This window comes from Epinephelus moara, chromosome 22, assembly GCF_006386435.1.
Source record: "Epinephelus moara isolate mb chromosome 22, YSFRI_EMoa_1.0, whole genome shotgun sequence".
NCBI classification, from domain to species: domain Eukaryota; kingdom Metazoa; phylum Chordata; class Actinopteri; order Perciformes; family Serranidae; genus Epinephelus; species Epinephelus moara.
Genome location: NC_065527.1, coordinates 15934826 through 16003692, shown reverse-complemented (window position 1 = coordinate 16003692; position 68867 = coordinate 15934826). Strand labels below are relative to the sequence as shown.

Genomic DNA, 68867 nt, shown 5'->3' with positions numbered 1-68867 from the left:
GTGACCTGTCATCATAAAAACAACTCAAGAAGTAACAAAATGAATTTGAAGAAATTTCTGAATGGACTAATAGAAGTCTCACCACATTAGAATTAAAGATCTAAGAATTATTTAATATGGTTGATTCACCCCAGCTTGTCATTTTCAGTTTTATCATGTCCACCATGTGCTAATTAAAAGTCAATCCCTGACATTAGTTAAAGTGGAGTCAGCGATTCTGGAGAAAGATTGTTGATATTTGAACTCAACACCCAAACAAATACACCACTCCCATCAGTGATTCTTCAGGCCCTGTCTACACATATAGTTGTTTCTGAAAACAGATGTTTTTTTGATGTTTTACAAAATATCTCTGTCCACACTACAATGCAAAAACGACTATAATTGCTTGCTGGCGTTTACTCTCTTCAATAATACCTCATCAAAAAGGTAGTAAAGTGCACAGGTTAACGTTACCTTTTTCAAAACACCTACTGGAGATCTTGTCACCACTGATTCCTTTTAAAGTTAAGGATAAAGGAGCTCACTCAAACATACGAGTGATGCTCTGTGAAGTGTCCCACCATCTGCTGGTTCGACCAGGCCTGATTCAAAACTGTAGATTCTGGTGGACATTAAACTGTTGACGCTGAGGTGGAGCAAAAACATTGGGTGCAGCAAATGCCTCTGTTCGTCCATGAATTGGTACAGCAGCACTAAGTTAGTGGAAAGTAGTCATTAGACCAAGCAGTGCTGACAAGATGTTAGCAAACCCATAGTCCATCGTTGTTCTTGTTGTTTATAGCACATGCTCATTACACAAAGCAACAATAGACATGTGCAAATTGTGGAGATGATGTCATCATTTCTCAAACTTAGTCTTAATAAATAAATGGCCTTTCCTTTGTCCTGTGTTATGTACCTTAGTCCAAGCCACTTTGTTTGTTTCCCATCTACAAAGCCACCGCTGTGTATGAACACTGGATTTTTACAGCATACACACAGAATAGACAGCTAGCAGACACCTAGCAGATATTCACTGAACTTGACAAAAAGCGTATTGGATTAGAAATGTAGACTATACTTTTAACTCAGGGCAAAAGCATGCACTGTGTTTATCCAGCTAGGAATCTATAGTAAGAACCTGTATTTAGGGTTGCAGCAGTATAGGGTGAAACCGTGTACCATGGTATGGAAACTGACGGTTATCATACGGTGTACAAAAAAAAAAAAATACAACTGGACGAAGAATTTCACACATACTCCTCAAGTGTGTTTATGTGTTTAATTATTTGTGTTACTATGTTTCTTTTTCAGACAAGGTTATGGTGGCTGGTCAGACAGCTTTGGGCCTCAGTATCACGGCTACAGTGAATACGGCTCTAACGAGTCCAAAGACATCTTGGATATCTCAAACTACACCCCCCAGAAGGCCAAGCGACAACCTTTTCCTGAAAGTCTATCAGAATCCTCCTCTGACTCTTCACATCTTGGCTCTGCAGCCACTGGTAGCGGACCGAACTCCACATGTGGCTCGTACAAACTGAGTGAGACTGTCTCTGTTGGTGGAGAGGGGGGTCAATCCAGTCTGTCCAGTCTGGAGAAGCTGATGATGGATTGGCATGAGAGTGCCTCGGGGCCCTCGTATAACTGGAGCCAGAACGTCCTCTTTCAGGGCGGGGGGACCAGCAAACCTGGTCGCGGTCGAAGGAAACGGACTGAACCACAATCAGAAAAAGAAGGGGGCTCTGGTTTACACTCTGATTCCCCATCCAGTCCCTCCCCAACACCTACTCCTGGACCTAAGCGGGGAGGGGTTGGAGGACGGGGTAGAGGGTCCAGAGGAGGTAGAGGGGGCTTGTCTCCATGTCAGAGAGAGCGGCCATCAGGAGCCAAAGGTAGGGGCAAAGCTGCATCTACATCTGGGGCGGGAGGCGCAGTGACTGCTGGAGGTCCAGAAGGCGCTGGGCTGTTCCAGGAGGGACTGGACTATTACAGTGGAGATAGTAGTAGCCTCTCTCCCCTGGCCACTCCCAATCCTGCACCATCTTCCACCTACCTCCAGGACCCCTGTGAGTACCCCTCCCCTTATTCGGCCCACCCCTCCACGCCCTCTTCTGAGGAGCGATACCCAGCCTTATACCCTGGAGAGTCCTCCTCTTCCCTCTCACCCAGTGTCTCATCTCCTCCTTACCCTCCCAAGCCCACCCCTCCTCCGCCCCAGTCTTACCACCCTGTCCCCTCCAGAACATTCTCACCCTCTTGCTCTCCCTCACCACGGGTGACACCCCACTGCGCCACTGCACTAAGCCCCTCACATCGCCCGCCTCCAAAAGACCCACAGTTCTCGCAGTATGACTCTCCCAGCTACTGCAGCTCCCCCTATTGGTACGGACAGACATCACATAGCGGCAGCCCCAGCCCGCATTCTCACAGCACACACTCAAATACAGCCGTGCACACACACAGCAACCCGCACACAAGTCCCCATGGAAGTTCACACGGTAATGCGCTCGCTAGCCCGAATGCAAACACGCACATGAACCCAACTCCCCATGACACACACCATCACGCTAACCTGAGCTCACACACCAACACCCATGCCACCTCACTCCTCCAGAGCAGCCCCCTCTCCCACTCAAACCCCCACACCAGCAACCAGCCCCACCACAATACACACACCAACCCTAACTCTCACCTCCCCGCCCACACACACTCCAACCCCAGCACCAGCCTCCACTCCCACTCAACACCTGTGCTTTATGAGGAGTGCAGCCCTCCCTCAACCGTGCCACCCCACAAACGGGATCTGACCCCCCACGCTATGAGCACAGGCCTCCGCCAAGGCCCATTGCCTCATTCCCCATACCCCAAACCTCCCCTGGACTCCTCGCCCCATCAGGAGGACACTGGTGGTTTCTCCTTGTCCCACCAATCCTACCAGAGCATGGGACACCGCTACCCCTCCCAAGCAGCTCAGGGAGGTGGGGTGCTGTGCCAGCTCCTGGACACAGCCAATGATGACAGCTTCAGCGTCACCAGCCTGTAACAGCAGGTGAGGTTAATTACCCTTCGTACAAACAGTAAGGCCATCTGAAAACTACCACTGGAACTAGAAATTTCCAGAGGAGTGTCTGATTACTGAGGATGACCATACTTTTGTTTTGAAATCAGTTCATTAAAGGTATACTATGCAGGGTTTTCCTTAAAAATGTATTGACTCATACAAAAGCAATCACTGTAAGTCATCACTGATGACCCACTAGAAGTGTGTGGCGGTGCAGTTATCTGCAGAGACCCAGACGTCTGCCTGTGTTTTTTTATTTTCTCCTTATTTTGCTGTGTTCAGGATGTTCCTGGGCATTTAGCCCCCAGCCAAAAGCAGCGTGCAGGTGAGGTCTAGACATTACAAAAAAGGAGCAACCAGGTGCCAGACTGTAAGCGGCACACATCCAAGAGGAAACTGCGGACACAGCGCCAAAAAAACACAATATTATGAGGAAAAACACCAAGCGGTTGGCTTTCACTTTTGCTGCCGATACTGTTAACAAACAGTGGTTGACAATTCCTGCATTGTATACCTTTAATTAATATCAACTGGACTATAAAAATGAGGAGAAAGAAAGACTTCACAAATGAATGACAGCTACACCAAATTGTAAAGCTCATCATCATTAGATACTTAATTGGATGATGAAGCACTGTTAGTAATTGTATTTAGTAAATGAAAAGTTGATAGGATAAACATTTACAGTGCAATTTGGTGTCAGTTTCACAAAACAGCCTTATCTATCTGGCATATAGAAATGTCTAGTTAATAAAACAGTTAATTAATTGCTTTTGCTAGACTCCAATGTACTCTCCAGGTCCATGTTTGCAACTTTTTGTTTATCTAATAATGGAAGTTGAAGGTGGATTAGGATGTGTCTTATAGTATCTTGTGTGTCAAAACATGTTCAAGTGAAAGTACATAGGAACAGTTCACCCCAAAATCAAAAATATATATTTGTCTTCTTACCTGTAGTGCTGTTAGTCAATCTAGGTTTTTTTGGTGTGAGTTGCCGAGTGTTGGAGATATCGGCCGTAGAGATGTCTGCCTTCTCTCCAATTCAATGGAACTAGATGGCACTCAGCTTGTGGTACATCTGAAAAACTCAACAGCAATGTATCTTTCCACAAATCATGACCTGGTTACTCAAGATAATCCATAGACCTTGTTGTGAGCAGTTTCATGTAAGAACTATTTTCTGTCTAGTGTCTACCCTGATGGGCATATTTATTGTGATGTCACCCACTGGTGTGTGGACTCCTGTTTTGAAACCTTGATTTTGGCATTTTGGTCGTCACCATCTCAGGTTTTTTTGGAGACAGTAGTGGCCATATTTGGATGAGAGATTGGAGCTGTGGAGGAGCGAAAAGTGGATCTCACTAAGAAGCCGAAGCTACTATTGGCAGACAACCTGTCACTCAAAGCAACCCCGCCCTTCATTTTACGTAACTTTAAGCCTTAATACAGTGCTAATGGTTGGCTTATATAACAATTCAACCCCATACAGCTGTCATGAAGGGGGAAATTAGAGGGTAATTGCTGTAAAGCTTGGAATTTTAACATTGGCGTCTATGGGGATTGACTGGTTTCTGGAGCCGGCCTACAGTGGCGGTTAAAAGAACTACAGTTTTAGGCACTTCTGGGTTGGCTTCATTTTTCAGCCCTGGAGATTGCTGCTTGATTCTACCGAACTACACTCACCAACTTTATCACCGTGCATCTACTCATGAACGAGAGCAGTCGATGCCCACTCTCCTCTGTGTGATGATCCGGTTGGAGGGTGTAGAGAGAAAATTGTTCCAACATGAAACCGCTCACAACAAGGTCTGTGGATTATCTTGAGTAACCGGGTCATGATTTCTGGAAAGAGACATTGTTGTTGAGTTATTCAAATGTGTTGTTTTTTTGGTGCCTTGATCACCACACGCAGAGTGCCATGTTGTTCCATTATATTTGAGGGCAGGCAGACATCTTTATGGCCGATATCTCCAACACTTGCCAACTCAACACATCCTCATACAACAGTTGGTATGATATCTTACGAATTAGCACCCCAAGAATGACATTACATTCCTAACGTAAAGTTAAGTATTGGGTTTAGGCAAGCAAAGTTACGTAGGTTAGGGTTGGGAAAAGAAACACAGTGAAAATGTTCCTTAAAATAACCCAAAGTTCACTTGGTTTCACACAGTTGCAAACATCAGTTTGCTGGAGAAGGTGTGTTGGAAAGTCCTGTGTTTTATGACCCACACACCACCTGAACCTGCCTCCCAATACGGACCTCTTCCCTCTTTACTCCTGTCAGCACAGTTATCACGTGATCACAGGCTTCCCAAATGTGTGGGAAGTATGGAAATACGTTCCCAAATACACAAATTATTGGCTCATGATTACTTGGGATATATTCAAAATTTGGTGCATTACTTTCCATAGGTATACGTACAAACAGTGCATGAGAACTGCCTGGTATTTTTGATTTTGGGGTGAATATGTAATAAAATGATATGTTAATCAATAGCAATGGAGTACAGCTGCAACAGTGTGCACCTTACTTACCACGTAACCTACCTTTTAACACCAAATCAAACAATGAAATGATGGTTTCAATTAAAGGTCCAGTGTGTAGGATTTAGTGGGATCTAGTGGTGAGGTTGCAGAACTTTCAAGAGTGTGGGAGAACTACAGTGGCTGACGCGAAAACATGAATGACCCTATCTAGAGCCAGTATTCGATTTGTTCGTTTTGGGCTACTGTAGAGCAACATGGTGGGCTTCATGAAAAGATCCAATGTGTATGTAGATATAGTATATACAGATATAGATGCCCCTAAATCCTACACACTGGACTTTAAAGAGGAAAGCATGTTTATAAAGACTTGTAAAATAGTGCCAATCTTCAATTCATAGTATGCTTTCTTTTTTACCACTGTCAAAAACATCATAATCTTACATTAATTTATCTCTCCTCATCTCTTTCTCTCCCCCTCTCCCTCTGTTTCTCTTTCAGGTGCATTCAATCCAAGCTTTTACAGATTTGCAAACCTTTTTTCTTTTTTTTGTTCTTGTTTTGTTAAGGAGACTTCTTTGTGAGAGACTGTGAAATGAAGGGTGAGAATTTAGCTGCCAGCTTTGGACAGTAAAGCTTTAATTCTCCAGCATTGACAATCAAGATCAACTGCAATTTAAACACCCAAGCATGCACACACACACACACACACACACACAAACGCACACACACAAACACAGACACGCATGTGCAGATGAATTCACTACCTAAACATGGACACATAAAATCATACATGTGTACACCCACTCACACTCTATGCTGGAATGAGGGAAAGGCCAAGAGGAGCTGACAGATGAATACCAGACGCTGATGAACAGAGACAAACCGATTTCCTCACCCCTTCAAGTCCTGCTGTGATGGACTCCGTTTCCCAGAAGTCTGTATCTCGCCAAATCTTTCTGGTCCTGTTCTGTACATCTACAATATGGATGATCACACTACTCTCTCTCTGTTTCTTTCCTCTGTTCTCTCAACCTCCCCTCCTCTGCTAAACCAGCAACTGTGTTCTGCACTCAACCTCCACTGACCTGCATTTCTGTCTTGTGCCCCAGCCTGAAACGCATCTGAGCCCAAAATCTACTTTTTAAAATACCATGAGCCTAGCAAATGTCCCGCTCTGTGCACTCCTTGTGTTGTGTCCCATAAGAGAAAAGTGGACTAAACCAGTTTCTGCTCTTGAAATACCAGCATCTGTACATACGACTCCAGCTCCAAGCCAGAGGCCCCCTCTTCTCTCTGAGGGTCTGTCATCAACATGCCGTCCTCAGCGTTCTGCCATGGTGTCTCTGCTCCTGGGGGGGCGGGAGAGGACTGCAGCATGGAGACCCAACATCCTGTGTTTTGCTGTTTTAACTACAAGGGAAAGAGACATTGAAATCACACAATGGCCCCAAAGAGACTCTTGTTTTCTGTTTGTGAATGTGAGACAGAGCAGGGCGTGTTTGCGTGACTGCAGTGATGCATGTACTTGTGTGTATGTGTGCATTTATGTTCGTGTGAGTCGAGAGTGTGTGCGTGCCTGTGGGGTCAAAAGGAGTGAAGCTCCCCAGACACCAAAGTCTTGGCGGGGTCTCATTCTTTCTTTCACTCTCTCCCTTCTTTTTTCTGTGGTCTTGTGTTGTTTGGTGGTTTTTGTGATGAAAAAATTGTATATCTGTCTGTTACATATCATGTATGTATCTGAGGTGCAAAATATTTAAATACACATTCTGTTCTTGCCATTGGTAATCTTGTCTATAGCATACTGCTTCTTTAAGGGATCACGGGAGGTGTGTGTCTGTTTTTGTGTGTGTTTTAGAGCCTCCCTGAGTATTGGGCTTTGCCCAGGCTGTCTGGGACTGTGTGCTAGAGAGTTCAGTCAAGGACACAATTCGACAGGGAGTGAAAGGGAGGGGAGGCGGGGAGAGGGGAGGAAGGGATGATGGGGAGGGGAGGGGAGGATGTGTTGGAGGGGAAAGAAAGAAACCAGACTGAGAAAATCAGAAAAGAGTGTAGGAGAGGTTCTAAAGCCACTGAAACAAAATGTACAAAAATGCGCTGTTTCAAAATTCCTCATCCAAATAAGGAAACAGCGTAAAGGCTGGCGGTATCAGAGCTGACGGGAAGGGACCCCATGCTCATTCCACATCCTCACGGGGGAAACTTGCTATAATAGAGCAAACATTGTACATCTGCAGCTTGTGTGCCAGACAGACAGAGAGAGTGAGAGAGAAAGAAAGCAGATGGGGGGAGTTTACTGGCTGCATATTGTGTACAGTTTGTCAACAGGCTGACTAAATAGACTCAGACATGGCCGGAGGAAATGTGTTTGCTGTGACATTCCACTGTATGGTGGAAGGGAACACGCACTGTCAACAAGGCGACATGACAGACAGAGAGGAAGAGGGTGCAGAGCAACAGCTGTCTGTCAGACCTTTTGTACTGATACAAAATAACAGCATTTTATTTAAATACAGATATTATTTTCTGTGCTGAATTTAAAATCACAGCCAACCAAAACCCATACTCTTTACAAGTTATAAGGTGTGGCAGCATGTAATGTTATATCTCTCTTTACTTTTAGGCTACTCTATTTTAAAATTATAAACCATAATGAATACTCTATTACAAGTAGAAGTCCTGCTTCCAAAAGAAATTTAAATCAAAGTATGTACTGTCACCAAAATTATCTTAAAGGTGTTCAGAGGCTCCCTGCCAGTTTTACATATTATTTGATAGCTGATCCATAAACATGTAAGCTGCATTTTGATATAGCCGGGGAGTACATTTTAACAATGTTATGTTCTGCTGGGTTGCTTACTATAACCATATGTCTTATTTTATAATCTAATCATAGGTTTAGTGTGTAAAATGTGAATCTCCTAGGTAACAGCAATAGAACTAGCTGTCAAATGAATGTAACAGAGTAGAAAGCAGAGTATTTCCCACAAAATTATGGAGTGGAATGGAGGTACAAATCAACCCTAAAACCGTAGCATGCTTGAGTAAAAGTACATCGTCGTAGTGTCTGAACTACTGTTTCATCATTAATGTTACTAATTCAAACTCTAGTGTTAATGAGATAATAATAAATATTAGTGATACTACAGTTACCGCTCATACTGGTGAGAGCTGCTTGTGCGTCGCTTAGCAACAACTTTAGCAACCTTCTGATGTCATTAGTTTAAAGGGACCGTTAACCTGGAAATCAAAAATGCATATTGTTCCTATTACCTGCAGTGCAGTTTATCGATCTAGATTGTTTTGATGTGAGATGTCGAGTGCGTAGAGATGTCTGCCTTTTCTCGGCTTGTGGTGCCCACAGAGCCGAAAAAAAAAGCAGTTGAAAAACTTGACAGCAATGTGTCTTTCCAGAAATCATGGCCCGTTTACTTGTAAAATCTACAGACCTTGTTGTGAGCAGTTTGATGCAGAACCCTGTCTCTTTCTACTAAACTACACCCACTCAGAAGGAAGCGTGCATCTACTGCTAGCTCACCTAGCACCACTGACGTAGCTCATGTTACAGCTTAGCCGATGAGGACCCCATTGATTTTTACATCTCGTGCAGTCACAAGCACGAGCCTCCTCTCCATATGTACATCAAGACCTCAGAAATTACGCGGGGATTTGAAGCCAATTCTGCATTTGCTGCAAAACATTGAATTACAACATCCAGGTCTGTCACGTGATGTCATGGGGCCTAAAAGGGTTTTTTTTCCTCCATAGATTTACGATTGTGAAAGAGATGTCTGTAAATCTGTTACAACCCACGCACAATGACTTGGTTCACTATCAGGAGTCAATCCACTCTGTCCAATAACATTTCGGAAGTCTTTCACAGCTGCACAATAAAATCATTGTTATCCCCATTTGAGTTAGAGCACTAAACCACAAGTTGGCTGTTTGGCCGGCAGAAGTCTCTATGGCGCCTGCTCTATGGGCCCCAGGATGCAGAAGATCTGGTTCATTTAATGCTGCGGAAATAGAACTTTTTCAGCTTCATGCGCCACTGAGCAACTTTCATAGGAATGAACTGAGCCCTGCCTACAGCACTGTGTCCAGTTCTCTTTATACATCCATGAGTAGATGCACGCTTCCTTCTGCTTGGTGATTTGGTTGGTGGGTGTATTTCAGTAGAAAGAAAACTTATGAAACTGCTCACAACAAAGTCTGTGGACTATCTTGGGTAACTGAGTCATGATTTCTGGAAAGACACATTGCTGTTGAGTTATTTAAAATTATTTTTTGGTGCTTTGAGCACCACAAGCTGAGTGCCATCTAGTTCCATTATACTGGAGAGAAGGCAGACATCTCTACAGCTGATATCTCCAACATGGCATCTCACACCAAAAAATGTAGACTGATTAATAGTGCTACAGGTAAGAGGAAGAATATGTATTTTTTATTTTGGAGTGAACTGTCCCTTTAAGTTAAGCATCTTTCATTTCTTATGAGTGGTTTTTGGCCTTTTTTCCCAGAACATGAGTGAGTTTGAACAAACAGTACCATTTAGGTTAATTTTAAACTGTAAGAGTTAGTTATGAGCTAAATAAGGCGGCAGTCACTGTGTCACTAAGGCCACCATTGACCGAGGAATGCGCTTCGTCATCACAAGTTTCCCCTGGGGGTAAGAAGAAGGAGAAGGAGGTCTGGGAGGAAAGAGGAGGAGGGGTGTTCTCAACAGGGACTTTCCTCACTTGCCCTCCTGAAGAAGCTGAATCACAGGGCACTGTGCCGGAGATGTTCCCCGGTGTCGCCACGGTGGAGGTATGCGGACCTGTGCGCTGTGGTGGGGCCGCGGTGGGCTCCCCCTCCGCTCGGTGATCCTACTCCTTCTAGTCCCTCCGTTTCTCCTCGCGCTCCAGCTCCTCGTTGTCGGGCCACGGTTACCTCGAGTTGCAAGGGCGGGGGTGGAGGAGCAGAAGGTGGCTTATTCCGTGATCAGCATCGAACCGGAGAAGAACTCACGCCAACGGGGATCCCCGTCTTGGCGTCCGGGTCTGGAGGAGGAGGAGGTAGAGGTGGAAGATGGAGACAGAGGGGAGGGGGCACGAGCGTATGAGGATGAGAACGAGATACTCTCGCGCCAGGTAAGTAGAATAAAACCAGTGGTGAAGTTTAATTGAAATGTTTCTGAACATTGGTGTAGATATTAAATATTTAACACATGTGCATCAGTACCTTCTAATAAACACATGAAAGTAATAGATGACTTATATTTTGACAAAATGTAAAACATTTACACCATGAATTGATGCGGAAAAGCCACACATTGGTGCATAAAAACTCACCAGAATGCAGGAAGTTGAGTGTTCAATACTCAAAATGTTTTTGACCCCCCTTCAATGTTGAAAGGAAACCTGCTAGTTTCTGAATATTTGCATTATTGTCAAAGAATGGATGATTATTGATATTTATTGAATTATTGGCAGCACAATGGCACAGTGGTTAGCATTGTCGCCTCACAGCAAGAGGGTTCTTGGTTTAAACCCAGGGTAAGGGGCTTGAACCTGGGGTAGGAGAGCCCTTCTGTGCGGAGTTTCAGCGTGGGTTTTCTCAGGGTGCTCCAGCTTCCTCCCACAGTCCAAAGACATGCAGGTTAACTGGTTAAATTGTCTGTAGGTGAGAATGGTTGTCTGTCTCTATGTCAGCCCTGCGATAGTCTGGCGACCTGTCCAGGGTGTACCCCGCCCCTGGCCCGATGACAGTTGGGATAGGCTCCAGCCCCCAGGATAAGAAGTTACGGAAAATGAATGAAAATAGACAAATTTTCATTTTCACTCATGGTACTAAGGTGCAATGATTTGATCCTACACAGTGTTGGGAAGTATCTAGTCACAGATAACTAGTTATATCTAATTAAATTACAAAATAAATGTGATTGTGGTCAGTTACAGTGACTTTGAGAAAAAGAAAAAGAATTAAATTACGGTTGCTGTTGAAAATGTTGGTGATTACAAAGGGGTTTATATGTAGAATAAAATTTTGTTGCTTTGCATCTTTTCTCCATGCAGGAACGTCTTCTTTTGGTATAAACTATTTCCAGACATTTTTCAGCTTTATTACGCAGTTTAAAACATTTGTTAGAAAAGTAATCAAATGTAATAAGTCACATTAATTTGGTGAAGTAATTAAAACAGCTACATTACTTATAACATCTTTAAAAGGGTAACTAGTAATCTGTAGCCTATTACATTTTAAAAGTAACCTTCCCAACACTGCTCATACCTCATTAAATGTTATGCCATATTGCGTACCTTAACACTAATTAAACATAATTTAAATACTGAATTTGAAAGAAGGAGACAGATAATGTCATCAGTATACTGTACATGCTCAGCTTAGGGATACAGATAAAACAGGCTGCCCTGCTGCCGTGGTTTCCTCATCCAGTTTATTCATTATGCTGGGTCAGTTTGTGCGTGGCGCCGTGGAACAGGTGAGGACAGAGGGTGAGCACAGCACTGACCCCAGATCAGAGAGAGGTGACAGCTGTTCTCCCTCTCTCTCTGTTTGCCCTTCAGCTGCACAGAGCTCCAACCTTCATCTGTGTATGTGTGGGTGCATCTGTCATCTCTTTACCTCAAACTCCTTCCAATCACTCCTCACCCCCTCTCTCTTTCATTCTCCCTTTCTCTCACTGTCTCTTTTTATGCCCAAGGCTAAACTCTCTGACTCATTCTAGTGAATCATCAACCCCCCCACTCCCCACCGAGGTTGCCATGGTGACCACAGGGTTCAGTCTGAGTTGGGTGGGGGGGCTTTGTGTGAGTGTGTGTGTGTGTGTGTTTGCATGTTACAGTGCCTCGGGCAAATATGTTACCAGCCGGACTGAGGTCAGAGGCTGTGACCTGCCTCCTCACCACTCATACCTGGGGCACGGTGGGGGTCTGGGGCCTGCTGTAGCAGACACACTCACACACATTACTGTCATTCCTATTCATTATTTAGAACCCTTCCAGATTACCATGAATCTGTTGGTATTCCTCGCACTGCAGTATCAATATATTGATATGTTTGTGTGTGTGTTCCCAGATGGGACCCAGAACACTGGAGGTGCAGCCGTGGGCGATAGACGAGCCGTCCTTCACAGCAGAACTCAATCGTATCATCACGTATATAACCAGGCTACAGGTGGGCTGCACAAAACATCACTTTAATACACAGTACGGCTGTCAGTGTGTGAAATGTCTGAACGCACTTTAAAGCTACAGTTGGTAACTTTTATAAAGAGTTGCTGAAACTGTCACTATATATTTACACAGCACTAAATACGAGATAATCTGTGAAACATATCATATTCCTCTGCCTCCTCTATCGGCTTGTAAGGCTTTTAAAACGGCCTTACTGCACGTCAACGAAAACAACCAATCAGAGCCCTGGAGTGGAGTCTCTAACTCAGCTGTCAGTCTTGTCGGTCACTGCTCATGAGCTGCAGTCAAACTAGGCAGCGCTGATTAAATATGAATTAAGATACGGATACTGCATTGCCTATTTCTCCCCTCAAATGTTTTTAGAGACATATTTTAGTGTACTGTTTAGCTGTAAAATGAGAATGTCAGTCCAACACGGTGGCCAGGTCACAAACTTTCTCATTTTGAAGCAGTAACAGAATCTTGATTCATATTTGATCAGCGCTGCCTAGTTTGACTGTTTGACTGCGGTTGAGCTGTTGTGTGTATGTCACTCCTCAGCTCTGATTGGTTGCTGTGGTCTGATTCCAGCGAATGCCATTAGAAGCACTTGGAAGAGAAGGAGGGATGTGCTCTTTTTCAGACTGTCTAATGTGTTTCTGTCAGAATGTAGTGACAGTTTCAGCAATTTGTGATCAACTTTTCCATTGACCCCTCACCCCACTCCATCCTGTATCCATACTACTAGTAAGACACATGTATCAATGTAATAAATACAAATAGCGATCACAGCAATCCCTGATTTTATCTGCCATGACTCTCCATGCTGAGATAGCTCCACCACCAACACCATGCACCCTCACCACTGATAAATCCATATTAATTATATCAATACATGTGTTGATCCGTTGAGCTTTTGTAACTGTATGCGGAGGTTTTCAACGTAGAGCCAGCATCCTTTTGGCAGCAAAGGAGAAAATATCTATTCAAACATGTAAAATTTAATGAGGAGGTTTTATTTAAGAGTAGCATGGTGGGAGAACATGGCACAACTACATCCAGTACATCAGATAGAGTAGCTCGCACATCCCAACATTCCCAATACAGCCTATCTGAGCATGAGGTATAGTTGAAGATTATAACCCTTCCCCCGAGTGAGGCAAGTCTTGTGAATATAATTGAAATACATCTGCTTGTGATGCAGGTTTTTAGAAGCAATAACAATTGAAGATCACATCTTCTTGCAGTCAAGAGGATCCTCTCCAATGTGACGCTTCAGCTCTGTAGTCCATAGACACAAAGTTATTTTCATAAAAGTTACCAACTGCAGCTTTAAAGGCCCCTGTTATCATTAACATGATCTAACTGGGTGAAACATTTACTATACTTTGCAGACTTCAAGATAACAATACAGACAGACAGTGAGAAATGACAGGATGAGCAGTTATGAACTCTGAGGAAATGAAATGTAAAGCTATGAAGGCATTAGGTACACAGTGGTCTCCTTTTGGCATGTGACCCTTTAAATAAGAGGTGTCTGCCAATGACCTCTCATCACAGGTTGTGACTGTGAGCTGTGAGCAATTTAACAAAAATTTCCCTTTCAGATTGATTCATTTGAATAATTTTCACATGCTGGGAAAGGAAATAACTCTCCAGTATTTCATGAAAAAGGATACAAAAACAAGCCACAGAGAGAGAAAGAACTCTCTTTGTGATCGTCTCATGACTCAGATTTATCTTGTGGCCCCTCAGGCGGCCCTCAGGTTGGAAACCACTTGTCAAATATTCTGGGCCCTCCCTGACGCTCTCAAGCTACACCCCTGCTCACGAGGGACCAGATACGGTAGCCAGGAGTTAGATCGTGCCAAACCTTGAGAGTAATCAATAAAAAAACTTCACTTTACAACTACCTCACTTCTTCAACTGCAGACTTCCAGTGTGGGGGTTAACGTAGCAGTAATATGATCAGTCAGGCGCTGTCAGTATCCTGGCAGTAGCATTCTGCACAATCTGAAGCCAGTGAGGAGAACTTTCAGTTCCAGACTGGAAACTCCCATACAAGAGTTAAGACTTATGTAACACCAAGTTCTGGGGGACTGGGAGGGAAAATGATTAAACTGAGTATATTGTGTTGATTTTATTCTGTAATTATTCAATACCTGCAGGTTAAATGATTATCATCAGCTGAATCTCACATTCAAGACTCGTTCTTTATCAGAAAATAATTTGCTTTACTTAAAGGGATTTGGAGACACCCCTCGCTGTCTGAAATGTTCTCACAAATTTCACAAGACACAACTTCTTCTTTAACTTCCTCTCTTTTTAGCTGTATGTTAATTCTGTGTAAAACTGTTCTCAGACCTTTATCCAGTTCATCTCATGTGACCCTCTCCTCTCCTGTCCATCTTCAGCTGAACTGCTCCAGGGTTTTGTGTCCAGGTCAGGCTCAGGCATCACAGCCCCCCGCAGATTCACCTCGCTGGCTGCTGTGTGCCGAGGACTGGCTCCTTCCAGCTGCAGAGAGACCGTGTGTTGCGTACTCCTTTAGGTGTGCCCACATGTCTGTACACTATGTCCATGTGTCTGTGCATGTGCTGTGGTGCTTATGCATTCATGTCGCTGGCAGAGTTGGAATAAACAATGCAATGCATATTTAATCATGCATGCAATAATCTTCAAACCACCTCTGTGCTCCCTCGCCTCTCCGTCTAGCTTTGTGTCTTTGTCTTTGTCTCTCTCTAGCATGGATGGGGGAGATGCAGACTTTCTAACGACTGTGTCAGCGCTGGGATGTGAAGTCCACACTTTTGATCCCAGCAACTCTAATGCATCTGGTGGTCACCTTGGCAACAGTTTGGCCAGTAACCATGGCGACGGAGGCGTGGTCAGCCAGCACAAGATGTGGCTGGACTGGCGAGCTCCAAGGAAGCGCAGGCAGAAGACAAGAGGCAACCAGGGGAGTGTTTCTCAAACACTGGCAGACATCATGGCTGCTCTGGGACATCACACAGTAAGACACACACACACACACATATGGACAAGCAGACACACACACACACATATGGACAAGCAGACACACACACACACACGTTTGGAGAAACAGTGCCGAACAAACATACCTTAGAGTCTTTTCACCCCAACATACCCAGAAAGCTCTCTTACTTGGACGTTCCCATAGCAACAGGGCTCTGCGCCATCCCTGGCTGCCATGGCAACAATTTAAGTGAGTGAATCACACAGTGGCCCAGTTACATCCTGCAGCCACAAGAGGGAACTACAGACCTATATTTTGAGGATGTGTGGGTTGACAATGTAAGTATTGGTTAAAGATATTCATTTGTAGACATTCAGTAATGACTTTAGTTTGATTAACTTGCCTTTGCTGATTAAGTTTATGATTACAAAGCAACATGCATTATATGGAAAGCAGTGAGACTGCACAACACGAAAAAATCATTAGTACTTATTACATTTTGAGAGCAATTTGTGAACCACATACATGAGAATTATTGTCAGGGCTGGGTATCGATACTTAATGTCTTTAATTTATCGACCAAAATAACTCAGGAGCAGGTAGTATTAAAACTTCTTTAGTCAAATGATACCTGCATTCGATCCTTTTTGCCCAGATCTAGAAAAATATTAGTGTTTGTGTGGTTTTTACTAGTATCATAATGTTTTAAATGATACCCAGCTCTATTGTGAAGTCCTACAGAACCACATTCAATCTCTTGTCTCTTCCCCTTTAGGTTCACTTCCTGTATGCTGACCTGCACAGCGCCGAGTGGCGAGTTTTCCAGAACTGGATTGAGTTGGGAACTCTGCAGAACGTCCATCATCTGATCGCCACAGTGCACCTGCAGTGGGCAGGATTTGAGGTGGGCGGAACCAATGAAGAAGTGCTCCGCTATTGGTTCAGCGTCCTACAGGGTCTCCAAGCGTCTGGGCTCAAGCTGATCCACAGCTCTGCAGGAGAGGGTCGCAGTGTTCTCAAACAGACAGTAGCAAACGGCCACAGCTCCTACACACTCAGCTGGACCAACACGAGACGATGACACTCGCACATGAATGAGCTCAGGTGCACACACATGACCAGACACTGTGGATGGCATCAGAAAAGAAGGAGAACCTTAAAATAGTTGGTTGTGTTGGACTTTTCTTACAGTAAACTTTTTTTCCCTGCCATTTCAGGCAAACAGTTCTTTGGATGACATCTCCCTCTAGTGGAGATGAAAGGAACTTCAGCTGCACCCTCAGTGGAAATACTGTCTGTCTGCAGCTTATAATGGATAATTTGTCACGATATGGAGCAGAGAGTGGGCAGCAGATATATGTAAATTGCAGCAACTTATAGAATATGCCTAAAAGCTGTCTGGCAGCTACCAACACATTTTCATTTATTTTCTTTTTTTTTAGTTGAACCACAGTGCCTTTATCTGTATGATACCACTACATACAGTGCGACCCCTTTTGCAATAATTGGACCCAGCTGAATAGATTCAACACATCATGTTGGTTCAGCAGATTATTTCATGTATTAGTGCACATCTCTGTAGGCCTTACAATACTTTATGTGCAATAATTCTTTACATTGAAGAAACGCTTTAATTATATTGAGACTATTAGTGTGAATAGAATGAAATTTAAGCATTTTTGCACTCCGCTGTGTACTGTATATCAAAGAAGAAAACAATGAAGCCGTGTTATAGAAGTGAATAAATACCACAGTAAAATACCAAATAAAACCAGTTGCATTCCTCAGTTTTTGGTTGTATATATAACACATTTATATTGGTGGCATCTGGCAGAAACAAAGTCCCACACTGTCTTTGATATGTAAATAATTTAAAAATGGTGTGAGATCAATGTTGAATGAAAGAAGAGCTAATTATTGTCCCTTTTCCACTCACATGCAAACTAAGCCAAATCATGCTTTGATGTAGTGATGGACATTTACAGTTGCATGAATTTTTATAGAAGTTTCTGCATTAACTCAGGTTTATTCTGTCTTATAGGAGAAGAAAACTCACAGGCGGGGGTGTATATTAGATGCCAGCTTAATATGATTGTGGTATGTGTGATTCCTAGGATGATCTTGAATCAGGCATGTGTGTATTTCCAATAAATTTTCAGTGTTTTAATTAAATTACAGAGTGTGCATTTTCCTTTCAATGTATATGAACTTTATCCATGAAGCATTATTGTGTTATTCTAGCACAAATAAGTTTAGAATGAAGACACTTTATCCATGGGTAGATTATGAGACAGTGGGCCCCTGGGCTCAGACATGCGGAAGGCCCCACCACCTCTGCTTCCTAGGAGCAAGATACAAAGACGTGGATGACTGAGGGCGCATTTACACCAGGATAGTGCGGGGGACTTGGTTCGACTGGGCGGGGAATGCTGAAAAATTTCACACCTTCATTTGGTTCGGTTCACTTTCACACTGCACTTTTTGAAGCGGACCAAACCGCCTGGACAATGTCACGCGGTCACAACAGCTGCTTGTTTGGGTTGGAAGAAAAAAAACGATTGCCCAGGACCGAGAACGGAAATCCATCCCCTTCAGACCTTAATATATTGCTGTCACAGTTTTTTTTACCTTGATGCAATACTGATCTGCCGACTGATTAAATCCGTGTGTCGCAATCCTCTCGCTAAACAATTTAAAAACTGCTTCTCCCGGTTCGTGCTGTTGGTTTTCTTTCTTTTTTCTACCCAAAATGCACTGCACTCTACGTCACTTCCTCTCTTTGGTTCACTTCCTCTCTTTGGTTCACTGCCTCTCTTTAGTTCACTTCCTCTCTTTGGTTCACTTCCTCTCTTTAGTTCACTTCCTCTCTTTGGGTCACTTCCTCTCTTTGGTTCGCTGGATAGTCCGTTTGCATTTCCCACTGTAAGCGAACTGCACCACGGTTCACTTGCAAGTGTACCGAGACCCCCAGTTTTCAAGCGGACCATGGTTTGCTCGTTTGGTCCGCACCAGAATTTGAATGAGCGTTCACACCGCTCCAAACGAACCAAACCACCTGTGGAAGTCGACCAGAGTTCGTTTAAAGCGGACCAAATAGTGCCAGTGTGAATGCGTCCTGAGATAGTTGTTTTGCCTTTTTGTTGGTTTTGTGCCTTTCTTTGTAGTCAGTACACTTCTCTGTGTGTTTTTAATGTCTATTTGTTGTTGCTTTGCATCTCATTGTGGTGATTTTGTGTCAGTGATTGTTCTGTCCCTTTCCGTAGTCTCTTTGCATCTCGTTGTAGTTGTTTGTCTCCTTGTGGTCTTTTTGTGTCTCTTTGCTGTCATTTTGATTCTCTCCCTGGTCGGTACGTGTCTCTTCAGGTGAAATTTTGCATGTGAAGGCCAGGGGCCCCTGACACTTTGGGCCCAGTCGGCCTGTTTGGTAATCCATCCATGACTTTACCACAAGACAAGCCTATAATCCTGAATAATTATCTTATTGCAACATTCAAACAAACCAGTTGTCTCAATACTACCATTAACCACATGTTCCTATACTTGGATAAATGATTTACCTTTACCGTAAGCTGACATACCTCTCCTCCCATAAACCCTGTGTACTTCCAGTTTGCATGGTCTGAGCTGAGGTGTAGGATGCACTTAACACAAACCAAACAAAGCGCAGAGGACAGTTATTTATCCTCATAAGTGCTTTTCCCTCCACAGTGAGCTCTTTACGCATGGAAGCCAATGCCAGTCATTCCTCGGACGCGTTCCAACTCGCTTGAGCGCACGTAGGAATGTGCTCCTGCCTCCACCCCACGTTACGCAAATTACGGACAGATGTTTGCCACTAGTCAGGGTGGAGTTGCGCTCTTTACGTTGAAATTTCCACATCCTGTTCTGAGCGAAAACAGGCGACAGGCGCATCAGCCAATCAGCTTCGAGGAACTAACTCGCCCGACCAATGAGAAGTTCGCAATCCCGGGACTTCAGTGATCTGTCCGTGTACTGTACCGCTCAACATTTCTTGTGGAAATCTTGAGACAGGACAACAAACAGACTGTATTGAGAGAGTCTACAGTTGCCAGTTTTGACGGTAAGTAAAATTATGTTTAGTCGGTGTTGTTTTCATAAAGTAAAGGGTGTAAACATACTTTTGTGTGGCTGTTCCTTCGAGATAGGAGGCGACTACAAGTTACTTCCTGTTCTGACAAGGCCGAGATCCCAAGTAATATTTTAGCCCATTTTAGCTAATGTTGTGGGCGTTAAAGTGTAACGTTTCCGGCCAATTTATTCTCTTGTAGTGGCCTATCGAGGAAAACCTTTACAGTGTGTCCAAGATATTAAACTTATCAGTAAAACATGTATAATTTCAGCGTGTCATTTTGACAGGGAGCGACTGACTGTAACTGCCGAGCATACCATTAAGCACACAGTGCGGTGGGGCTGTCTATTAACTGGAGTCCATTCAGCTGTAACTAGTTCCACTTTTCATTTAGACATAAAAACCTGACAGAGTTTCTGTATGCTAGGATTTAAAGTACGCATTACAATGTGCCTTTCAGCCGAAGAACAAGAGCAGACGCTTGAATCCACCTTGTAATGCTGACTGTATCATGACCTCACCATTCTGTGAAGCACCAACGTTAACACGAAACACTTGTAATTAGGCAGCCAGCATGGGGAATAGGAAGCTCTGCAGGGTGTACTTACAGTAAACTAAACTCTGCCTGTCTGCACTGTCTTGGTAGCAGGGAGAGCCTGCAGTCACTGCATATCTCTGAGCACCTCTGGGAGTTGTCACTCTCTGAGCAGACACCATATGGCACTGTAGAGTGACTGCTTTGTGTGGGGAGCTCACCTGTCACACACTGACTGTGTGTCCAATATAATTCCAAATATTTTCACTGCTGTAAGCATACTGGTGCAGAAATCATTACTCCATCATTCCCCCTCCTCTATTTTCATGTTGAATTTTCCGGTTTCTCATAATCTGGGTGGGTGCTGGGTGTTTTCTGTGTGACAAGGATTTGGTTTTGCTTCTGCTTTAGTTCTGTCTGGCTCAGGGTTTATTTATAAATGCGTGGCTGGGTCACATGAGCATGTGACTTTTTTAGGGCTGGATGCAACAATTAGTTTAATTATAAAGTTATTTGTGAATGACCTCCTCTTGATTGATTGTTCAGTCAATACAGTATCATAAACCAGTAAAAAAAACACACCCTTTATAATTTCCCAGAATCCAAAATGACATCTTTAAATGTCTTGTTTTGTCCAACCAACAGTCCAAAATTCAAAGTTATATAAAAGAAAAAAAGCAGCAAATCCTCACATTTGAGAAGCTGAAATCAGTCATTGTTTGTCCTTTTTTTGAGTCAAATTACTTAAATCTCTCATCTGAATGGTTGTTGATTAAATAATTGCCAGTACACCAGTTGAACTCTTAAATATTTCAGCACTAGACTTAATAGTATCACAGCTGTAATTAATACATGGTAAAATATAGGGGTGCTCCTAACGACACATTTTCTGACGTTTGAATGGAAGTTTAAACTTAGATTAGTCGACTCGTCTTAAAGTAAGAAAACATTAAGAAAACAGTCACAAGTGAGGACAATTTCATCCAAGGTTATACACTGTGTGCAAAAATATTGTGTTTAAGAGTCATATGTAATCGTTAATCACATTTTCCAATAACCAGCTCGTGTTTTAAAGGCAGCTGAAATGTGAGGCACGTACATACGCATAATAATTTTTATAATAAGTGGCACCAACTAGTTTTTCTGGTGCCGACTGGCGATGGTATCAACGTTTAACCCCCAGTAACACATGATATCTTAGTGCTGCCTTTCAGTCCCTCAATGTTTGTATGTCTCTGCCCTAAATGAACTTCCTCTTCCCCATCAGGGTTGGGCCCCCCTACCCACAGCACCCCACCATGCCTCTGGTTACGAGGAATATAGAGCCGCGGCATGTGTGTCGCCAGACCATCCCTGCCAACATCCGCAGCGAGTTGGAATGTGTCACCAATATCAGCCTGGCCAACATCATCCGCCAGCTCGGCAGCCTCAGTGAGTGTCTGCTGCGTGTGGTTAAGTGTCATTATGTCTGTCAATAAAATAAGATGTAATTGTGTAATAACGCGTGGCAGATGTGACTGACCTGTTTGCACCTGTTAATTCAAAGTATGATTTAATTGTAGCTGTGAATATGCATTTATTGTACCTCTGTGAGACAAATATTTTAATGGTGTGTGTAGGCAAATATGCAGAGGATGTGTTCGGGGAGCTGTTTGTGCAGGCTGGAGCATTTGCGACCAGAGTAAATACACTGGGAGAAAGAGTGGACCGTCTGCAGGTTAAAGTCACCCAGCTGGACCCCAAAGAAGAGGAGGGTGAGTACTCCCACCTGTTTCTGTTACTATCACTACTAATGTTAGTATCAGTGTAGTTCATTAGTCTAAATAACAGGTAGATACAGGTAGATAATTAAATTTCCTGTTCTCCTTTTTTACACTGACTCACACAACTAACATTCTCTTTATTTCATCTGTCTGTTTCTCTCTTAGTCTCTCTGCAGGCCATCACTACCCGTAAGGCCTTCCGCAGCAGTGTGACCCAGGACCAGCAGCTGTTCACCAGGCCGTCTCTGCCATTGCCTGTGCAGGATACCTACATAACCTGTAATCCGCCCCCACCCCTCAACTACCTCAGCCAATACCGGTAGGGCTCAGCAGCCACACAGAAACACATCCATATTCATTCAGTGGATGTAGTGCATGTAGTAATCAGAACACGTGCATGCACATGTGCACACATGGAAACACACATGCATGCTATGTTTCTGTCATGATTATACATTATTCAAACCCACCTCTTTGATGCATTTACTTTCAAATCCTCATCATGGAGTGGGTCTCATATAGTGGCTGGGCTGTCATGTTATCTGTTTGTCTTAATGAAGTTCAGTTCCCGGGAAGGGCTGGAAAAAAATGTTAGTATATTTATCCTGTTGTTCAGGAGACATTTAGCCCACGAGTGCTTGAGATTTGTCGTTTTAATGCAGTGCTCTTTGCTATTGTTTATTAGTGTGTCAGTATGTGAAAGAGAAAATGATTTTGACCTGCTTACATCCAGGCAGTTTTTGTTTTGTTGCCAGTTTTTGTAACCAACAAGCAATCATCATGACAAATCACACCAACTCAGACATGCTTCATGAGAAGAAGAAATATTCTCTGGGGAAAATAATAACCATATGTGTCACAACCCAGCTGACACATATCCTTGAGATCTCGAATATTAATGACACACGAGGCATGACATGTCACCGGTGGTATGTTTAATTAGAAACTAGAACAGAGGGTGAAGTCTGTATAATCAGTAACCGCAGCAGTGAGTGTAAGCTTGTCCAATTACGGCACAAAGACTGTGAGTGTTTGAATGTGTAATGGGTATTTATTTGACACATCTTTTCAGAATATGGAAAATTTGCTCTGCACACTAGGTGGTATATGACAAAAAGAAAATGGCCTGTTTCTTTTTATTGAGCGAAAAGGGGAAGTGTTGCAGCTTGTTAATATATTGACATGTAAGGCAGATAAAGATCTGTCAGCAGACATTTTGTTTTATGTATGTCTGTGGCCACAAGATAACAAAGTGTAACTGAGACCAAAATGCATTTCTAATGACGGTAAATGGTTGTCTGCAGGGACGATGGGAAGGAGGCGCTGAAGTTTTACACTGATCCCTCCTACTTCTTCGACCTGTGGAAGGAGAAGATGCTGCAGGACACCAAGGACATTATGAAGGAGAAACGCAAGCACAGAGTGAGACTCATAAACATGCTCATACACATAGTGGGACAACATACATTGAGTTTTAAAAGCAAGTGGACATCATTGGCCGCATCAAATGAAATCCTCGTTGACTCTTTTTCACTCTTTCCTTTCTGAGTAGAAGGAGAAGAAAGACCATCTGAACCAACGGACGCTCAATCCAAGAAAGATCAAGACCAGGAAGGAGGAATGGGAACGCCGTAAAATGGGGGAGGAGTTTGTGGTGCCAAAGAATGATCTGATGTAAGTTGAGTGATTTGGTGAAGTGAGGTGGAAATCTCGACTGAGAACCTGTTCTAGTTCGCATCAGTTCCTTTTATTGATGCGGCATGTTTTTCTGACAGTTGTGTGTTGCAAGAAAAATTATGTCAAACTCATGCGTCTGTGTTGCTGGGTAGTTGCAACAAGAAGGAGTCATGGCAAAGAGGAAGAAACAATCCAAAACGTGGCTTCATTTCACAAAGAAAGATGACAAGAGTGTTGCTTGTCATCTCTGTAAAACGATAAACGATGCACTAGTGCCACTGCTTCCATCCAAACAGCATGTCCGTTATTGAGGGTAAATAATCCTGTTATTATAATGTTAGGGCCATACAGGCAGGCGTAAAAGAACCTAAACAAATACTCCTAATATTCTCCCATTTCATCCATATTAGATAATGACAGATTGCTGCTGCACTGTGTTCAAACTCAGAGATAAAACAGTTGTGTTGACGCTGACAACCTGTGTAGGCCTGCTTTTTCTCCACACAGAAGATTTATCTTGAAACTAATAGGAAATTGTAAAGAATAGGGCCGGTGAGCAGAATCAATAATGGCATTGGTATAAATAAAATCGTGTCAACTCCTATTCCTGCTCTAGAGTTTGGTGGGGTGTGTATTCATGTGCAGTTGTGGTCATCCAAAGCCCCAAGAGGCTTGTGAATGCATCTCAGCAACAAGTAAAAAACAATGACTCAATGAATCCATTATTTCTCTCTCTAGTTAACACAGTAAAAGTATCTCTCATGGTTAGTTCCACTCTCCTCTGTCTTATCAACCAATCTGTACACAGTGATGTGGGTGGTATGTCCTGTCCGAAACTGTTCCTAAGGGGTTGGGTGTAGAGCTGGCTGTCAGTGGCAAATGGCAGTAAACAAATGTGTAAGCCACAGACGCCTCTAGTGTAGTGTTTTTCTACGGGTGCTATTTATTCTTGAATATATTGTTTAAGTAAATGAACAGAAAAGAAAAAGAATATGGAAATGGAAAAAACAATAACATAAAAGGCACATGAAAAACAATCTGCTTCAAGACCGATTTACCGTGTAATTAGCCGGGCTTGTTTGTAACTCAATCACAAGGAGGAAAGAAAAGAAGATTTTATTTCAAGCTCTTAAACTGAAGGACAAGCCAGTCTCTTACTGTTGTGTAAGTGACTGTACTCTGTGCTGTGAACCAGTCACCACAGGTTTCAGTCTCACTATTTGTGTCTGCTGCTGTGAATGCATTTGTGCTACTCATAAACAAATAACCCACAACTGCTAATTAAGTCTGTAGATGCTGTCAGAATGACCAGGTTTCAGAAGGCAGAGACGACACATTTTATTTTGGGCTTATCGTGATGTCTTCAAATTTATTTTAAGGAATTCTTCTGAGGGTCTGAATGGCAGCATTGGATCTGGAGATGGCTTCAATTCCGAAGGCCTCGAGCAGAGTACCAACTCCTACGCTTATGATCCTGGCTCGCCTCTCTCTCCTCCTGGCACTGATGACTTCCTGCCTCCTCCACCTCCAGACATGGCGTAAGTAGCATCTTCCATATAAGCCCACACGCGCTGCCGCCCCTGCCAGCATGTGCTGGATATACAGCCACACGTGAACGGTACAGCTGCAACCCTTAACACATTTTCTTAGAATTATAGACTCCTGCAGTGGCTAAGTAGATTATAATCGTGCTGTTCACTTTCACTCAGTGATTCTTTAAGGAGCACGAGCTTCTCACATAGCAGCTGCAAACAAAATGGTTGATTGGAGGTAAATGGTCCTGTTTGTCATTTAAAGTTCCCTTCAGACATGTTTTAAAGAATGTAAAAACACTCTGGTATGATTAAATATTTTGTTTAACATGGTTTTCCCACATAAAAAGTAAAAAAAAAAATAACGAAAAGGGACTGGAAGCACATTTACTCTTTCTCTCGTTGAGAAATTCTGGATCTGGCTCCTCACCCTGGCTAGCATTATTGTCTGAGGAAACATAGGAGAGCTTCAGCTATATGTGTTTCAGTCTCAGAGAGTCTGTTGTAAACTACGATTGGCGACTAGCAGAGGTAACAGAATGTAGGTGTCGTCTGGTGTCGTCAGCGTTTTCTGTTTCTACTGTGACTGGTAGTGGCTGACACAGCATTAGTGGTTGTGAAACTTACAATAATATCTGCTGTGATGTTACAGTATCTTCACGTTGTCACGTTGTTATGTCATCATATAGTAGAAGTCTAGTCAGAGCTTGCAGAAAGATATATTGTGTCTGGCTGAGATGATTATATTATCTGTAGCAAGTCTGCTCTGCCCCAGAGGCATCAGGTTTCGTGCTGGTGTTGTGTGGAAGTCTGTTCTCCTGTCGATATGTGTTTCCTGTATTCGACAGCGACTGGCTTTCATATTAGTGACCTGCCAAGTGTAGCTTGCCCAGCGTATGTTTGCATCTCAGATTTTAGGAAAGTAGAGGAATGTGAAAACACCTCATTTTCGTGGACTTGAACATAAGAACACATTTTTTATCTCATATTCTGACTTCTACTCTGTCACTTCCAGGTATGACGGCCAGTACGGAGCACCAGCCCAGAAGCGCGTCAGCGTGCTGAGTCCAAACCACCCACCTCCTGCTCCCCCCATGGCCTCTTCCCCTCCCAGCTCTCGCCCCAACCTCTCCCCTCCCCCTGCACCTCCTCCCCCTCCTCCATCCTCTGGCTTCGGGGTCCCCCCACCTCCCCCTGGCTTCGACAGCCCACCTCCCCCTCCTCCGCTCTCCTCCTCTCCCACCTCCTACCCCTCCCCACCTGCTCCGCCTCCTCCACCTGCTATGTCCGGTGTTTCTCCATCTCCTCCGCCACCTATGCCTGCAGGTGGTGGTGGTCCACCACCCCCTCCTCCTCCTCCACCTCCCCCTGGACCACCTCCCCCATCCTTTGAGCACTCTGCTCCCCCTCCTCCCTCTGGTGGTGGGGCACCACCCAGCTCTGCTCCCAAACCTCAGCCAGAGCCTGCTGGTGATGCTCGCAGTGATCTGCTTCAGGCCATCCGACAAGGTAAGACACAAGGGAATGAGATCGATATAAAGTGGATTTTTTTGAGGCAGATTATGGTTTTGAAAAACTCTAATGAGCATAGAAAACAAAAATAAATTTTTATAAAGTACCCAGCAGTATATATAATAGCCAAAATCAGCTCTAAATCAGCTGGCTACAACATAAATTGCTGCACACACATTAAAACATCACTAACTCCTATCCAACAGTGTAATGTTAAATATAAAACTGACGGGCCCATTCTGGATTATGAGTACCTGTTTATTTTGATGCCTTAAAGTTACCCCTGTAGTGAACAGTAATATTTACATTCAGTGTTCACAAAGAACTTGTTCAAAAGCTTTGGACAGAATCATTCTTACACAAATGCTGTTTAAATAACCAGCTGATAGTAATCAAGTAGTCTACGTACAGTGTTTGTATTGGGTCTCTTAAAACATTACAATATGTGAACAATCATTTTTAAACTACAGTAATTCTAGTTTTTCTTTTTAAACTTCACTCCCACTGTGATACTTCGCCTTGGGGTAACACGTCTGCTACAGATGGCTACCTGGGGTTGGTGCTGTGTGCACATCAAAGTCATGACAAGAAAAATAAAGTTATTTTCTCTTAATGTAAAACGTAGTCTCCTTGAAGCTTACAATACGTCTCCAAAAACGAACCAGAGAGATGCATCAGCAAAACTTGGTGATCCTGAGGCTAACTTGTCTACTCAAATAAATGGGAAACAGTCATGGCTGCAAGTGATGGAGACAGAAAACAAATGCACACAGGGGAAGCAACTCTGGTTAAAACTACCCAATCCACCACATATTTTGTCTTGAATTACAGTTTTTATTGCAAGAAAAATTTCCCTCTAAGTGTCATATTTATTGTCAGGTGCACACACTCATTGTAACTGTCCTCACTACCTCCCTTTTAGGTTTCAACCTGCGTAAGGTGGAGGCACAGCGGGAGCAGGAGAAGAGGGATCACTTTGGCAATGACGTGGCAGCCATCCTGTCCCGTCGTATCGCCGTGGAGTGCAGTGACAGCGAGGACGACTCCTCAGAGTTTGACGATGACGAGTGGTCCGACTGATCTTCATCCCCTTTCTCCCTCACTACCACCTTGGTATCTTCCCTCAGCCCTAAACAACATCCGTATATTTCCATTCAGATTACGTTCTTAAGTACCAGAGAGACAGAGGTCCGTATTCTGACCTATTTCAAATCACATTCCTTGAACCATTTATTTTTATTTATCCAAAATTATTCCGATCAGAGGTGCAAAAGTCCAAAGCTTGATAAAAATAATGTGTGCCTGGTTGTGTGTCTCATTTGACATTGCTTTCATTGGATGACACAGCACGGCAACCGATGTTAGTGTTGTGTGACGTGATGCACGTCTCACTGCTGAGTCTGTGCGTAAGCACATCACCTCTGTCTGTATCTTCGTGTCTCATAGAATCAGGTGCTCTCTGCTGTTGGCCAAATGTCTGCTCTTATCTGCTTTAGTATATCACGGCACAGGATAACAGAGAGGGAGCACACACACGAGCACGCAGCCTCTCACATGCACAGTATTTGTATGTGCTCAGTGGGAAGACACGAGGTGTTGATGTCAAAACATTTTTTACTCACTCAGATTATATGATATAGATGTAAAGTTTATATTACATATTGAATCATATCCAATTATGATAATTAAGGCAATCCTTTTATATTCCTTTATCACTTTTCCTTTCTTCACTTTTGTATTCAGTCTTCCTTCTTTTTGTGGTTGTCATGGGAACAATTCACGTGTGTATGAGACATGGTTGTAGTTTATAACAAATCCATGAGTTAATGATTCAGTGTGACAGGGGAAGTATTGGCTCATGGCAGACACCTGGGGTGTTTGAGATCAGCATACTGAACATACGCAGATATTTCACACAAATATGATTCACTGTGTGTTTCTGTTATGTATTTCCTCCTGCTGTTTCTTTTTTTACTTTTCTGGGGATCAATAGACTCTGATGCTTTAATGACTTTGCTCTGTGTAGAATCAGGCAGCTGTTTGCCTGCTGCCTGATAAGTGCCTTTTTTATACTGCATTTCAGTGTCAGTACAGGTTTGTTTTGGTATCCACACTGGTCACTGATCAGCGTCTTCCTAAAATATTATCAGCTGCCATTGACGAGTCAAATGTAGAACTGACTGATGTTTAGTGTGGACCACGTATTTCTCAAGTGCCTTTTTGTTTTAAGTCTGCCTGTGTTACAGCACAATCACACAGCATGCAAAGCTTCTCCTGCCTTAAATTTCCAAATGATTATTTCAATAAAGATAGAGTGTATTACAGTGATTGTTTAGGTTTCTTTCCTGTGAGAACAAACAGTGTGTATGCTGTGATGTGCAAGCTCCCAAAAATGTCAAGACTCCAAATGCTTTATCCATGACTCATCCTCTTCATATCAGTGGAGGACACCTTCTCACAGTGCCCAGTGCTGACTGTGTGGAGTGAGAAAATGAGTAGGAGAGAGGAACCTCTTGCATAATCACTTTGTCCTCACACCTTTCTCCTTTTGTAGGATTTCAAAGGATGTAGTGATGGTAATAAAGTCAAAGATTGCTTTAGCCACCAAATAATTTAGGGTACCGGAATAGAGGCAGCAGTCTGTGCCTAGCTGTGTTAAAGAGTGAGAGATAGAGAGAGAGAGACAAACACACTAAAAGCCTCAGCAGCAGTGAAGAGAAGAGTGCTGACGTCGCTCGGTAGAAAAAAAAGCATATTTATTATTCATCGGTATAAAATATTCATTCATTTCAAAAAGGCTGTGCAACATGAACATATGGTCAGTACCTTTCAAAGTGCCTTTAACAGCATGTGCAAAATAGACTCTCAAAGATCTAGAACATTGTGTTTTCTAGACATTCAAGTAAATAAAATTGGGCTTTGGATCACATCATTACACTGTGATAGGCGTACATTTAATAACACATCCCCTCCTCCCGTCTTAAAGTGCCAATGGTGATTAAATCCACTGTCTATGATTTGGGATGTAAACAGCGTCCCTGTGATTGCTTCAGTCCGGTGATCCAGTGGAGCTACAATTTACTGAGGATGAGGCACAAAGTACACACAAGACAGTACGTTTAATCTGCACTCCCAACATGGCTGATTGCCAGTACAGTCCAGAATGTTCTGATATAGCAGAGGGACTTCTCTTGGAGAACTGCTTCGTGTGTGTGGGAGTGTGTGAGAGACTTCATGTTCTTGATCTGGATGATAGTCAATACAGCTATGTGTGTATCTTGGCACACAAACAGTGATATGTCTGGCATAGATTGTGTGGTGTTTTGAGTCTGGCGAGGTTTGGCAGTCTACACATCGACGGGGTAGTGTATGTGTGTGTTGTGTGTGTATCTGTGCGGGCAGCAGGCCTGGAGCAGCACCTTGCGAATGTCTTTGTTTCTCAGACTGTAGAGGATTGGGTTCAGCAGCGAGCTGCCCGCCGCCGGCACCAGTGTGGCATAGGTGTACAGAGGAGGGCTGGACGCGTCTCCCAGCAGCCCCCAGAGAGAGAAGGGCATCCAGCAGCCCACAAACACACTGAGGACCAGGATCAACCGAGAGAAGCCCCTCCCACTGCTGTGTTTGCTTGCATATGATTGGTTGGCAGGGAGGAAGTGCCTCTGGGTGGCGATGGCGTGGGCATGCCGCCTTGCCACACGGCAGATCCCAGCGTACAATTGCAGAGTCACCATGACAACTACCAGGAAGCCGCCACACAGCAGCGACAGGTATGTCCGGGTCAGAGGTCGTGCTACAGAACATGAGTTGGGTTCACCCAGACAGTGCCATCCCATTGCAGGTCCTGCGCCGATGACACATGCACCCAACCACACCAGCAGCAGGAGGATAGCGGCTCGGTACCGTGATTGACTTGAACCATAGGTGAGGGCGTGGCTTAAAGACAGGTATCTGTCCAAAGCAACACCCATCAGGCTACAGAGCGAGGCAGTCAGTGATGTCACCAGCAGTCCTGACGTCAGCAGTTCTGACCAATCACTGGGCTCCACGCAGAACAGGAAGAGGAAGTGCAAGATCAAAGCAACACCTGCCAGGAGATCAGCCAATCCGAGGCTAGCCAGCAACAGGAAAACAGGGGCACGAAGAGACGGGGTGGCCAAGATGGTGGTGACGACTATTGCATTTTCAGTGGCGATGAGGGTTCCTGAAACACACAGGGCCACGCCCCACACTGTGAGGGGCGGGACTTCATACGTGGATGAGCTGTCCAGAGGGTCCAGAGGGAAGAATGGTTCTGAACCTGAGGACTCATCCCAGCCCAGGTCAGAGGCGTTCAGGATCATGGCCTTTCAGCAGTCACACAAACACAACCTAAGAGGGAGAAAAGAGGAAGAGATGTTGACATTAGCTCTAATGGGTCATTAGCGTATCCATCTGTCCAGTAAACAGCCTCGCATTGACCAGAAGCTTCAGACTGTGGAGCTGCTGGAGGCCGGATGTGGCATCTAATGAGGAGTTTAAGATGTTATTCTCCAAAGCACTTGAGCTATATAACAGTAGATTATCACTATGAGTACATTAAGTGGTATTTACTTTTTTTTTTTTTACTTTTATTATATACATGGATAAAAAATAGGAAGATAGAGCATAGAGTATTCAGTGAGAGGACTAATTTATGTCACATATAATTGTGTTTACATCTTAAATAATTAATAGCCTGACCCCATTTTATACCTAAATTTAAGAAAAGGCCTTTACAAAGCAAATAAGAAATGCAAAATATAGATTACCAGCACTATTATAGGCTGGAAAATAATTTTTAAATGACCCATTTTGAAATTGCACTTCTCAGATTTTTTTTTTTTTTTTTTTGTCAACTCATAAATATGTCTACGTTTTGCTTTTTAAATGATCCCAAATACATCTCATTCAGTAATCTGCCGGCCCCTGAAATGCAGGTGACGTCACCATCTGTAGCCTTGCGGGAACTCACGCAAATCAATAAGCAGCCTCTTTAATCCACCTTGATGGATAGTTAGCGGACGTGAATGCATCATTAAGCTGTCACTGATTGAACTACTACCTGCTAACTGTCATTAATTTAAAGCACAAATCTGAATCAGGACTTTTACTGTCTTCCACTCTTGGATTTGGATGCTCCCTCTGAAAGCTGTCTGCACACAGGAGCATCCAAACATCAGAAATATCATTTATAGCTTGGGTTGTTAAAATTGCACTTGTCCACTCAGTGCCAGATAAAGTAAGTGAGCTACAATCCCTCTTGTTAATGTCCAAACATGGTGTTAAACTAGAGGGACATCACATTGGGTTCTATATATATCATGCAGTATTTTATAAATGAGACTTGTGCTGGTGATAAGCCACTGTAGGAATTCATCTTTATCTGTCTGTTCTTTAGCACATATCAAACTGTCCTGCACGCCTACTGAAAATAAACACCACATTGTACAATAATGCTATTTTAAGACTATTTATTTTTTGTTCACACAGGAGCACGAGGAGTCTTTCATCTCAGTGAGGAGGTATATCCCACCTCCTGGTGCGGAGGACCCTGTTGTATAACAGTTGCAGGTTCATTGCGCCACAGAGGATGTCCCCCGACACACGCACGCACACATGAACACGCACATACAGATGCATATCATGGATGATTCCTCTTACCTTATTAAGGTGATCCCGTGATTTCCTTTGCAGGAGTCAACCGATGTGCTCTCCTCTTGTAAGATCCAGATGATGGAGACGGGATGAAGCTGTCCGCGGTGATGCTCGGCACCAGTCTAAATACGGAGGACAGTCCCAGTGCGTGTGCGTGACACCGCTCCGTGCTCCTGGCTTTATCAAAGTCGCTCCAAACTCTCACTTGGCGTCTTTTGCATCTCTTTTTCTCCCCTGGTCTCTCCGGATCGCTTACGGGAGGCAGAATGGATGCTCTTGCGCGCGGACTCACCCACAAGAGAGCCTGTCTGACGTCAGTGACTGGGAGGCTCGACCAATGAGGTGCCCGGGATTGAGGATGCGGGGAGAGTAGGGGAGGGGATGCAAAGGGAGTAATTTCATTCAGAAAAATGCGGCATCTCCGTGGCCCCTCCCACTGCGGTTCACGCTTGCTCTCATTTCTTGTAAATAATGACCACCAATACACCCCCACCCCTCTCTCCCCTCCTTTCCAGCACACACAGATTTTCTCAATAAGACCCAAGGGCCTGATTGAATGAGAGGATATTGTTTTGTGTCGGGCAGGGCCCAGAGGTGTCGGGCTGCAGGGACACAGCTCAGGGCTGGCGCTGTCCGCGGTGCTGAAGCGCACCGGGATGAGTCATGGGGAGATGTCCTGCAGAGCAACAATCATCTGTGTGAAACTGACACTTGAAGTGAAAAGAACCTTCCCATTGCCAAAAATTATTATTATAGTGATAATATTGGTGGGTGTATTGTAGGCTAAGTGTGTACACAGGGGCGGGCAGACACAGCCGAAACATAACTATTAACCCAATTTAATTGCCTCAAAATTGATCAGACAATAAAAAAAATTGCATTTATTTCTTGTCGTCTAACATATTGATTGCCCCCCTCCCCCCTGCCTCTTCCAGTATGTTACAGCACCGGGGTATTCAGGCTTCCCCGGTTTGATAGTGAGCGTGGGTGCTGCAGGATGGGCTGCACGGCTGTCTACGTGGTCGCGCATATCAATCCGTTAACTGGGGGGGATTCTCGCTCTGCTCGAGCCATATTAGGACACGCTTCCTGCCAATAACCTCCTACGTCACTTAGAGGAGCTGAAGAGCAAACCTTGTCACCTTCAAAACTGTCTCCAAAGTTCTGCAAAATCACAGCAGTGTTTCCCACCCCACATTAATGATGCCACTGCTAAATATCAAATCACTGGCAGGGACATTATATGTGATTGCCATCGTCTAAAACACTGCAGGCTATATTGCATTAATGTATTTTGTTCAGTTACATAACACGTGTATTTGGAGGCTACTACTAATACTACCAGGTCCTCTCGCCCCCTCTCTTGGCTGTAAAACGCAGCATTATCCACCGGTGTGTCGCTGGTGTATCGATTGTTTGCCAGCAGTGGGAGCATGGAGGATGAGATCGTGTCCGACAGCACTGCGGAATATCCCTTTGTGATTTTTCTTTCTTTCTTAACACGCCAACACACAAACCAGCCACCCCGTGGAGATGAACAAATGTACCCAGAAAATGTGTGAGAGAGCATATGAGATGTGGGAGTGTAGGAGCCACGTCGGTGTGAGTGGAGGAGGAGGTGGCGATGGTGGTATTCATTGCATAAGGCTGAAAAGAGTGTCGTGATTCTGGGCTCAATGCATCTGATTTTGAGTGCTTGTGCCCCGGCCGGGACTATGACTCAGTGCATCTGCATCACAAAGCTCTTTGCAGGTCAAAGCGCTTGTACCTTTGCTGCTGGTGCATTTGCATTTGCGTGTACATGTACAGGGGTGTAGATGGAGTTTATTCTAAGTAGGGCACTCTGAGCCCCCCTTTACTTTTGTCATATTTACACATTACTGTTCCACAAAGTGATCAGTCACACATCAATCCATATTAATAATTGCCTTCAGACCCTCTGTCTAATTTTGCATTCAATAGCCCAGCACCCACCAACTGGTAACTAAATGGTTATTTTTTTCAGCAAAACAAAAACACAAAATGATTTGATTACAAGAGGCCTCTCCACTCCACTGACTCAGTGAGCTTTAGCACTGCATCTCAAAGTGCCACTTATTTAGAGAGGTGTAGATTTTAATGTTTTGTGATGGAGCTCGCTAGCTGCATTCATATGCAGAGGCACAGTGCCCACTGCACATCCCCCAGTCTCCACTTGTTAGCTAATGTTAGCCTTGGCTGCTGTGCACTACTGGGGTTGCTCATTCAGTGATTACCGCTTGTGACGCCGTCCCAGTGGAGGTAAGAGATTTTGCATTTCCTAGAATAGCGAAGGAATGGCCTGCCTTACTCTACCCTAACCAATCTCACTCCTCCTGTCTAAACCTAACCAATCTAACCAATGAAGGCAACGAGTACTAGCTGATCTAAGGGAGCATAGAGTGGGTCATTCCTTCACTAACCTAGGAAACGCAAATTACCTGGTGGTACAACGTTGCTGCAGAAATATGGTGGTCCCCCCTTCGGTCACCCCCAGGTAGCCGTCTGTGAGTGAATGGCTTTATTTTGAGTTGCAGGAAAGCTGCTCGGCCATGCAGCAAAGTTTTTCCAGTGGCCAGTTGTGGTATTGCAGCAAAAAAATCCCATGTGGCCCAAAAAGCATTTTCCCCATAGACCACCGTTGTAAAAGACACATCTGTAAAACTGTCGACAGAATCCCTCAACCTGCAAACAAGATCTGCTATGACTCTTTTTTAATGCATGGTGGAAAAGCGATTTAAAATTCTGTGACACTACTGCACATATTCAGTGGGCTGCATACTGCGGAAGTAAACCCGGAAGTTGGAAAACTTTTTCGGCGCACGTGCCAGGTCCACTCATCTCATCATGACATGAATAGGTGCCACCTTGTGTCTGGTATCTAGGTAGCCTATCATTAAAATCTATGGCAAAACCCCTTTAGCATTGTTAACTATGTTTGCACTGCTAGCCGTGCTAATCTTGCTAATGGTGCTAACAGAGCTAAAAGGAGCATTGCTAAAGGGGGATTGTGGCTGGAAATTCAGTTGCTCCTGTACAGGGGTGACCCTTGGACCAGAGAGTGGGCACAATGTTTCCACAGCAACGCTGTTGGGTCAGGATGGGGCTACAAACAGTAATCGCCAAAAAAACGATGCTGCTAGCTAGCTCACACCAGACCAGGGATGTGTGCAGTGCAGTAACTGAAGAGTAGCAAATCAACCTATAATGGATTAATGGTTATTTGTAGATGTCCGTAGCCCTAATGCTATAGCTTATTTTCTGAATATGTAAAGATGTGTCTCAAACTAATGTGTGATCAGATTAATAATGACCTTTATGTGGCCAAAACAGAAATCACATAGCCTTCATACATTACATAATTAACAGCAGAAACAAAAGCTTGGCTCTACAGAAAGTAAAAGGTGTTGCACTAATTACTGAGTGTCTGGCTTCAGAACCTTGTCTGAGCTGTTGTCATGTGTCTGTCAATTACTGACTGTGTGACAAGTGAATCGACGGCACTTCATCACAGTCAGTGACACATTTAGTGTATGATAGACTAATGACGCACTGGCTGTCTACTGTAGTTGCACATGCCAACGTCAGTGTGAGTTTTACGTTCACGCCACAGTATAAATATAGCAGTCCTAATTGGATTGCATCACCTAATATTAACTGCATGAGACAATTACTGAGCGGTGCTGACGGGACTGAAAAGCTGTCATAACCTGACTTTTTCAAGCACATGCCTGTTTAACAAAAATACCTCTTTGAGTGTTCACATGGAAAACACAGCCAAATGGATTCCTACTGGTTCTAGTTCATTTCCAAGGACAATGGTTGCTGCATTTAATTGGCTTGTGAGTGCTTAAAATGAAGCTGCCTGGTAACCCTTGTCACAAGTTATGGCCTTTGAGTGAACGTGTGATCAGTTTGACTGTAGAGAGGGATTTTTCCATCGCACATTTTTTAACTTCAAGAATTTGTAAAGGCCTGGACAGGTGAGAAAAAAACCAACATGTGTAACAGGAAGATATTTATAGCAGTGATAGCAGTGGTGCTCTATGATCCACACTGCGATATCTCAAACGCTGATTACTGTGACATTTGATTCAGACACTCACGGTGCATAAAGGGTGAATTAGATTTGAACTTTGATGACGAGCATGACTGTAGACTCTTAGTCACTCTTGTTACTGTGTTATCACTTAAAGGAACAGTTCACTCAAAAATAAAAATATATACATTGTTCTTATCTGTAGTGCTGTTCATCAGTCTAGATTGTTTTGGTGTGAGTTACAGAGTGTTTGAGATATCGGCTGTAGAGATATCCGCATGTGGTGCATAAAGCGCAAAAAAATACATTTGAAAAACTCCACAGAAATGTTTCCAGTTACTCAAGATAATCCACAGACCTTGTTGTGAGCAGTTTCATGAAGGAACTATTTTCTTTCTACCAAGCTACACCTGCCAACTGTATCACTGTGCAGAAGGAAGCGTGCATCTACTCAGAAGAGAGGTCCGTGCTCGTGTCAGCATGAGAGGTAAAAATTATTTCCGTCCTCCTCTGCTAAGCTGTATTGTTAGCTAGCTCAGTGGTGCTATGTGAGCTAGCAGTAGACGCTTCCTTCTGCACGGTGATACAGTGGGCTGGTGTGGTTTGGTAGAAAGAAAATAGTTCCCACATGGGACTGCTCACAACAAGGTCTCATCATCATCATCATCAGCATCATTTTTTTGTCACATGAAAATTGTATACAACTCCAGTGAAATGCAAAGCCATCAGCTCCCTTAAGTTGTGCACTGTGATTGGTCCTTTTTTGTCTTCTTACATTGTTGGCTGATGCTTCATAATTGTCCATGATTCAGGATGGTTCTGGTAATCCATGGATCCTAGCTGTGGAATTATTCATTTTGTCTACATATTCCGACCTCAATAAGACAGCTCCTCTCCCTCTCCTCATCTGCTTCGTTTGAGCGGCCTGGTTGAAAGGGGCTGTGCAGAATTTAGCCAAGTTTAGGTGAATCAAAGGAGATTACAGTACCTGATAAACATCTGTACAATGCTGGTGCCCGTTCTTTTCCATCTTTTCTTTTTCTTTCCTCCATCTTTACTGATGTTGACGCTTGAAAACATTGACCTGGCTAGCTAGCAGCTAGCTAGCTAGAAGTTGGCTGGAAGAGTTGCAGAGTTCACAGTCTGGTGAGTTGATTTCCTCAACAAGAAGAGTAACTCACAGCCACACGCCACCATCGTCCAACATCAACCACATAAGCTCCACAAAGGCTCGAAAAGCAGACATAAGAGCATCCGCGTCTACATCCTGAGTAACTGGGTCATGATTTCTGGACAGATATATTGCTGTTGAGTTTTTTAAAATGTATTTTTTGGGTGCCATCTAGTTCTGTTATATTCAAGAGAAGCCAGATATCTCTATGGCTGATATCTCCAGTACTTGACAACGCACACCAAAACAATCTAGACTGATCAATGAGCCCGTTCTCACACTGAAATCGTCGAAGTCCGGCGCTTGGGCGACAGATACCAACGAAAAAAGGTGTTCTTTAATGTCTGCATGATCTGCGTCTCTTTGCCTTTATAGTTTAATGGCGCCTGGCAGCGTCAGGGGGAAACACAGAGGTACAAAGGCAAAAGTTAAGGTGGCGAAAGTCCGACTGGAGTGGGCAGGAGAGGTGGTGGATGGGTCCAACAAACATCAACTTTCACCCCAGAGAGTGGTGTTTGTTTCTCCTAAGATTCTAAAGCCAAATCCTTTTTTTTTTCCCAAAACCTAACCATGTGTGTTTGTTGCTGAAGGTCAAGTAGGGTCAATTCGCGGTGTTGTACTGACGTAGTGCATTTGATGTAGTGCCGACTGTATGTAAATGTCAAATTTCCTGTGAAAACAGAAGTGTATTTTGAAAGAAGACAATGCATGTAACAGGCAGAACTTGACACAGTGTCCAAGAGCGTCAACAACCAACACACCCAGGGTTCTTATATACCACATGTGGACGTGGAAAGTCCATGACCAAACATCAGTATGTGACAAGGTCGTAGTGAGAATGTGTTAGATCAATGCACTACGGGTAAGACTATAAATACTTTTGCTTTTGTGTTGAACTGTCCCTTTAAATCATCTTGTGACCCCTAAGATTTATCTTGGGACCACATGAGGTCCAGGTTGGGACCCAACATCCTAAAACAAACACCCAGTTTGAACATCTGAATGATGTGAAAGGAAAATCAATTAAAAAAAATTCACTTCAGGCCTACAAAAAATATTTGACTGCAGATTATTTGTGCAAAAACGTGCAGTGAGTCTTCCTGTTTGTCCCTCTGTCGTGTGTGCGTGCACTGTCGGCTAACTAAACAGGTGTCACTCCGTCCAACCTGGTGTGTATTTCAGAAGGGTTGAGGTGGGCCAGTTGGTTGCCAGGAAACCAGGTTTGGGTGTCGCTCATGTTACACAGATCTCTGTGTCTCCTGTCTTCCTCTCTTTCTGTCTGTGTCCCAGCCAGGAGCCATATCTCCATTTGCAACCATTGGATACTCCTACAGAAGATTCTTTTATTGAAATCCTTTTTTAATTTGTTGATACTAATCCTTTTCCAAGCACCAAAGTTTTCGGCAGGTGTTGGTACTCTGTGGGTGTCAGGATGCAACAGTTGGCGTGGAAGATCATCTGCTCCTCACTGCTGCTTCTAGCAGTGGTGCCCTTTGTGTACTCACAGTCAGGTATGGATCCATCGACATGTGTTACATTTATTTTATTTTATTGTAGGATCATTTCAGTGTGCTAAACCTGTTGGTGTGTCTTCCTACACTTTGCACCTGATGTGCCCAACATTCGATCTCCTTCAAGAGTCTTTCCCTGATAATATCTCCTCTCATTAACTGTGACAACGGCTTTTTCTCACACGCTAACAATAAGCAAAATGTGAGAGGTGAATGAGATTCTGCTATCTTTGCTTTGGCATTACTTGCCAGCTTTGCCCATGCTGACATTGTCCAGACTTGGACGTGGGTGTGAGACGTCTTGCAATAATTAAGCTGCTAAAATGTGTGTGGGGGAAGATGATTGTGTATCGGCCAATCAACTGTTCCGAGTGACACTTCCAATTGACTGCCAGTTTTGTCCTTCCTACAGATTGTTCTCAAGCTGAGTCATGTGACCTGTGCGTTGGCAACTCCATGCTGAACCTGACAGGCTGTGTTTGGAGGCTTTGTCCAACTGGTGATGGGTGCACACACACACATGCACACACACGCACACACATGCACACACATGCACACACATGCAGACACACTCACCCCTGACCTCTGATAGCAATTCAATCATCAAAGCTGCTGTAACATAAGCTTCTCTAGTTTGTACAAGATGACTGAATTATTTAGTGTGCCAGGAACGCAGACACACACACACACACACACACACACACACACACACTAAAACACGTGTTCTCTCTGTCTCAGGTAATGACACAGGCATGTGTGTGACTGATGGGGGCGACTTGGCAGACAACGGCATGAACTGTAGTTGGACAAGAGTGTCTGAACTTTGCTCAGGTATCAAACAATTCATCCAGAATTAACACATTTAACACACATTTATCGGCAACCTCAGTAACTCATTTCTTTTGAATGTAATGTCTCCCAGTTGTAGAGACTGTAGCTGCAGGAGGAGGTGAAGGTGACTCAGGTAAATTGTAACGACTCCCCTCCCACCCCGTTTCCTCTCTCTTGCGTCAGACATGTATTATTCCTATAAGAGCTGAGTAAATGCCCTCAAGTACCACTCTGTCATTTCCACCAGTAAATAGCAAAAAACTCTGACACTCTCTTCTATTCCCATCCCAGCATGCTTTCATGTAATTTCACTGTGATTCCATCAAGCTCTTCCTTTTATTTCCCCCCAGGTGATGGAAGCAGCACCAACACATCCCCAGAGTTCTCCCAAGCCAAGTTTGACATGTCCAGTTTCATTGGAGGCATCATCCTGGTGCTGTGCGTGCAGGCAGGCGGCTTCTTTGCCATGCGCTTCCTCAAATCCAAAGAGCAGAGCAGCTACGACCCCATGTGAGTTTGTGCACGTAGGTGTTAGAGAGCAGAGAATGTAGCGTGGCTGTATCAGTTTAAGTGCGTTTGTGCAAATATGTCTGTCACTGAGTTAAGTGATGGTCTGTTGGTGCAAGAGCAACATCTGGTGGCGACAGTGATCAACAGCAGCCGATGCACAGTGTGATTCACCTTTAACATCCTTCTAGATTGTATTTTGATTCTCATCACAAAGCCTGTCTGTCCAAATCAAAATTCTGCCTGTCTTCACACAGAGAGCAGCCTCAGTGAAGATGAGATGTGTGAAGGACAAACAGGCGAGAGTGGAGGACAGCAGAGCAGTGACTCATCAAGTTCTGATGACGAGAGTGTCTTTTTTTTTTGAGCCCCTGTCATTTTTGGTTTGGTCCCCATGTGTACCCCTGGGGGATGGGTGTGTTTGTAAGAGGACATTTTTCTTAGAATACTGTGTTGTGTAACGAGTGTCTGCATGTGTTCACTGTGTTTATGTTCCAGAGATATTTTGGCTGTTGGTATTCATACAATCTGACAAACACCAAAGCTCTGATTGTCTCAGCACTTTCAGTGATTCTTCTTTGTGATTAAACCCACCATAAATTGTCACCAATACTGCATGTTAAGTGTTTGTCCTCTTACAAACAACAAGCAACCAGCTGTATCAAATGAGCTGATTCCACTGTGTAAATAGTACACCGTGGTTGTGAGAAAGAGTGATATAATCCTAATGTAGACAGAAGGTCAGACAAGGTCATAGCAGGCATTTAAACTTTTTTCAAGAACCCTAATATAAAACTAAATGAGACTGAATGATTTTGCCCATTATCTCAGCGGGTGTCTGTGTTTCACAGTGTTTTCACTGTAACCCAAATCAAATATTTATGTATGTTATATCTTTCATGTATTTGCAGTGATTTATGGGATTTAGCTGGGGACTCTAAGGAGCCATTTCAACATCTCCTTTGGGAAGAGAAGATTACACTTTATTATCTAAGCAATTGTACCAGTAATTTAAACTTAATGACTTTCTACAGTATGACTTCAGAACCACTCACCTGAAATGTGTGCATGGATGGATTCATGAATGGGTCAAATGGGCACAGGCCTAGGGGCTCAAAGTGTCGGGGTTCCCCCTGTCTTTCACATGCAAAATGTCTCACAAATTAACACATGCCGACCAGGAGGAGACTCAAAATGACCACAAAGAGATGCAAAATAGTTGCAAAGAAACACAAAGACTCACAACAACTATGAAGAGGGGCAAAACAACCACAAAGAGACAAAAATGACAATAAAGACATCCAAAACAATGACAAAGTGACAAAATGACCATAAAGACTCATAAAACACCTACAAAGAGATGTAAAACAGCTGCAGAGACACAGAGACTCACAACAACTACAAAAAGGGGCAAAACAAACACAAATAATAATAATGAGTATAGAGGTGCAAAAAACAATGACTAAGAGATTCAAAATGACTACAAAGAGACTCACAATGACCACAAAGAAACATGAAACAACTACAAAGAGACACAAAAATTCCACAAAGAGACACAAATGACTACAAAGAGATGTAAAACAGCTGCAAAGAGATACAAAAAGACTATTGACTACAAAGAGACAAAAGACAAAGAGACACAAAATGACCACAAAAAGACACAAAACAGCTGCAAAGAGACGCAGATACTCACGACAATTACAAAAAGGGGCAAAACAACCACAAATAGATACAAAATGAGTGTAGACATGCAAAACAGTGACAATGAGACTAAATATGACCACAAAGAGACACAAACGACTACAAAGAGATGTAAAACAGCTGCAAAGAGATGCAAAAAGACTGACAACTACAAAGGGACAAAAGAGGAAGAGACACAAAACCAAAGAGAGATCTGTAACAATTTCAAGGAGACCGAAACAGAAAGAGGCTAAACAACTATTAAAGTCTGTGTATCTTGCTCCTCTGCAGGAGAGGTGATGGGGCCTTCGTCATGATGGTGCCCAGGGGCCCATTGTCTCATAATCTGCCTGCGTTTGTGTGTGTTTTGTTTTGACTTGTCAGTAGCTCAGATTATTATTTTTTTTTTATATAAATTTATTTTCATCTGGGCAGTGTCTGTTTTAACTGCTCGTATTTATAGTCCATACATAGGAACCACTAATCTCCTGTTTATATTCTATACATATCTGATGTGACCTGTTTACTTTGATAATGCTGGTTACGTTCAATATGAACTGTTTGATTATTTTTGTGATGCCATTAGAATGACGACTGCTCACAGAGGCTGGCAGCCTTAATAAACTCAGAATAACCACCTCACCTGTTTCTGTGTGTGTCATGTCTGCTGTCACACATGCAGACGAGGAGTTGCTAATCACAGCAAGAGACTGTACAGAATGTGTTAAGTGCATGTTTGCCCATACCAGCAGAGTGAGTGAACCATTCGGGTGTAGCTTGGGTGTGACCAGCGACACACTCCCAGTATCTGCAGATAAGAATCACCTATTAATCCTCACATATGTGGGTGTCAGTAGGCATCCCAGCATGCAGCGGGGGCACTGTTGGAGGCCTTTTGGGGAGCAGCAGGACGGCTGGTTGGATGCACCAGACGCTGTCTGAGCCAGGACCCATACAGGCTTGAATAAGCCCACACAAAAAAGTTTCCCAACTGGGCAGAGCGTGGCTGTCATCCAAGTCTGTTGACAAAGGACAGAATACAGGTCTTTTTACACTCTGAACGCACCCTCCCCCAACACACAAACACATTTCCAAAGAGAGAGAGCGAACACACACACACACACACACACTTTGCCACAGTAAAGTTGAAACAGGCTTCCTGTGCTGCTGGCTGTAGTCTCTTTAAAACAAGCACAGGTATGTATGTGTGTCATGTTTGCATATGTGTGCACGTGTGTGTGTACAGTAGAGTAGGTGCAGCAGCAGTAGCTTCAGTGTGTGGCCAAATGTGTGTTTAGCAGGTGTGGACAACAAGGAAAAAGTGACATCCCACCTCCACCCTGCCATTTTGTAAAACATCCGTGTGTGTGTGTGTGTGTGTGTGTGTGAGTCATATCACACTTTACTCTCCCTCCGTGTTTTCTGTGCTCGCCTACCAGCTGACTGCAGCCTCTGTGCGGACTCACTAACTCCGGAGGGCGTGTTCACTGCGTTTACTCTGCACACAGACCTCGACACACTCACATACACACACTCACACACACACACCGCACTCCCAACAACTTTTCCCGAAACTTTTCTCCGATGGAAGTGGCGGAAGCTCTCAAGTAAGGTAACACACTTTTGACTTGGGCTTTATGTTTCTCTGTTGGTGTTTTAGTATGAGTGTGAGAGGGGAGAGTTTCACCTTTGAGCCAAGAGGGGGAAAGTGGCGACAGGTGTCTTCTCTCTCGCGGTGTTTGTGATGAGGAAAGTGCAGCAGGGGCCTCATTTTTTTAAAAGGAAAACTTCATGTAATTTGTTGTGATCAGACACTTAAATAAGCTTTAAAAAGTAAATATTATAGTATCATATGTTGTGTAAAAAATAAGAAAAAAGAACAGTATTCACTTTAGAAGAGAAGCCTACATCAGTACAGATGTGACCACAGGAAAACAATACTTAATGTCATGTGCTACAAACTTTATTATTATTATTGTTTTTTTTTTCTTTTTTTAGGTTTAGGTGTCACGCTGTAAAAACTGTGGTGCACTTCCATGATATCCTGTTTGCCAAACTCCTAACCCGAGGAGGATTGTTTTGCGCATGCGTTAATTACACAGAGGTAACTAGCCGCGAGGCAGTGAACACACGCACACACACACACACATACACACACACACACACACACACACCAACTCAAAGACATAAACATGATTATTTAGTGGAGCAGCGGGTTACTTAATTGCATACTTGCTCCTCAGTGTCAAACCAGGTAATGTTAAACATTGTTTTTACCTTACCTTTTACCTATTAGATTTTCCAGTAAAATACACAATACATAATTACAGCAACATATACAAACACACAAGACACATGCGTTCTTCTAAAACCTTGCTGTTTAAGTTAAAGTGAAACTTATCTGTGCTCTCTTCAAAGCCAGACTACAAAAGGTTTTTAGTGTAAATACATGTGTTTGGGAAGCACTGAGCGTACGGCTGGATCAAAGAGATTTGTATTATACTGTATGGGTTGTGTGAGAGATTGTAAATGGATGTTTTGTTATAGTTTTGCTGTTGTGGCAAACAAGACTGAATAGCTTTGTGCACAAGAGTTTATTCTCAATATAGAAGGCGCGACCTCAGAGCTCAGAGGTTGCGCCCAGAAGAGTGAACACAGGGCATCTTTATACCCACACTCAGACGACAAAATGGTGAGAAGTCAGCTGTAGCTTTCTTGGGCTTTCCTGGTTTAATTATGTTCTCTTGATTACACCAGATGAGCATACCTGTTGCAATCTAGTATATAACATGTTAGGCAATCGGCTGTATCTGCTAGACAGTCAATGGACTGTCTGTGAAGAAGAGATTACTGTGAATGTAAATCTCTTGATGATGTCAAGACAGAACAGATGTTTACAAAAGGGGGATGCAAAGGTCACACACTTACAAACACATAGCAAGAATGAAACAGTATAAGCATATGCATGAAGAAGACAAAATTTCCACCACAGTGGTCCTCAATCTATCAGTGAATCAATATGCTCAATCAAAGTTTTCCACATGAATTCAGGGTATCACAGTGTGACTAATTGATACACAAATGGCAATCTTGTAGGTGAAGGGTTTAAAATAATGTCACTAACATTTATGTTCAAGCCTAGAGTAGTTTAGAGAGTCCACAGTAGAGCATTTGGAGCAGGAGCAGATGAAAGCATAGAAGCAGACAGGAATAGCCTCGCCGTCACAGCATGTGTCCTCACCCGCTGAGGCACCAGAGCCACTGGGCGACACTTGATTTCAAAATGTATTGAACGTTTTCACGGTGTGGAACCACAAGATAAACTCCAGGGATCTCAAGATGATTTACAGGATAAGACAGAAGACAAAATATACATGAATAGACATGAAATAATGTCTTTTCTTGCGATGTTTCTGATAAAGATTTTTATCTCTTCAGGCCTCAAGAATTATTAAATCTTAACAGTCAGAAGAAAAAAATCTCACAACTCAATGACATATGCAACATCCGAGCAACAGCAAGTAGACAGCCAGTGCTTCTTTTTAAAGCGTCATAGTGCAGAAAGGTTGGGAAGCACTGGTTTTGCAAGCCAGAATGTTCCCAATACATCACTTGACGAACAGCATATATTGTCCTCTGAGATATACAAGACATAAGTCACTGCAACAAGAGCAATCTGTCATGAGACACATGGTGACATGTTTAAATGTGATTAGAAACGAACAGGTGTCATGTGCTTGTTTAAGGATTGTGGTTTTGCTTGTCACTCAGGGATGGAGGGGGAGCTGACTGACTCTTCACTTGACTTGAGCCACCTGACAGATGACGAGCAGTCTACCATCCTGCAGGTCTTACAGCGTGACTTGGAGTTGCGTCTTCGCGATGAAGGACGTGTAAGGTCAGAGGTGATTGTTTATTCATTGTAGGTGCCGGGTTTGTCTAGTGACTAACACTGTCACAGAGACAGGTGACAACTTAAAGGAACTAAAGCGCCCCTCAGTAAGGTCGCATTGATAGATCGTATAAGTCTCTGGGCTATTCTTACAGAAGGTATTCTGTCATTTGATGGTGGTAGAGAGGCATCGCTGTAAAATATCTCATAGGTGTTAAGAGATGTTGAGATCCGGTGACTGATTTACATCATCATACTCACATTTTCATACTCACTCAGTGACCCCCCCTCTGCCCCGTGAATGAGGGGAATTGTCATCCTCAGGGATAAAACTTCCATCTGGGTAGACATGTTTCATCACTGCATGAAAGTGACCTCTCAGAATAACTTTGTATTCGTTTGATGCTTTAATCCAAAGGGAAAAAGTCAAATCAGAGAACGTGATGGGATGATGATCCCTTCATTGTGTCATGCTGTCCACCTGTCAGGAAGAATCTGCATTAATTGTATCTCCACTAATGTATCAAGGGTATTCCTTTGAGTCATCCTCTGTCTGTATGATGTAGGAGGAATTGTCAGTTACTGTTTGTAAACACAGTGTTCAACCTTTGACCCTCCCCCCTACACTGCTTGTACACACACTGTAAACTGCTACTGTAGGAATGTAATGTTTGTTTTCATGGAAGAGCCGATACTTTAGCAAGCTAACTAAGCTACCCACTGGCACTACCTGTCCAATGGAAAACAGGCCAACTCTATGTCATTCGTCACCCCCATCCTCTCCTTCACTATTCACCAGTGAAAGTGTAAACCATGGAATGATCCTTTTCTGCTTGCCGTTTTGCCCAAGACTCCAAGAACAGCGCTGGGCTTTGCAAAACTATGGAATTACAGCTTCCTGGTCCGTCACCCAATGCCATGGGGCCCAAAAATACTTTTTCCATAGACTTACATTGTGAGAGCGATGTCTGTAAATCAGTGGTTACATTTATTTGGGAAAACAGTACAAAAGACATGCACATCCCAACGTCCAATGGAGTGGGTGCTGGACCAAGGAAGTAGAAAACCAAATACGTCAGCACACCAAGTACAAAGTTCTTCCTCAGACCTCCTCAGAAGGTCACAACTCCCACGACATGACTTGTTTCACTATCAGAATTTGATCCATTGGGTCTGATAACATTTCAAAAGTCTGTAAGAGCCACAAAATTATATCAGTTTTGTCCCTGTTCAAGTTCGGGGAGGGCTGAACCGGATGTTAGACACTTAGCCAATGAAAGTCTCAAGTGTGCTTGCTCTATGGGCACAATGATGCAGACGATCTGGCTATGAGTAATGCAAATGGTCCAACTCGAGGGGCGGTACCAAGCATGCATTTGAAAATATCACTGCACGCAATTGGATAACACTACGACCAATCAGAACAATACACGGGTTGACGTATCCAGAGCGCTACCAGCGGAGCTAACTGGTAGATTAGACTCTTGCCGTATCCGGTCGGCAAAACAGCAAAAACATCCTTCTTGCAAAGGAAAGATTCGAGCGCCGTCTTCTGTTCCTCTTTTAGAGAAAAAGCCAAGTCTAATTTGTTCATTGTAGCGGCGAAAGCCGTTTCAAACAACAGGTGTTCATCCGTAGCCATCTTGCAATGTATAGCCTACTGACTGATTCCGGACTTCGTCGTCGCAGCGCTGTCGTCATCTGTTTAGCTCGCCTCTGGCCCGCCTATATCAGATACACCGATGTGATTGGTGCAGCTCGGCTACAAGGGCATGGATAATGAGCATCATTACTGATTGCCAGAGTGACTTGCTGAGCAAATTCAAATTGTGCTCTCGCAAGAACTCTGGATTTCCAGGGTACCACTGAGCAGCAGTCATAGGCATGAAGGAGAGCCTGCCTCTAACACTGTATCCAGTTGTCTTTACACACCCATGATTTCTCCACACAATATTTGTGTTCTTTTCGTGCAGTGTCTGCCATTTTGGTTGCTTGCTCTTGGATGTACAGTGCTTAGGGTTGGATACGTGTGCTCTGTGTCCAGGAAATTCCGGAAACAGAGAAATAAAAAGTAAATACAGGCAGAGGGCAGGGTTAGTCTCTGACGATGATTGAGAGGGATTACTTTCGTATGAGTTTATACTTTTTTTTTATGATACTTTTTAAGATTGAAAAACAATTTCTGTATGAGAAGTTTTGCTGGGTGTGTAACAGTATGAAATGTAGTTACAGAAACATGTGAGCTTGATATCAGCCGAGATAAGGAAGGCTGTGATACAGAGGCCCTCTTTTATATGAGTCAGGGGCCTCAAAATCAGCAGGACCCACCTTAAAGCCCTCGTCACGTCAGTTGATATTGATCTTTATAATGCATGTTACCAAACAAGCTTTCAGTTAATCAGTTAATGAAATGACCAGAAATCACCTGCTACACTGTGAACGTGGGGCTTTAGAGGGCTTCTTGGGTTGCGGGGCTCAGGGACAGCTGCCTGCTTTGTCTGGTTGGTTATTCAGCCTTGTCTCAGTTGAGGGAATATAGAAAACAGTAAAAATATTTCTGCCTTGTTTATCACTGGTCACTATCACATGGTCAGAGACCTCACAGGACCTCTGATTAGTTAATGAGATCTAATAGTCATCCAGTTGTCCCCTGTTTGTGTTCAGTTATCTTTGAATTTCTGCCTCAGCTGACGACTAAATTTGATTACATTTTTCTTCTTCTTCTTTTTTGTTTTTTTCTTTTTAAATTTGATGAATCGTTTCATTGTTTAGTCTATAAAACTTCAGAAAGCAGTAAGATGCTTGATCCCATGATGGAGAGCAAACCCTCACATTCAGGCCTGCTTAATAACTACTTTTATTGAACGATGAATTGTCCCAAAAATAATCGCTCCGAATGATCATTTTAAGGCCATTTAATGCCACTGATATGATAATATAATAACATAATAAGTAGCTGTAAGCAAGTACACCCTTTCAAAGTGCAATTAACTTTTAATTTGACCAGAAATGACAGTAAAACATTTCTCATTATGTTTTTCTTCCTGTCCATTTGGTCTAGGTGTTGTGTTCATGTCTTTTAGTGGTTGGGAAAACCCTGCTGTTTATTTGGGCATCATGCGTGGCAAAAATTTTGGTGACATTATTACGTGAACAAACATATAAACACAACAGGCAATATTGACCTTCACCATTTTTGCTGATCTCGATAAGTCGACAATGTAATCATCATGACAGGTCTATTTACATTTGAGAAGCTAAACCAGAGTATTTTTGCTTGATTATTAATTTAAACAATGACTCAGTTATCACAATTGTTAATTTTCTGTGGATTAATCAACTAATTTCAGCTCTACTGTTAAGGCGGCGAATGTATCAGAGAGAAATGTGCATGTCATTGTCAATGCAAATGAAAACCCGGCAAGTCAAGTTCTGTGTGTGTCTTTTTTATTAGCAGGATTGACACACGTCTTTTAAATCCTAAGTAGGTTGCATGACAGAAGTGACAACAATGACTGTTTAATTTGTGTCGCTGACTTTTGCCGACAGTGGATTACGTTTGTTTGCTATGTCCCATTTGAACGCTGTAGGGTCCTCGAGGAGACAGAGAAAGACAAAGCACATTTTCGCTTTCTGTCTGGAGAATGGTTCAGTGAGGAGCGCAGCAAACGCCATCGCAACCGGTCGTCGGCCTATGCGCTCGTCCACGCCACCATACGTCACAGGAAGACCAAGAGCAGAGGTGAGTTTTTGGTTGATGCAGTATTAGAATTGCAGGTCTTATTTCTCACTGTCACAGGGATATCCCAGTCATTGTTCTGCATTTGTTGCCATGGTAACAGATGTGCCCCTGGCTGGACTGTTCAACGGAGAGAGAGAGGAAACCTCGCTCAACAACAACACCTCTCCCGAGGTGGAGACGAGATTGAAAGACGGCAACGCAGAGGAGAGTGGAGGGTCTGTCACAGGGAAAAAAAATTATCTCATCTCACTTTTGTGACTTCTGTGTGGTGCTGCATTTCCAATATTTAATTTGTGTTTTCAGGAGTCCAGCAAGTTTGAAACCTGCACTCACATCCAGAACAAAAAGTCCCGCAACACAGGTCTGTGTGTACATGCTTCTTTTTTTCTGTGCTTAAAAAACAAATCATCTAAATATGAATTATCATCTTCAATTCCAGAGTCTCGTGGTCAGAAATAGTTCCTCGTCATCCAAAGGTATGGACGCCTCTCTCTTTGCGCCTCTGTAGCAGTTAAGCTGTCTCCTAGTATTTTTATTATTAACTTATTGTTTCTGCTCACAGAGTGTGACAGGAGAAGTAATGGCCACTCCGAGGAACTTGAGGTGAATTATTTAAATGTCTAAATCAGTCACACATTTTGTTATTTTAATGGTGGAGTATAATAAAGTCGTTAAAGGAGCAGTGTGTAAGATTTAGGGGGATTTAGTGGCATCTAGTGGTGACGATTGGAGATTGCAGCCAGCTAAAACTTCTCCTGGTTCATTCCTTCAGTGTGTCTTGTTCAGCAGGTTTTTACTGGGAGCCGATTTATCCTTAGATTTGTCTTCCTCTCATAAACAAACAAACCAGGTGATTAAAACTGATAAAAACAGCTGATTCTGAGGTACAAAAAAATAGGACGATTTTATTTATGGCTGATAATACACTAAAGAGAACATACTTATCATAATTTAATCCATTTACCCTGATATATCCCCGTAAATCTCTCACACCTAACCTTTAAAGGGCAGGACTTATAAAGGGAGCAGGCACCAACTGATAGGTGATAGATTATTTGAGAATAATGGGTGTGTGTGTGTGTGTGTGTGCGTTTAGGAAGAATTCGACGGTCATAACGGGGACACTGACTCTCTGAGCAGCAGTCTGACAGAGCCGGATCCAGCTTCTGTGATAACCAGCAGCTCCAACGGCAGCCTTCATTCGGGCTACACGGTACACACACACACACATACGTGCATGCACACACACGCGCATTTGATTAATTGGCTATCCAGCAAAGCAGGATGACTCAGCTCCGGACAATGACGTAGGAGCTGAACACTCTGTTCTGAATGTGTTATAGCTCAGTGGAAGCATGATGAGTCTGTTCAGCTCAGGGGATTTTGGAGTGGTGGAGGTGAAGGGCCGTATCCAGTTCTCATTGGCTTACGACACCCAGAAGGAGGAGCTGCACATCAAAGTGTATCGCTGCGAGGACATTGCTCCGGCACGCAAGAATCGCTCTGATCCGTAAGTGACAGCACATGTGTGAATCCTTCTGCGACGACGTCACGTGCAAAGTGAGTCAAAATAATGTGTCTGTGTGTGCATTGTTCACAGATACGTCAAAACTTATCTCCTGCCGGACAAGTCGAGTCACAGTAAGAAGAAAACTGCAGTGAAGAAGAAGACGCTAAACCCGGTCTATGATCAGACACTCCGAGTGAGACACTCTCATTTACATATTACACAGTCGTCAGCCGCCACAGAAATCCCCCATCTGCCATCTGTCCCTCGGCTCTCCTCCACATGTCCTGCAACAACACAGCACTGCAGTCACCATTTCTCCAATCTTTAAGATATCGTTCAATAAACTACCAGATTTCAAGTTTACGTCTTTGTCCTGCATTTGCCTCCTCCATCATCTCATGTGCGTCCTGTCTGATTCTGGCTCTTATCCTGTAGTATAAAGTGCGGGTTGGAGAGCTGCGCAGCCGGACCTTGAACCTGTCTGTGTGGCATGCCGAACCCCTGGGCAGAAATGTGTTCCTCGGGGAGGTGGAAGTGTCTCTGAGCGTCTGGGACTGGACCTACACTCAGCCTCTGTGGCAGGACCTGCAGCCACGGGTAGGGAAGAGCAGACATGAATGATTCACATGCAAATAAACAATCATCCCGTCACATTAATTAGCATGCCAGTTTGAATACCACTAGACTAATATTTACCAAAACACCATGATGTCTGCATCTACATTTGTTTAGTAGAGTGTGTGTAACAGCAGTGTGGCAGCTTTGTTGGAGACACGGAGTACAGAGAGGAGTGTCTCTTGTGTCTGGGAGAGCTGAAGGGAAGAGGAAGACATGCTGTGAATTTCAACTAAGGTTTTATGTAACCTTAATCTTTTCCTGCTTCCACACTTACGCCTTCCTCCCCCCTTGCTTTTTCTCTCTCTCGCTTCCTGTGTCTTTTTCTTCACCTTTATCTTTTCTCTTTCTCTCTTCCCCCTTCACCCTTCATCACAGGTTCATTTGAATCCAGACTCCATCAGCAGTCGTGGGACCATCTTGCTCTCTATTAAGTTCATCCCAGATGGATACGAGGGTGAGCAGAGCACACACATCGTGGTTGCAAGTTATGTCCCACGTAAATCACATGTGTCTCATACATTGTGTGTGTGTGTGTGTGTGTGTGTGTGTGTGTGTGTGTGTGTGTGTGTGTGTGTGTGTGTTAAGGTGATGGACTGCCTCTGACAGGAGAGCTTCACATCTGGCTACGGGAAGCTCAAGGTCTCCTGGCCAACAAAGGGGGCGCTATAGACTCCTTTGTCAGAAGGTGTGTTAGCTCTGTAACATGTTGTCTGATAGTTTGTCATCAGTTATCGATCCTGGCAGCAGTTTTATTTGTACAATATATTTGGTGAAACGGGACATTTAAACTCATCATTTACTTACAATTCTCCACCTTCACATTCATATTTTTGACTATTTATACTATTACTGTGTAAATAAAAAGGAACAGTTCACCCTAAAATCCGAAATCCATTTTTATCCTCTTACCTGTAGTGCAATTTATCAGTCAAGGTCGTTTTGGTGTGAGTTGCTGAGTGTTGAGATGTCTACCTTCTCTCCAATATAATGGAACTAGATGGCACTCAGCTTGTGGTGTTCAAAGTGCCCAAAAAATACATTTGAAGAACTCAACAGTAATGTCTCTTTCCAGAAATCATGACCCAGTTACTCAAGATAATCCACAGACCTTGTTGTGAGCAGTTTCATGTAGGAACTATTTTCTTTCCACTGAGCTATGTATCACTGTGCAGAAATTAGTGTGCATCTACTGCTAGCTCAGTAGCGCCACTGAGCTAGCTAACACTACAGCTTAGCAGAAGAGGACGCCATTAATGTTTACATCTAGCACAGTCATGAGGACAAGCCTCTTGTCCATGTATAGATGCACACTTCCTTCTGCATGGTGGTACATTTACGGGGTTTAGGTTTGATAGAAAGAAAACAGTTGTGCCCTCCGGCTCAACTGCTCCAGCTTGTGCTCCATGTAGCCTGAGGCCTTGGCAGCAGCTCAGATTTGGGTCTGTCCCGTGGCCCTTTGCTGTCACTCTGTAGCTGCTCTATTAAATAATAAAGGCAAAGAGACATTGCTGTTGAGTCTTTCAAATGTGTTTTTTGGCACTTTGAGCACCACAATCCGAGTGCCATCTAGTTCCATTATATTGGAGAGAAGGCCGACATCTCTACGGCTGATATCTCCAACACTCAGCAACTCACACCAAAACAATCTAGACTGATAAATAGCACTACAGGTAAGAGGAAAAAATATGTGTTTTTGATTTTGTGGTGAACTGTCCCTTTAAGGTTTTAAACACATGCACCATACTATATTGTTATCCTTACAAAGTTTTTATTTAAACATCTGATCTGCATATTTATACCCACAATATGGTTTGAATCTGAATCTAACTGTCTCATCATCGTAATCTGTACCCCCGCCAGCTACATACTCCCAGACGCCAGTCGGCAGAGTGGTCAGAAGACACGGGTGGTGAAGCGCTCCATCAGCCCGACCTACAACCATACCATGGTGTACGATGGCTTCCACACCAGCGACCTGAGAGAGGCCTGCGCTGAGCTGACTGTATGGCAGCGCGAAGGGTTAAAGCAGCGCATCCTAGGAGGGGTTCGTCTGAGCTGTGGAACTGGTGGGTGTCTCTGCACTAACATCTACACTGACGCACATTCAGAATCACATGGATGCTTTTTTAATGCAGATGCTGACACCAATAACCTGTGTGTCAGCATCTATTACAGATGACATAATAAGCGACCAGACGGGAACAATTCTCGCATCTTTACTTTGTTCTGAAAGCAGCAGTCAGTATTAGAGACGGTATTTGTTCTCCTGTGCTGCAGTGCTCGCGGAGCCCGGTCTGTGCTGAGGATCTTATCTTATCTCTTATCAAGTCGCTCTCAGTTCCGGGGCTGTTGTTGGCAGTGTGCTTTTTGAATTAACTCACCCATGTTTATCTTGGGCTGTCTTCAAAAAGTCAGTTGGTAACTGGAGACTCAGTGTGACAAAGGGTTTGACAGGAAGGTGCTGAATAAATCTCGAACATCTCCTGTCAAAATCCAGCTTTTCTGAATTTACTATCTCATGGGTCCATTGACATTTGGCTTGTAGGAGGGCAGTAGTTTCTGTGTCAGGGGATGAGACATTAAAGGAGCTGTTCGATTGGTTGGTTTGCTGTATGGTCAGTTTTGTAGATAGTGCCATACAAGCAGCTTTATGCTTTGTCTACAGTCGTATTTTGGAGTAGTATGGTAGCAGTTTTTCCATCCAGAGCTTCACATTGCACTGCACTTTGTTCTGTTGGCATTCAAGGCATTTCAGACGGTCTTGTCATCAGAGCGAGGTCATTTCTGGGTTACCAATGCCCCTCTGCATTGATAAATATCCACATATTGCTAAATATGTGAGGAAATGTGGAAAACAATTTGAGAGAAGATAAGATAATCCTTTATTCGTCCCACAGTGGGGAAATTTGCAACATTACAGCAGCAGATAGTGCAAACAGGAAGCATCAGTTGAAAATAAAACACAAAGCGATATACATATATATATATATATAAGTGCGTATCGGTGAAAAGAAAAACACAGGTTGTGTAATAAGTAAACTGTACAAGACAAAGAGCAATATAAAAACGCGAAGCAATATAAAAGAAGCAAGAGAGAATAATGAGACAGACTGAACGGCTGATTTAAAGTAATGTCAAGTAGTTCTTGATTGTGTTGAGCTGCAGCCTCTGTCTCATTGTCAGGAAAGAAGATGATGTCAGTAGAGTGGTGGGAAGTGACAGCTTTAATGAGGTTTTGCTTGTTGTAAACAGTCTTTTAACATAAAGATGTAGTATTCAGAGGGCAGGGCAGTTTGTTACTGCAGTCAGCCTGGGGGCTGCGGTAGTGCATATGTGCATGTACGTACAGGAACTGTGGTCAGTTGTTGGGACTGTTTCAGTGATGTCATTAAGATTGAAAGCATCATTCCTCAGTGTGCGGATTGCGGTACTTCTGTCAACATGTCTTCAACATAAATAATGAATTATGTGTTTTTTAATGGCAGGTCTGAGTTATGGGGAGCCTGTCAGCTGGATGGACTCCACAGAGGATGAGGTCGCTGTGTGGACCTCCATGATCAAAAACCCAAACAACTGGATCGACGCAACACTATCAATCAGAACTAACCTCACACAACGGAATGATTGACTGAGACATGGCTTGCACGCAAACACACGTTCAAATAATTGTCTGGAGTGAAAGGAAACCCTCAGCACATTTAACCTCTCTGTTCACAGTTTTTCATACATACAGACACATAAGTCAGTAGTGGTGCAATATTGTGAATTAATGGTGTAGATCAGAAATATTTAGTCTGAAACCAAATCTATCTGCATTTCATGTTTTACTTGTATGTTTTTGGTTCAGTCTGTGTCCTATCTGACAAAATTGTTGTAATCTATTGTAGTTTATTAATTAAATATCAAACCTGAACTGATGAATCACCCAGGGTTCTTCTTTATTTACTAAATTAAAATATAACACCAAGTAGATAAACATGGAGAGGCCATTTTAAGATATTAATAACCATATAATTATTTCAAGTTGTTTCCCAGACCTCTCAAAAGTGTAGTGTGTAAAATTTAGGGGGATTTAGTGACATCTAGTGGTGAGGATTGTATATTGCAACCAGCTAAAACTTCTCCTGGTTAGAATTCCTGTTCCTGTTGTTGATAGTTCAAGAGGTTTTTCCTGGAAGCTGAATTATCCGCAGAGGTCTCTTCCTCTCCAAAACAAATTAAACAAGTGATTGCTCACCTATTTTCTCTGACAGCCTAATGTGTGCTCACCTTATTTCTGATCCACACATTTTTTGTTTGTTTGTTTGTTTTTACCGGGGGGCCAAATTATGTAAACCAGTAAAAACACTGAATGAAGCAGTTTCTTTTTTAACTTAATTTTTATTCGTTTTTAGAAAAAGAAAAAAAGCTGACAAAAACCAACAACAACAGGCAGGGACATTATAGGCTAAGGTGAAATGCCCAAGATAGAGCAAAACAGAAAATAAGAAGAAGCAAGGCTATACTGCAGTGCCAGTCCATGATCGTTTCTCAAGACCACAAAGGTCCCCATGGTCCCCAACCTTGACCCCTGGAAATCCAGAGCCCCTCCAGGGAGGGAGAAATCGTCCAGTCATCCATGAGCCACTATCCATCCCGCATGTCCCAACGCCAAGGGGGACAAGACAAAATTCACCAAACAAATTAGATCACTGGGAAGTCAAATACGATTTCTATTTTTTCCAATATTGTTCACATTTTTCAGAGGCAAAAGTCAATTGTTCCATAACATAATTTTCCTTCACTACTTCTGTCCATTCAGAGGTTGCTGAAGACTCTTTACTCAACCATTTCCTGGCTGTTGCTTTTTTAGAACCTGCTAGAAGTATTGTAATAAATACCTGTCCTGCTTTGATAGTCCAGGTGGCACATTTCCCAAATACATCACACTGAATGAAGCAGTTTTATCTAAAAAAAAGAAAAGAAAAGAAAAGAAAAGAAAAGAAGTGTTTTTTCAACACTCGTTGCAGAGGGGCTGCTAACTACAGTGTCTCGTGCAAAAATGAAAATGTAAATGGCCCAACCTAGATCCAGTGTTTGGTTTGTCTGGTCTGGGCTTCTGTAGAAACATGGTAGTCTCTGTAGATGAGGACCCACTCCCTTGTAGATATAAGTGGCTCATTCTAAAACACAACAATTCTTATTTTCAGGTGATTATACACCAAAGGAAACACATACTCATATCTGCCAACAGCCCCCTGAATGCACACTGGACCTTTAAACTGTAAGCTTATTTAAAAAATAGACCTTATCACCTTCAACTTGGAGGTCCATGTACTCTCATTATTCAGACAATAATTATTAGATTTATAGGTGTCATGTCTGTTATTGTATATAACAGAAAAGGCCTGCAGTTGCATGTATTCATTTCTTCCATTTCATGGATACCTGACTGCCACCTTGTGGTCAGACTTTATAATTACTCTGTAAACTTTTCAGGCAAATTTAAGAGGAGACAATGAAGAACAAGGGCACAAAAAGAGAAGATTATGTCCTGTAATTTATCCTCAGTTTTTTAACATGAAAACAAACGGTTATACATCAGGTATCCATCCTCCTATTCATCACCATCACACAGTGCCCCAATACAGTGGAGTGAGGCATATGAGACAGACATCCTGTCCAGTAGGTGGCGGTGTTAATATCCCTGCTTCAAACTGGAATGAAGCCGGAAGTGGAGCCTTTTGAAAATAAAGTCTCGATAAGGGCTTTGGGTTTGTCCATAAAGGTTTGTCATTGAATTTTAAACCAACTTACTCCTGCAGTAACACTTTTATTTTGAAGTTAGTAGCCGGCTGTAGTCAGGTTATATTTCCGTGCAGCTTGACACACAGACACCGGCGGGCTGTGTGCTGTAGGTGCAGGCTGACAGTTGCTCAAAATGTCCCAGATGCGCTTGTTGAGGCTGTTTATCAGTGAGCGGCTGCACGTGGCTGCAGAGGAGATCTTTGCAGCGGTGCAGAGGACGATCACAGAGCACGATGAGGAGGCTGCTGGCTCAGATCAGGACAGCGACCAACACGGACTCACACAGGAAGTGCATTCACACAGGAAAGGTTTGTTTTGTTTTCTATGCTTTGTCACGTCCTAAAGTCTGTTTACAGGTCTCGATGAGTACTACTGCATATGGGAAAAGTTGTATTAAGCGCTGAACTGTGCTGCCTTACACTGACAGCTGTTTGTATTATATTTTCCAGCCATTTAATCACAGCGAGGCTCAGGGGCGCAGCACCAAAATCTGGGCCCTGTGCATAAGCAGGCTCTGTGGCCCCCCCAGCCCTCTTGATCTATAGCCCCCTTTACACCTGGCATCAACATGAGTTTGTTGCAATCACATTGCAGTCGGATAGCCCTTGACCACATACATTTATATCTGGTATTAATATGCGTATCTGGTGTCCACATCCAGATCTGTTTACTATCCGGTCACGCTCCGTCCCGCTGACGTCACATCTTCCTCTTCTTCCTCTGCAAACATTTCTAGCAGCAGACTACAACGTCATATCCTGTGCACCGCAATAACAACAATAACAAGATGTTAGCTGTCTGTGAAGTTGTGTTATTGTATACTTTTGTCGGACCAAATGGAGAGCAGACACTTCGTCTCACCGTGACTCCATCCTCGGCTATCATCTGTGTTTTCTTTTTCTTGGCAGTCACTACCCAGTGAGGGTTGTTGTTGTTGTTGTTGTTGTCTTCTTCCTTCTTCCTGTGTCCAGCTGGTGCACCTCTCTTATGTATTTTATTGTCGCCTGTGGATTGGAGATGCATTTGCATTTACACTTGTGTTCGGTGTGGTCGCAATGGTCCCTGACCACCTTCAGAAGTGGTTTGGCAGATTGGACAAAAATCCTTCCAATGCGTTTTGAGTATATTTACACCTGTACTTTCATGCGGTCAAGAGCAATCCGATTGCAAGCCGATCACAAAAAACGCTAATGCAGGGTATATGTGTCTTTCATGCACCCTTTTTTTTGCATAATTAGTTTGCTTTCTTTCCCTTTATCTGAGAGAGGCATGACAGTTACTTAATCCCCTTTTCCACTGCAAAAAAAAAAAAAAAGCTAATAACTGCCTTTTTTAAAAACAAAACAAAACAAAACATTGCCTTTGTTCATGGGATGCCTGCCCTATACCCACCGAACTACTCGGCACTGCACATCGGGCTTTTTAATATAATGGTTAAGGTTTTAATCGGCGTTCACGACAGGGTCAAATGACTCTGCAGTAGCCTCTGGCTCCAATCAGCATTGATGGGAACATAACACCCGGGTGACGGCGCTAATTTTAGCTCCTTTACTGGTGAGATGCAATGATGCAGCTCCACAAAATACTGTCTGTCTCCGCCCAAGCAGCGCTCAAATATCATTCCAAAATAGTCTACACAAAGTGTGAAAGACAGATTGAATACGTGTATGTCTTTTAAATTAACCTTAATTTAACCAGAAAAAACCTCTTGAGATTAAAAATCTCTTTTTCAAAGGTGTCCTGGCCAAAACAGGCAGGAGCAGAAAGTTACAGACAGACAACATAGAACAAAGAAAAATATACAGCTCTAAAACAATATAAAACACCAAATGAGATTATTACAAAGAAAAGCTAAAAACTATGTTAATATAGGCTGTAAGTGAACCATTGGAACATAAAACAGGGGCAACTACACATGATTACAAAGACCAGTGAAAATACACCCTGACATTGGCATATAGATGATCATGTACAAAAATCCTGCAACAGTGCTTTGAAAGAAACAGCCGAGAGGAAAGTACTCCTGCAGAAGATTAGATACATAAATGCTCGTCTGCCAAACTCCATACGTACTATCGGTACAATGAAAACATGTTCTGTTAGTGGAGAGCATCGCCATTTTCAATTTTTTGCTTAATATACACACATAAATATGCTGTAAGAAGGCCAAGAGAGTCTTTGTACCCGTTCGCAGACAAAACTTTACATATGTTTCCTTTGTTAGACAGGAAACAGTAGGGAGCTGGCAGGAAATGAGGGCAGAGATTGGGGAAGACATGCAACAAAGGCCCCTGGACCAACTCAAACAGCTCAAATAACTTAAGCCACTCAGCCACCAGGACGCCTGCCAAAAATTATTCATTTAGAGAATCTGTCTTTCATACAAAGCAGAATGGATTGTGAAATGAAGGAAAACTAATGATCAACTAAAAGGTGGCAAACTTTAAGCACATCTCTCACCTTTTACTCTCAACAGACTCGCCGCAGGTCTTTGTCTGTGCGTATGAGCAGGACCACTTCGGGCAGGAGTGGAGTCCTGAGAGCTGCCACAACAACCCTGGTGTGGGTCAGGAGGACTGTGGCCTGCTGGTCCAAGAGCCTGCAGCAATCAAACAGGAACAGCCATGGAGCAGTCCAGAGGAACAACAGCTATCTGATACGGAGGACTCGGACACCAGCACCTTGAAAGTGTCACCCACTTGCAGAAGGAGTTTTATTTACTCAGACATGACTGAGTTACAAACTCATGACAGAGGAAATGAAGACACAGAGCCTGCTCCCAACACTTCAGCTGACCACAGAGACGTTGAGGGAAATGCTCAGTCAAGCAGTGAATGTTGGACTGTTTTGCCAGATTGTTCTGTGACTCTGGATAACACAGGGCCTGAGTTGGGTTTATCAGCACTGACAGGCTACAGTGTCGGTAAAGTTCAAACGCAGAGCCACATGGAGAGAAACCGGCGGACTAGAAGCTGCAAACCACGCAGCCCAACTCCACCAAATAAAGACACAAACAGAAGAAGCAGATCCTACTGCTGTCGCTTCTGTGGCAAAGAATTCAGCCACAGCGCACATCTGGCCACACACACTCAAACCCACACCGGTGAGAAACTGTTTGTCTGTGAGGTGTGTGGCAAAGAGTTTCGACATGGCAACAGTGTGAGTGTGCACATGAGGATCCACACGGAGGAGAAGCCATACCGTTGCAAGATTTGCGGGAAAGCGTTTCGCCATGTGGGCAACTTGAACGTCCACATGAGAATCCATACGGGAGAGAAACCCTACGCCTGCACCGTGTGCGGGAAGAAGTTCAGTCGAAATAATCTGATGACAAAACACATGGCTGCACACACAGGCGAAATAAGTTTAAGTGTGAAGAGTGTGTTAAGAAAAGATTCAGTTGGCATGACTTCGTGAGAGTTGAGCGCTGCTGTGACGGAATATCATCGGCAAAAATTCCTTTACTGTATAAACAGGTTGTTGATGTGATAGGATAATCAGATAACACCTGATGGCTTACAATTAAAAGCTGGGACTCATTTTAATGTCTGTTTTTGTACTAATCATTGTAAATGATTATGGTTTGAAGCATCAAATTGTCTTTCTATATGTATAATTCTCACATTAAATACATTTCAGGTGAATTCTTTCCCCACAGTGTATAGTGTCTCTTCACTTCATCTGACTGATGATGCAGGGGTTAAACTGCTTAACAATCAGACTTAAGTGCCTGGTTCCTATAGCTCAAAGCTTAGTAATGCGATGCAACCAATCAGATCCTGCTAATAAACTCTTAATCTTGATTAAAATGTGAATTTCCATTTTGAGTTTATGGAAAACCCTGTTTTTTTTCCCCTCAATAACTTCCATGTAATATGACCCAGCAACACAAAATCAATGAAGGCCACACAGAACACACCACTTCAGAGATTTTACTGCTTCTTCTGTGTCTGATCAATATCGGTTTAAGTGTACACTAGAATATTTTCACTGCTTTACCTTGCCCTGGGAACTGAAGCTGTTATATCTACCAGACTCCATTGGCAAAAACAGTCATTTTAACTTGCCGAACACACGAGCTGCTACTACTGTCTTGTTTTTTGTTTTTTTCTATTATTGCGTGACTTTGGTAAATCTAAACTAACCCTTTAAAACACCAAAGTCATGCAATAACACAAACTAACGAACCAATCGAGGCAGCGGTAGAACAGCAACTCCTGTGTTCAGTGAGGTAAAATTACAGTGGAGTGTGGCTTTAAAAAGCTTTAGTTTCCTGTCAGAGAGGGCTGTCTGATGGCAAGGTAAAGCTCTAAAAATATTATAAATACAGCATACACTTAAACTGATACTGATGTTTTTAAGGTGACAGTGACGAAAATACATTTTGCTGCTGCCTCCCGTCCGCAGCAGTTCGATGCTTAGCTTCTGTGGTGGTACCTTTGTCTGCTTCTCCAAACTCAGGGTGTGCTGACCGCAAGCTATTGTGGGTAATACACTGACTATGAATAAGTACCTCATTCAGCCCCACTTCAGAAAAACCATTTGGGTATTTTAGACAAAAATAGACAGATACAGGACAGACAGACACTTTACACAGATGCATACAAGGTTTGGTTATTGGCATTTAGTCTACAAGAAAAGTCACTCCCCACTCCACCTCTTCCCAGAGGATGATGCCTTTAAGCAAAAATCCCAGACCTAAACAGACAGTATTCGATTTCCAGTTAACAAGAAACAAATAAAAGCAGCAAATCCTCACAGTTAAGGTGCTTGAACCAGCACGTTTAAAATTTTTGGTTAATATTTGCTTAAAAAAAAACATTGTTAATTATGTTCTGCCAACTAACTAGTCCATTAAACAAATGTCCCAGCACTTAGTTTATTTGTATTTAGATGCATACTGGTATTTACAGGTATTTTATTCATTTATTTTTTTGTTGTTTTCTTTTAATACAGTTTTTAACACCCAGTGCAGAAAAGTTATGCTACATTATAGTGCTCCTTCAGAGAACTGGTGTGAGGCGTGTCAAAGTGTGCTCTTAGATCAGATTGATCAGAGCAGTGTAGGAAAGTATGAGTGTCAAAGAGCCTCATTAACAAGACTAACACAAGAGCTGAAACACAAGAATCTAATGACACACTGGTGCAGACTGGGCTGTGTGGAAACAGTAAGAACCGTGACTGGTCTTCTCTTGTTGCTACATGCCGACCCTTACATATTTCTTGCATATTATTTCACTCTTTCTGTGATGTAAGACACATTTGCATTTTGTGATATAGCAGGGCTGCTCCCTGTGCAAACCTACTCCTTGCCATGATTGCCATTCTCTATGACAAAGTGAATAACAGCATGTAAAACTTCAGATATATAACAAATGCATCACACTGCCTGATAATGCACAACACATCCATCATGTGTTGCAGCGGCACCACAACAGCCAGCAGGTTTAATATCGCTCCACTTGCAATGAAATGAAAAGCCTCGTGGATACTGTGGGACTGGTGGAAACAAATGGGAGCTTTACTGCACACTGTAAGCTGAATTGATTTTTGCTCTTAAAATACAGGTAGCATTAAAGTTTGTTACAACATCCACAATAAAATCAGTGGAGCCACAGTGCCAGACTTAGTGGTGCATGTAACAGGGAAAAAGATTCAACCAAAAACTGAATTAAGGTGAGTCTGTGCAGGTGACAGATAGTGAAAGAACTAAAATGCTGATGGAAAAACACATTTATCTACTTTGGCCAAGATAATACAAAGTGATGATGGGTAAAACAGACGTTAAAACATGCATAATAGCCCTATCTTAAATATGTTTCTTAGAAGTAAATTTAAGCAAGGCAAGTTTATTCAGACAGCACATTTCATCAACAAGTCAAAGCGCTTTACATACAGAATACATAAGAAACATAAAAGGACATTTAAATACAGTTCAGTGGCTGCAGGGGAAGCTTGCTTAGGACTCAGCAGCTGCGTCAGGCTTGATACTCGGTTGCCATGGCGACTGAATATCAACAGTAGTGCTGCTCCTGTCCGGTGTGCCACCTCTAAACATGTCTGCCATGAACAGGAAACCGATAAAAACACTGGCTGAAACACTCTCAAAACAAGTGGAGCACTGTGAGTATTCACTTCAGCGTTACCTGACACGGTATTTTATGCTGGCCTGTTGTGCCGAACACCCGTCATTAGCGAAAGTCCAGTCAAGCTAGCCGCGATACGGATTTTGATGCTTGTCTATTTGTGGTAATACGGTACGGATGGTTAGAACAGCCAAAAATGACAGAGACCCGTTTTTCAGCAATGCATTGTCCCCTGTTTCTCCCATTGATATACCAGATAAGCAGTGCATTGTATTGCACATTATGAATTTAAATTACAAAATATTAGAAGTTTTTCTACTGTACTCTTTTTGTAAAGGAGCTCTAAATTAAAGATATAAACAAAAAAATATATTTTACCTGTCACTAAACAAAATGCTTGTTCAGGATGACCCTGGCCATATCCATGTCAATTTTCATGTAATTTTATTGTATAGTTCATGAGAAATTTAAAGGTAGTCTGCTCAAATTACCCTGTAGTGTAATCACAATTTCCTAATATTTGATTTATTTATTTTTTTAAATGCTTCATAGGTTACATTAATCTTTCAATGAATTCTTGTTCTAGGTGACCCCCACTATGTCGATGTCAAATTTCATGTAATTTTACTGTATAGTTTATGAGAAATTTAAACGTTTTCCTCATATTAATCACTGATTTAAAAAAATCCTTCAGGTCACATAAATCTTTGAACCATGTCCACATCAATTTTCATGTAATTTTACTGCATAGTTTATGAGAAATTCTGCTGAAATCACTTTTATGCTGTGTATTTCATTGTTTTAACGCTACCTGTCACACCACTAATATAAAAGAATGCGAAATGCTGCCATGTCAATGATCCCAGTCAATAAAACAGAGGTGGAGTGCCTTATCCGAGAGTTCAACCTACTCCTGGGGGAGCAGACTATCCCTGGAAGAGTGGTTACCGGCCTGGACAGAGGGAAGTTCAGGAGCATACTGCACAACATCTTTGGGATGACTGACGACATGATCATGGACGGAGGTGGGCTCATCTGTCTCTTTCATATGACAAATATTTTATACTTAGATAACGAGCAGCAGTTTGGAGTGTTGAGAGAGTGTTGTGATTGTTTGGTAACCTGGTCATGTTCTGAATGTTACTGATTATCTGTCCACCAGTGTTCAGGACATTTGACAAAGACAACGACAGCTTTGTCAGTGTGAAAGAATGGATCGAGGGACTGTCTGTTTTCCTTCGGGGGACCTTGGATGAAAAAATGAAATGTAAGTTCTCATTCTTACATTCACTGCTCAGACTCTGACGCACACACACACAAAAAAATCAGAGAATCTGTGAATAACTTTTCCTCTTTTTGCAGACTGTTTTAATGTATATGACTTGAATGGCGATAACTACATCTCCAGAGAGGAGATGTTTCACATGCTGAAGAACAGCCTCATCAGACAGCCCACAGAGGAGGACCCTGATGAAGGAATCAAAGACTTGGTGGAGATCACACTCAAGAAGATGGTGAGGGGATGAATACTGCTGGCCTGTTGCTTTAAATGTCTTTTCCTTGATTTACCTCTGAATATGTTTTCTGCACCACCTCCTCAAAACTCAGAAAATGTGTTTCAGGGGCCATGAAAAACATTCTCAGATGCCCTGACACAATAACATCTTAGCTCCATAATAATTAGCTCCATATGTTGTTGTTTATTTTCGTAGGACCATGACCATGATGGCAGAATATCTTTCACTGACTTTGAAAAGGCCGTGAGAGAAGAAAATCTATTACTTGAGGCTTTTGGAACCTGCCTCCCCGACACTACGGTAAACACAAATCAAAGCTTGTTAAATAATAACTTAAATTTCTAAATCAGAAATCCTTAATCTCACACCCTGTTTTTCCTCTGTTTTCAGAGAATTGAGGCATTTGAGCAGCATGTATTTCAGGAACAACCGGAGCAATGAGGAAATCAGATTCATGTGCATTTCCAGAATTCAGTCTTTATAAAAATACAATTGTGGTGCAAAATGTGTAAATAAAAACAAGCTGCCAAAAGAAACTGGGAAACTTGTCATTTTCCAAAGTTGTAGCAGTTATCTGTGCATCAAGGCAGCTCGCTTGATCAAATCCGACGACGTGGCTTAGCCTTTTTCTCAACAGGTTTGAGGTCTGGAACTGATTCCACCTGAGAATGATAACAAAACTGATTTAATAACACAAATAAAGGCATACAGCAAAGAGATTGTTTATTCTGTATTTCATTATGAGCTACCTTTTTCATTGTGTTCCTGATCAGGCTTACAGTTGTGTTCAGTGACACATCCTCCATGTCCAGTTTAGGAGGTTCTGGTAGCTTTGGCCCAATAAATGGCTCATTGTTTCTGGAAACATCAGTCAGTGAGTGATCCGCACCCTCTGCCATCTTGCGTTTCCTGTTCTCCAAGTTTGTCGTCCTTGGGACAAATCTGACTGCTGCAGAGGGCTGATTTGAGGTCAGTCTGTGTTCTGTGCCTCTGTCTCTGTCTGAAGAGGTTTGGCCGGAGCTTGAACTCTGTGTCTGCTGCTGTTTTGTGTCAGTGATAGCATCATATAATGTTCCCATTCTGTCCTCTATTGGTGTAGCTCCATGTTGATTTTTATGTCCATAGTAATGATATTCCTGGGGAGGTAATGGCAGTAGAGGAAAGCCTGAATGGTGGGTGATGTTTGAGGTCTTCTCTGTGTTATCACTGTCAGAGGTTTTATCATGTCTGGTGATTACCGTCTGTGATGTGGTGGCTGCGTCTGAAGATGTGGGCTCCTTGTTAACAGCCTCCGTCTGTTCCCTTTCTCTTGCTTTGTGACAATATTAGAGAAAAAACACACAGTGTCAACAAATAGTTCAAGTTCATATTTATTTTTAATTCCGAATATAAAAATACAGATAAATGAAACATCTACAGCACATGAAAACTGCAGTGCAATAAAATATCTGGGTTATTTCAAATAAAAGTGCACTGAAAGTAGAAGAACATAATGTCACAAATGATATACACCAATCAGCCAAAACATTAAAACCACTGACCGGTGAAGTTAATAACATTGATCATCTCGTTATAATGCAAGTTCTGCTGGGAAAACTGCATCCTGGCATTCACATGGATGCCTCTTAACATGCACCACCCACCCAAACACCGTTGCAGACCAAGAATATCTCCTCATGGCAAAGGAACATCCTGATGACAGTGGACCGCTGCTCAGGTATGGCCCAGGAAACATAGCACAGAGCTCAAGGCATCAACCTGGCCTTCAATTTCCCCAGATCGCAATCCAGCTGTGCATCCATGGGACGTGCCGGTACACCATCTCCCAACCCACAGGACTTTAAGGACCCACTGCTAACACCCAGGTGATCGGTGTGTGAACAAAGTATCTACATATCGGATTAAAAGAGTAAGTCTACATCTGGTCAGGTACCTTTATTCTGAACAGTCCTGATGACATATCTCCTCCTGTCCTGCAGCTTCAGCCTGGTGTCCTCCACAGTCTCATATTCTGGGACATAGCACACATGCAGCACACCACCATAGAAACTCTTCTCATCCATGCGTCGTTTGGCTGCTCTGAAACAGGAAGTTTAAAGCAAAATTATTTAGCAAGTCTTTTCAGCTTTGCCAGTGCAGTATAATGAACAAGGTATGCCACATCCTGTACCTGGCACTGGTGAGTTTCTGGAACTTGACAAGGTAGACCTCGGTGAACTCCTCAGCAGGGTACTCGTCCAGGGGCCTGTACTCCTCCACAGCCCCGTACAGGGCACACAGCTGGATCAGCTCTGTCATCACTCCAATGGCTGGGACCCCTTGGACCATCACGTAACGGGACTCTAAATTGATGGTGTACACCTGATAAGACACGAGACAATATGATGACGTGCTCCACAATGCATTGGCCGCACTAGAATCACTCAACTATATCTCTTATAGTATTTTTATTAACAATATTACATCTGACGTTTACTCTAGAAGGAGTCGCAGTGTCTCATAGCTTGAGATACATTTTATTTTTTACTTATATTTAGTGTATTCTTACCTTAACAGCCTTAGCTTCCCTTCCCTCTCTATATTTAGGTCGAGAAATGCACACTTTACGCTGTTCGTGGTGTTTATAAACACCCGGGGCTTCCCAACAGCTTGAACTGTTGTTGCCTTGTGCCGCCATGTTTCTGAGAATAAGTTTCCGGCTACTGCTCTTCAAAATAAGAGTTCAGTCTCTTTCGAATACGAATCCGTCGATTGCGTTACCTTGTGCAATATCTTATTGTGAAAGGTGAGTCAGCTCGATATCGATTGCTTTGGTCTAGCTACTAGCTAGGCACACTCAGAGCACATCGATCGGCTATGAGTTTGTTGCACATTTAACGTTAGTTGAATAACCTGCCGTGCATTTACAGAGCAAGTCAGGACATGTGAAAATAATGTTTAGTAATCAGGGCATTCAACCCATAACGGTTGTTTTTAACAACACGAAAAACTGCTTTCTTCATCTCTCCTCGAAGTTGATATCGCACCTTTCCCTGAATGAGGTAAGTTAGCTTAGCTAGTTATCTAGCTGTCAGTGTCAGCTAACATTAGTGGAAGTTTAGTTTGGTGAAACAAGCAAAAACGTTGGCTTTTTAACTTGCGGAAACGGTGTTGGTTGCGTTTGTGTACGTGTTGTCAAAGCCACCCTCGTCTACATTACAAAATTACTGAAGGCTGGGCTCGTTATATCAACGTGCTCACTAGCATAGAGGTTTTTAGTAGTGGCATGCTCTGCCACAGACAGCTTCTGAGAGAAATATCAGAGGATTTGATTTACAGTCAACTACACTGCTCAAAAAACTAGGGGAACATTATTCTGTCAATTTAAGAAGCTGCTTTGGTGCAAATGAAAGTGTCAAAAGAGAGGCAAAAGCAAGACAACCCCAAAAAGGGAAAGGTTTTTCCATGTGGTGGCCACAGACAATTGCTCTCTCCTTATCCTGGTGGTACCT

At 43.0% G+C, this 68867-nt stretch overlaps 9 protein-coding genes across 17 annotated transcripts in view; 7 read left to right on the top strand and 2 right to left on the bottom strand.

Annotated features, from left to right (window-relative positions):
* The window catches only part of ahdc1 (AT hook, DNA binding motif, containing 1), a 22063-nt gene extending 15891 nt beyond the window's left edge, over positions 1-6172 (top strand). For all 3 annotated transcript variants that reach the window (XM_050034484.1, XM_050034483.1, XM_050034482.1), the window contains 2 exons: positions 1297-3034; positions 6035-6172. In XM_050034484.1, the coding sequence (XP_049890441.1) occupies positions 1297-3028 (1732 nt within the window). In that variant the 3' untranslated portion in view covers positions 3029-3034; positions 6035-6172. The remainder of the gene's footprint in view (positions 1-1296; positions 3035-6034) is intronic.
* A 4044-nt stretch (positions 6173-10216) lies between these two features.
* On the top strand, positions 10217-17860 carry LOC126383808 (probable methyltransferase-like protein 24). Its single transcript, XM_050034505.1, has 5 exons — positions 10217-10665; positions 12611-12709; positions 15123-15259; positions 15454-15721; positions 16461-17860. The coding sequence occupies exons 1-5, from the start codon at positions 10345-10347 to the stop codon at positions 16764-16766; spliced, it is 1131 nt and encodes a 376-aa protein (XP_049890462.1). The 5' UTR covers positions 10217-10344; the 3' UTR covers positions 16767-17860.
* Positions 17861-19630: 1770 nt separating this feature from the next.
* Positions 19631-29118, top strand: wasf2 (WASP family member 2). Its single transcript, XM_050034504.1, has 9 exons — positions 19631-19766; positions 21578-21741; positions 21930-22064; positions 22239-22392; positions 23378-23495; positions 23626-23747; positions 25130-25288; positions 26298-26791; positions 27717-29118. The coding sequence occupies exons 2-9, from the start codon at positions 21609-21611 to the stop codon at positions 27872-27874; spliced, it is 1473 nt and encodes a 490-aa protein (XP_049890461.1). The 5' UTR covers positions 19631-19766; positions 21578-21608; the 3' UTR covers positions 27875-29118.
* Positions 29119-29335: 217 nt separating this feature from the next.
* gpr3 (G protein-coupled receptor 3) lies at positions 29336-32749 on the bottom strand. Its single transcript, XM_050034512.1, has 2 exons — positions 32474-32749; positions 29336-31162 (listed from the first exon to the last, which is right to left on the bottom strand). The coding sequence occupies exon 2, from the start codon at positions 31132-31134 to the stop codon at positions 30142-30144; it is 993 nt and encodes a 330-aa protein (XP_049890469.1). The 5' UTR covers positions 31135-31162; positions 32474-32749; the 3' UTR covers positions 29336-30141.
* Positions 32750-38936: 6187 nt separating this feature from the next.
* Positions 38937-41154, top strand: cd164l2 (CD164 sialomucin-like 2). Its single transcript, XM_050034513.1, has 6 exons — positions 38937-39206; positions 39619-39705; positions 39945-40037; positions 40129-40170; positions 40388-40547; positions 40802-41154. Exons 1-6 carry the CDS (start codon positions 39128-39130, stop codon positions 40815-40817), a joined length of 477 nt encoding a protein of 158 aa, XP_049890470.1. The 5' UTR covers positions 38937-39127; the 3' UTR covers positions 40818-41154.
* Positions 41155-43608: 2454 nt separating this feature from the next.
* Positions 43609-56227, top strand: sytl1 (synaptotagmin-like 1). Of its 4 annotated transcripts, none has more exons than XM_050034495.1 (16): positions 43610-43831; positions 44223-44328; positions 45996-46122; positions 49707-49858; positions 49959-50073; positions 50162-50219; positions 50298-50334; positions 50421-50461; positions 50955-51071; positions 51202-51368; positions 51459-51561; positions 51804-51965; positions 52362-52440; positions 52572-52671; positions 53847-54052; positions 55472-56227. In XM_050034495.1, the coding sequence occupies exons 3-16, from the start codon at positions 45998-46000 to the stop codon at positions 55612-55614; spliced, it is 1605 nt and encodes a 534-aa protein (XP_049890452.1). In that variant the 5' UTR covers positions 43610-43831; positions 44223-44328; positions 45996-45997; the 3' UTR covers positions 55615-56227. The 4 variants fall into 4 exon arrangements, with proteins under 4 accessions (XP_049890454.1, XP_049890453.1, XP_049890452.1 ...); XM_050034494.1 differs by having other exon boundaries at positions 43610-43836; XM_050034497.1 differs by lacking the exon at positions 44223-44328 and having other exon boundaries at positions 43609-43831.
* A 1458-nt stretch (positions 56228-57685) lies between these two features.
* Positions 57686-65904, top strand: clxn (calaxin). Of its 4 annotated transcripts, XM_050034510.1 has the most exons (7): positions 63772-63896; positions 64554-64580; positions 64716-64884; positions 65022-65126; positions 65222-65373; positions 65572-65676; positions 65767-65904. In XM_050034510.1, exons 3-7 carry the CDS (start codon positions 64716-64718, stop codon positions 65815-65817), a joined length of 582 nt encoding a protein of 193 aa, XP_049890467.1. In that variant the 5' UTR covers positions 63772-63896; positions 64554-64580; the 3' UTR covers positions 65818-65904. The 4 variants fall into 4 exon arrangements, with proteins under 4 accessions (XP_049890465.1, XP_049890464.1, XP_049890466.1 ...); XM_050034508.1 differs by lacking the exons at positions 63772-63896; positions 64554-64580 and adding an exon at positions 57686-58081 and having other exon boundaries at positions 64726-64884; XM_050034509.1 differs by lacking the exon at positions 64554-64580 and having other exon boundaries at positions 63741-63896; positions 64726-64884.
* Positions 65902-68059, bottom strand: rbm48 (RNA binding motif protein 48). Its single transcript, XM_050034511.1, has 5 exons — positions 67925-68059; positions 67547-67737; positions 67310-67455; positions 66126-66688; positions 65902-66038 (listed from the first exon to the last, which is right to left on the bottom strand). Exons 1-5 carry the CDS (start codon positions 68051-68053, stop codon positions 65976-65978), a joined length of 1092 nt encoding a protein of 363 aa, XP_049890468.1. The 5' UTR covers positions 68054-68059; the 3' UTR covers positions 65902-65975.
* Positions 68060-68219: 160 nt separating this feature from the next.
* Positions 68220-68867, top strand: part of pex1 (peroxisomal biogenesis factor 1) — a 15693-nt gene continuing 15045 nt past the window's right edge. The window contains exon 1 of the mRNA XM_050034485.1: positions 68220-68417. Within this exon, the coding sequence (XP_049890442.1) occupies positions 68310-68417 (108 nt within the window). The 5' untranslated portion in view covers positions 68220-68309. The remainder of the gene's footprint in view (positions 68418-68867) is intronic.

Coding starts and splice junctions, on each gene's coding strand:
- clxn (XM_050034507.1), top strand. CDS start 57,907: ATGTCCCAGATGCGCTTGTTGAGGCTGTTTATCAGTGAGCGGCTGCAC. Junction 58,082..60,249: donor AGTGCATTCACACAGGAAAG/GTTTGTTTTGTT, acceptor TACTCTCAACAG/ACTCGCCGCAGGTCTTTGTC.
- wasf2 (XM_050034504.1), top strand. CDS start 21,609: ATGCCTCTGGTTACGAGGAATATAGAGCCGCGGCATGTGTGTCGCCAG. Junction 22,393..23,377: donor AACTACCTCAGCCAATACCG/GTAGGGCTCAGC, acceptor GGTTGTCTGCAG/GGACGATGGGAAGGAGGCGC. Junction 25,289..26,297: donor CCTCCACCTCCAGACATGGC/GTAAGTAGCATC, acceptor TGTCACTTCCAG/GTATGACGGCCAGTACGGAG.
- rbm48 (XM_050034511.1), bottom strand. CDS start 68,053: ATGGCGGCACAAGGCAACAACAGTTCAAGCTGTTGGGAAGCCCCGGGT. Junction 67,456..67,546: donor CAGAAACTCACCAGTGCCAG/GTACAGGATGTG, acceptor TTCCTGTTTCAG/AGCAGCCAAACGACGCATGG. Junction 66,689..67,309: donor CAGGACTGTTCAGAATAAAG/GTACCTGACCAG, acceptor ATTGTCACAAAG/CAAGAGAAAGGGAACAGACG.
- cd164l2 (XM_050034513.1), top strand. CDS start 39,128: ATGCAACAGTTGGCGTGGAAGATCATCTGCTCCTCACTGCTGCTTCTA. Junction 40,038..40,128: donor AGTGTCTGAACTTTGCTCAG/GTATCAAACAAT, acceptor AATGTCTCCCAG/TTGTAGAGACTGTAGCTGCA. Junction 40,171..40,387: donor AGGAGGTGAAGGTGACTCAG/GTAAATTGTAAC, acceptor ATTTCCCCCCAG/GTGATGGAAGCAGCACCAAC.
- sytl1 (XM_050034497.1), top strand. CDS start 45,998: ATGGAGGGGGAGCTGACTGACTCTTCACTTGACTTGAGCCACCTGACA. Junction 50,220..50,297: donor CAAAAAGTCCCGCAACACAG/GTCTGTGTGTAC, acceptor CTTCAATTCCAG/AGTCTCGTGGTCAGAAATAG. Junction 52,441..52,571: donor CATCCCAGATGGATACGAGG/GTGAGCAGAGCA, acceptor GTGTGTGTTAAG/GTGATGGACTGCCTCTGACA.
- LOC126383808 (XM_050034505.1), top strand. CDS start 10,345: ATGCGGACCTGTGCGCTGTGGTGGGGCCGCGGTGGGCTCCCCCTCCGC. Junction 10,666..12,610: donor ACGAGATACTCTCGCGCCAG/GTAAGTAGAATA, acceptor GTGTGTTCCCAG/ATGGGACCCAGAACACTGGA. Junction 15,260..15,453: donor TGTGTTGCGTACTCCTTTAG/GTGTGCCCACAT, acceptor GTCTCTCTCTAG/CATGGATGGGGGAGATGCAG.
- gpr3 (XM_050034512.1), bottom strand. CDS start 31,134: ATGATCCTGAACGCCTCTGACCTGGGCTGGGATGAGTCCTCAGGTTCA.